General features: G+C 35.9%; 2 protein-coding genes and 2 long non-coding RNA genes across 14 annotated transcripts; 3 read left to right on the top strand and 1 right to left on the bottom strand.

Moving 5' to 3' along the window:
* The first annotated feature begins 12,733 nt into the window (after positions 1-12,733).
* On the top strand, positions 12,734-16,128 carry LOC113298022. 9 transcript variants are annotated; one of them, XR_003333969.1, is made up of 7 exons: positions 12,734-13,203; positions 13,455-13,524; positions 13,661-13,867; positions 13,973-14,506; positions 14,636-14,737; positions 14,884-15,003; positions 15,747-16,128. It is a non-coding gene; the product is annotated as an uncharacterized LOC113298022 (long non-coding RNA). The 9 variants fall into 9 exon arrangements; XR_003333964.1 differs by adding an exon at positions 15,074-15,167 and having other exon boundaries at positions 12,734-13,867; XR_003333968.1 differs by having other exon boundaries at positions 12,734-13,867; positions 13,973-14,156; positions 14,366-14,506.
* Positions 16,129-27,979: 11,851 nt separating this feature from the next.
* LOC113292861 (N-terminal acetyltransferase B complex catalytic subunit NAA20-like) lies at positions 27,980-31,149 on the top strand. Its single transcript, XM_026541694.1, has 7 exons — positions 27,980-28,172; positions 28,657-28,734; positions 28,821-28,914; positions 30,123-30,270; positions 30,374-30,437; positions 30,658-30,742; positions 30,835-31,149. The coding sequence occupies exons 2-7, from the start codon at positions 28,657-28,659 to the stop codon at positions 30,909-30,911; spliced, it is 546 nt and encodes a 181-aa protein (XP_026397479.1). The 5' UTR covers positions 27,980-28,172; the 3' UTR covers positions 30,912-31,149.
* A 1,751-nt stretch (positions 31,150-32,900) lies between these two features.
* LOC113295029 (protein ALP1-like) lies at positions 32,901-33,485 on the bottom strand. Its single transcript, XM_026543390.1, has one exon. It carries the CDS (start codon positions 33,483-33,485, stop codon positions 32,901-32,903), a length of 585 nt encoding a protein of 194 aa, XP_026399175.1.
* Positions 33,486-41,892: 8,407 nt separating this feature from the next.
* Positions 41,893-43,899, top strand: LOC113298023. Of its 3 annotated transcripts, XR_003333972.1 has the most exons (6): positions 41,893-42,044; positions 42,505-42,520; positions 42,671-42,721; positions 42,823-43,066; positions 43,165-43,333; positions 43,450-43,899. It is a non-coding gene; the product is annotated as an uncharacterized LOC113298023 (long non-coding RNA). The 3 variants fall into 3 exon arrangements; XR_003333970.1 differs by having other exon boundaries at positions 43,165-43,899; XR_003333971.1 differs by lacking the exon at positions 42,505-42,520 and having other exon boundaries at positions 43,165-43,899.
* The last annotated feature ends 28,190 nt before the right edge of the window (positions 43,900-72,089 follow it).

Consider the following 72,089-nt stretch of genomic DNA (forward strand, 5'->3'; position numbering starts at 1 on the left):
AAGATAGAAACAACAAGATCATATCACACAACTACAAGAAATTAGTATCGGTCTGGCTTCACAATCCCAATGAAGTCTTCAAGTCGTTAACCTACAGGGTCTCGGTAGAAACCTATGGTTAAAGGAGAATCGACTCTAGCTTATACAACTAGTATCACACAGGAGGTGTGGGGATTAGGTTTCCTAGTTGCTAGAGTTCTCCCTTATATAGTCTTTCAAATCAGGGTTTGCAATCAATGTTAGCTTAGTAACAAAGTATTCAATATTCACCGTTAGATGAAAACCTGATTAGATTCAAGCTAATATCTTTCAACCGTTAGATCGAAAAATTAGCTTGTTACACACAAATAAAATGCACGTTTTAGGTTTGTGTAACCGTACCAAAACATGTACATTTGTTGGTTCAACAGTAGTTAACCAAATGGTTAGCCATATGAGCACTTTCATATTAACCATATTCTTCTTCACCATAACTAGTTCAAATGACTCAAATGAACTAGTTAGAGAGTTGTTCAGTTTCTTAGATCTTATAGAAGTATACAAGACACAATGGAATCAAAAACGATTTGATTCACTCGAATTGATTCATGAACTTTATAGCCACGGCTTGCAAACTTGCATTCCCTAGTTGATATAAGTATAAGTTCACGAATAAACATTTTTAGATATAACCAACCTAAGTACGCGGACTAGGTATGCGGACTTAAGTACCCGGAATAAGCTTGTAACAAGTTTACAAACTCCACCAGATTTTCTCGGGAAGAGAACCTCCGACAGTACGCGGACTGGGTTTGCGGACTCTTGTTCCGGTTTTCCAGATCAACAAAGTACGCATACTTTGGTTCAAGGAATAAGGACTTATACATGTATGTGTTTCCACACAATGCTTATATCCAACAATGGTTATATAATCTAAACTCTCATTTCAATCATTGAAACATTCTTAGAGGACGTTATATAGTTGTTATTCACAAACCATTTTTCGTCAAAGCCATTTTCAAGTGATTGAAACATAACACGACTTTCGTCACTAGGTAAAGATGAACTTGGCCAAAGCGAAAGCTTACCAACACATATTTCGGGAAATAGATAGGCGAGTTAAACTCGGCTCGAAATAGCAAATGTGTATAATCAAAGTCTATATAGGAAAACGACTTTTGTCTCAAGGTAGGAGATAGAGTAGATAGACTTTTGAGTGATATATAAGTTCAAGTATCCACATACCTTTTAGTCGATGGAGTTCCACCAGTTCCTTGAGTAGCTCTTCGTCTTGTATGATGATCGCCATGGAGTTCTTGAGCTCAACTACACTTTCTATCCTAGTCCGAGACTTATCTATAGTAGAGTAGAAATCAAGACTTTGAGTTTTGATCACTAACATTGACAAACATGCTTGAGATAGAAACGCATGCGAGTTCGACCGAGCAGTGCTCTAACACTTAAATTAGAAGAGAAGATTCTCAAGCATAAACAAACTAGGTGCAATCAAAGTTCAATACCCGTTAGTCAATCAAATCAATCGAAAACTAATAATAAACTGTAATCATCTAGTTTCCTACCAACGGTACTCGTAGACCTTCCCAATCCCAAATAAGTCTTTAAAATGAGAGGTCGTAAGAGATTTCGCCTAATAGGGTACTTTCCTCTCTGAATAAACGGCTCCACCAGTAAAAACACAACAAGATAGTTTTGCTGGATCTGAGGATTAGTTTGCTTGAAATGAAAACTTCAATATTTATAGACCAAAGAAGTTTGGACGCTAAGGAATTTCCAAAACCGAATATCCTCAAAGATATTCAATAAACGCCAAAACCGGTTTTCATAATTCCTGGAAATGCACTGTCCAAATATTGACCAAAATCTCAGTAGAAAATCTCCAATTAGTAAATGCATATTACTAATTTTTATTTCTAAAGATATGCATTTAATTGGTGGAAATTAAAAGCATATAAAACAAAAAACCTTAATTAAAAGATTCTAAATTTATTTCGATCCGAGATTCTCCTTTAGCTATTAAGGATTATCTTTGAATAATAAAAGATAAGAGTTACTGCACATGTTCAAAGTATGTCGACATCTTTACTTTATAAATCCTTTTTCATATTTACAATCTCGGAACCAATTTGCCACACTTCCAAACAAGTTTAGAATTGGTTAATCTGACTTCCAAGAACTATGTGATTGATTATCCTATCAAGTCACCAATCATGGGTTTAACGGTTCTACCAAAACAAGTTTCGATTCTGCCTCCATGTGGGTACTAGGATCAGTCACACTAGTTACCAAAAGTTGGTTGACTAGGTACTAGGATCGGTTACCACATATATATAGTATCTAACTTGTATTCCGCTGCACAAGTCATATGATCGGTTACCACCCACTAAGATTTTGTTGCACCTCTTACCAGGATCGATTCCCCTACTTGTGATCGGTTGTACCTCTTGCTAGGATCGGTTCCCCAATGTCTAGAGTTGGTCATACCAATTACAATATATCAATCATACCGTCTCAGGTGATTACTTAAGATCGATTTCACTAATAAAATTCATACCAATACAAAAGTCAGGCCTTGTGAATAGTTTTACCGAGATACATAAACAAGTTATGAGCGGTTATACTAAACACACATATTGGTAATCCAAAGATTTGAAATGAATAACAAACCAATAAGCCTAGCGATTTCCCTTTCGATTCATAACACGAGTTTATGAAATGTACTTCATTTAAACGAATGTAAAACATTGTTTCCTAGGACGAAATCTTCACCCATACTCATACATAATCACAATAGCATTCATATGATTATGTCAATGTCTTATATACGAAGTCCAAAAGATAGACGTTATACTTCATATTGTAATTCCTTAATACTATGTCTAACTAGAGTATAATCATTCAATATGCACGGCTTGAAAGATACGTTAGGAATGAAACATTTCAAGTCAAATATTACTAACCGAAAGTGGAAGGATGATGTCATCGTTGTAGTTCTTTACTTCTTCACATTCTTCAAGTCTTCACGTAATACTTGTAAGTCTCATATCCTAGTAACTTTCTAGCTAGCCTATAGGAATTTGACTCTATTAAATAATCCAGCGACTCTTTAAATGAGTTTTGATTCACTAAAATATGACAACCAAACTTGACATATCAACGCTTGGTGGGTTCAAACGATCTATGCTCTAATAATCTCCCCCTTTGTCAATTTTAGTGACAAAACTCTTACATCATATGGATAAACAAATTACAAGAATTCATTACACATACGCTTGATTTCAAGTTTCAACATCACAATAACATGTATACATTCAATCCATAAATGTCGTTGTTGACATTATAATAACAAAGCTAATACTCCCCCTAAAGGTAAGATAGGTAGATTTTCAATCCGCACGTCTTTATTATTTCCTCTTGTAGTCCATATAACTACAAATCATCATATGATATGTTACTCCCCCTTAGTATATGCTTTACTCTTTCGTTAGATATAACGTTTAAGCACCAATGTACTTTCCTTAGTGATACCAAATCACTTGTTTACTCCATATATTTCTCCCCCTTTTTGTCACAAAATGACAAAGGTACGAGCAAATAAAAGACAAACCGAAAGGATCTTACAAATCACAAAAGACTTGCAAAACCTATAAGAGTTAAGCACGAGGGTTCCACACACCATTTTGATAACCAATATCAAAACTGAAACTACAACATAATTTTATTTTAATATGTTATCAAAGAAGCAATTGCCTGAAGAAATTTTCCCTAATAGTTTAGCAAATCAAAAATTGACTAAGCACCTTAGTTCTTTTGCTAAACCGATTATACACATACAATCGCTTGTTCGATAAGACAAAAATAAAGATCAGAATTAACTCTATTTTTCTCATCAGGTTATAATTATTCAAATAATAACTTAGACCTTTCACTTTTAAACAAGACAAATACTAGGTTAGTTAACTAGCATTTCTTGTTAAGGCATTCGATTAAACTTGAATAACAGAAACCCCCACTTTGATAAGTCTAACTAAGATCAGAATTAACTTAGTTTCTCTTATCCGGAATCGAATTGGACTAAACAATTCATCCCGAAACGCTTTTTGTTAAGCCATAAACAATCCATACAAACCAAATAAATCAACTTGTATAATTATTTACCTCAACCGAAAGCAATTGAAACAAACATAGACATTAAAGTACCGCAATTGCACCGAAATTTTGTAAGCCTAAACAATTCGATTCCGGACAATAAAGAAAGATAACAATAGTGTTTCTTAACCGGAACCAATTGAATCACACACACATCCATACAAAAATAATGGAATAAACATCAATTGTACTGAAATTTTGTTAAGCAAAAGAAATAAATATATGCAATAAAATCAGGCTTTTCTTAAACAGGAAAACGATTAACTAACAAATTTGTTACCTCAAGCTCCGCATCCTCTTCACCCCATAAAGATATATCATTAAACGCAAGTTCACATAGACTCTCCCCCCTTATGTTGTCATCCTCTCGCAAGACAAAAGAACAACAACAAAGACCAACCTTTGCCAGAGAAAGGTTGAAAACCGGTTTTAACTAATGCAATGCAAAAGTTGAAACCCCGAAACACATATGCTTTTATGCTAAACCAAATGATTCAACATATTGTGACTTTTTCATATATTTGTTTCAATCAAAACCCCTTATGATCTTTTAATAAAGCCTACCAACATGGGCTAGAACTTAATCCTGCTAAACCAAAAATTCACCCAAACTATAAGGGTTCACACCATATGAGATCGAATATTAAGGTTATGAAAACCGAAATCAAACATCCCATAAACATATATAACAATAATATAAATCATTCAAGCACATGCTATGTAATCAAAAACTATCACAAGAAAAATTATAAACTAATAATTTTATTCGTTAAATAATAAATAGTTTTATTCATAATAGACCTTCTACAATTTTGAAAAAGCGGGGGTACAACAACCACACCCAATATTTCGATTAGCAATCTGTATGGACTAACTCTAATATACTTTCAAGAGAATCAACTAGACTCAATATTAATAAAGTATATCAAAGAGTTATATCTCTCCTTCTCGATTCAATTCTTACTCAAGCAAATAGAAATCTGCGAGTCTAATTGAATACAAGAGAAATCACTTGAACGGTACCAAAGACCAATGTTCAAGGATCAATCAATTTTAATCAACAACCAAAGGTCGGATTCCCAATTGATTGATTCAAACACATAACCTGTGATATTTCAATTATAAAGATGAAAAATATAATGCGGAAAAGAAATAACACAGATACCAGAAATTTTGTTAACGAGGAAACCGCAAATGCAGAAAAACCCCGGGACTTAGTCCAGATTGAACACACACTGTATTAAGCCGCTACAGGCACTAGCCTAGTACAAACTAACTTCGGTCTGGACTGTAGTTGAACCCCAATCAATCTCACACTGATCTAAGGTATACTTGTACTCCTACGCCTCTGATCCCAGCAGGATACTGCGCACTTGATTCCCTTAGCTGATCTCACCCACAACCAAGAGTTGTTGCAACCCAAAATCGCAGACTTGATAATAAACAGATCTGTCTCACACAGAAAAGTCTACGGTAATAGATAAATCTGTCTCCCACAGAAATACCTACGAGTTTTGTTCCTTATTTTGATAAATCAAGGTGAACATGAACCAATTGATAACCTGGACTTATATTCCCGAAGAAAATCCTAGTATTATCAATCACCTCACAATAATCTTAATCGACGCGGCGAAAGAAGATATTATGGAATCACAAACGATGAGACGAAGATGTTTTTGATTACTTTTATATCTTGCATATTGGAGATATCAATCTCAAGCCAATCATTACAATTGCACTCAAGACAGTAGAAACGTCAAGATCAGATCACATAACTACAAGAAAGTAGTATCGGTCTGGCTTCACAATCCCAATGAAGTCCTCAAGTCTTTAACCTACAGGGTCTCGGTAGAAACCTAAGGTTAAAGGAGAATCGAATCTAGCTTATACAACTAGTATCACACAGGAGGTGTGGGGATTAGGTTTCCCAGTTGCTAGAGTTCTCCCTTATATAGTCTTTCAAATCAGGGTTTGCAATCAATGTTAGCTTGGTAACAAAGCATTCAATATTCACTGTTATATGAAAACCTGATTAGATTAAAGCAATATCTTTCAACCGTTATATAGAAACTTAGCTTGTTACACACAAATGAAATGCACGTTTTAGGTTTGTGTAACCGTACCCAAACATGTACATTAGTTGGTTCAACAGTAATTAACCAAAAGGTTAGCCATATGAGCACTTTCATATCAACCATATTATTCTTTACCATAATTAGTTCAAATGACTCAAATGAACTAGTTAGAGAGTTGTTAAATTGTTTAGATCTTATAGAAGTATACAAGACACAACCGAAGCAAAAACAATTTGATTCACTCGAATTGATTCATGAACTTTATATCCACGGTTTGAAAACTTGCATTCCTTAGTTAATATAAGTATAAGTTCACGACTAATCGTTTTTAGAAAATAACAAACCTAAGTACGCGGACTTAAGTACCCGGAATAAGTTTTTAAATAGTTTACAAACTCCAGCAGAATTTCTCGAGAAGAGAACCTCTGACAGTACGCGGACTGGGTTCGCGTACTGGGTGCGCGGACTCTGTTCCGTTTTTCCTGAGCAGCAATGTACGCATATTTTGGTTCAAGGAATAAGGATTTATACATGTATTAGTTACCACACAATGTTTATATCCAACAATGGTTTTATAATCTAAACTCTCATTTCAATAATTGAAATATTCTTAGAGGATGTTATATAGTAGTTATTCACAAACTATTTTTCGTCAAAGCCATTTTCAAGTAATTGAAACATAATACGACTTTCATCACTAGGTAAATATGAACTTGGCCAAAGCGAAAGCTTACCAACACATATTTCGAGAAATAGATAAGCGAGATAAACTCGGCTCGAAATAGCAAATGTGTATAATCAAAGTCTGTATAGCAAAACGACTTTTGTCTCAAGATAGGAGATAAAGTAGATAGACTTTTGAGTGATAGATAAGTTCAAGTCTCCACATACCTTTTAGTCGATGAAGTTCCACCAGTTCCTTGAGTAGTTCTTCCTCTTGTATAATGATCTCCATGGAGTTCTTGAGCTCAACTACACTTTCTATCCTAGTCTGAGACTTAGCTATAGTAGACTAGAAATCAAGACTTATAGTTTTGATCACTAACATTGACAAACATGCTTGAGATAACAATTCATGCGAGTTCGACCGAGCAGTGCTCTAACAATCTCCCCATTTGTCAATTTTAGTGACAAAACTATCAATACATATGGAACACAAAAATAAATAAATAAACTTTTGTAGCACCTCTTCCACATGCCTAATCTTCAACATTACTCGAAATCTTCGTCACTTCCAAGTACTCCACTGATTCCAAAGGTTGTAAGTTTAACATTATCGTTGTTGAAAATCCTTAGCTATAACAATGAGAAAACAAGAATTCTCAATCATTGTTATAAAGTGTCATAGTATTATTATACAGCAGCAAAGTTCAAATGTATCACAACTTCGACAACAATACTATGGTGATATGTATCACTCCCCCTGAGTCAATACTCCATCTCACATGGAAACCACTCCCCCTTACATAATGATCCCAAAACCATATGTATTTGTAGTGTGAACTAGACATTAATTCTTCCCCTTTTTGTCAATAAAATTGGCAAAGGTACGAAAACGGGATCCTAATGAAAATTTCCATAGAGACATTTCATGACCAAAAGAAAGCACGTATCAACTTATTTAGATGCAATCATATAGCCGAAGATAAATGCTTTCATCAAGGAGTTTATTAAGATACAAGATAACCCCTATAATATTCCACAGCCGCACTCCCCACAAAGATTTGGCAATTAAGCACAAGTTCAATTAAGAACTCTCCCCCATACTATGTCATTCACGAAAGAACAATAAGAGCGACCTTAATTTCATAAGAAAATAAGGATTTCTTTGGACATAACAAGTCAGATACGAATATGAATTTGAATCCAAAAATACTCAATTAGTTTAACCACAAGATAACCATGATTAATCCAATCGGAATTGCTCGACATAAGAGAACTTACGGAGACTCATAATATATACATAAAATATGGATCAGGGAAGATCAATACTGCGGAATAGACAAGCATTCATTCTATTTTTCATCACTATTTGCACAATGACATACAATAGACATAATCCTCGTAAACAAAAGTTCATCCTATCTTCCATCAATATTTGCATAATGACATAATAGGCTTCAAACTTTTGTAATGTCAAAAGTTCATTCATTCTTTTATCAATACATGCATATCGACATACGAAAGACTTAAATTTTGAAAAGGTATGGGACAATCATAGTTCACGGACGCAAACACACATATATCAAAAAAAATTGCAATATATAAAACCATAAAGATAAATACTGCAAATATCATCTTCCAAACAATTTTTTCTTAGAATTTAAACAAATAAACCTAAAAACATGAAGATGAAAACGTTGGACATAGCTATGTGTAATCACAATAATGGCTATTCCAAGTTCTAGTTATTCTTCTAAACAAAACAAGAAAATAAAATTCTCAATAGAAGATTTACTAGGTAAATAAGATCAAAGTTCATTGAGAACCTCATACCTTTCGATGAATCCATCAAAGAAGGTATCATTGATTTCCTTTATTCTCTTGACCGTAGACATACCATGTTCGTGAGTTAGAAAACTAACTCTACGATCAACAACCCGAGAAAGCTGTATAGCCTTGAGAAGTCCATGATGAGATTCTTTTGATTCCGTATCATAATATTCTGATTAGAAAGGATCCTGGCCTGACCATCTAAGAGTTGGTTAATTTGCAGTTGAAGATTTGCAAACTCAACCTTTGAATCGTTCTGAAAACGCATTAAATCCTTGAAGGAATCATCAATCCAGGAGTTGTGATCCTTTCTTTCAAGCATCTTCTTTAGAACCAGCTCTTGAATTGATTCACGTCCTTGAGTGTCATCCTCCATATCAAGGTGCACAATCTCTTGAGAATTTGCAGAGTTCTCCATATATTTTTTTTGTTAGGGATGGAAAAAGACAATATATGAGTAAATACATATGTGTTTGTAAACAAGAGAAGGGAACACTTGTTATGGAAACCCTATGAACTCGCAAGAGGAGGAGGAGAACGTTTGTGGACCGTCAGCACAAAAACTCAAACAGAAAAAAAATAATATACAACATACTTGAGCATTTCTCAATTATTGTCCTTGTACCTCTCAAGTTAGAAATAAGGAAAAGAATACCTGGAATTAGGTGGTAGAGTGAGAAATAATCCCACTATGATCATTGAGAAAGGAATTGTACATATCATCTGACAGTTTGATCTTTGTGTTCTTCGCCTTTCTTCTTCGATTGACTTTCATCCCAGAAGAGTAAGACACAACTTGTTTAACATATCCGTCAGAAGGTTTTCTTTTAGGACAAAATCCAGGACCCCTTGAGATTGGTTCAAGAGGATCAGGATAGAGAGGAATCCGTTTTCTAGACTTAGACTTACCAGATTCATTCTTATAAACACATGGAATGTGTTCATTAGTGGTACATGAATTTATACCATTGGGATGAACTTGTACCCTGTGATGATTTCTAGAAAAGAGATCATTTTTATAAGGTTTCTAGTTTTCTAGGGGCACGAGATTCACTGCAGAAGTCGACAGACTATTTACTCCATTGATAGTAGAAAGAAGCAAATTATGAGGATTCGAGATTTGTTTCCTCCTGGAAAACCAATGAATAGCATAGAGATTCTTTTTCCCACAGAATGTACAGGTTCGTGGGGGAGAAGCAATAACTGGCACATGTTTTAACTTCATAGCCATATGAGAAGATTGTAAGTCACGTAAACCTTTCTTGACACAACCTTCTTCTGGAGGACATCTCTTCATGTGCTATAATTCATGAGAATTAGTTGGTACAGAAGAATTTCTCCTTAAGACAGAGTTTTCCTTTTCCAATAATCTGCACTGTTCATGGGCTAGAATAAGAAATGCACCTAGTTTCTCTTTTTCGACACGAAGTCTGTTTGGGTCTGATGAATGCGTCTCTATCAAATATTTTTTTCTAATTGAGTCTTCCTTGACAATATCCTCAAGAACACTAATATTTTCACGTTGTAGAGTAGTTTCTTGGAAAAAAATTTCAATATTGTTAGAGAAGGACTCAATGATGTTATAGAGTTCACGTTCTCGACCAAGAGACGTTTCAAATTCATCAATAAGCTGAGCATGATCCTGAAAATAAATAGCCTCGGTAGAATTTTTTGAGATTCTGGTGAGCTCCATTTCAGCTTTTGTCATAGTGTCAAATGTCTCATTTGAGGGAGAGATGTCAACATTTGATGGAACAACCTTTCGACCTCGGGATTCAGAAGAATAAACTAAGGAGTAATTCTTTGAGGTATTCCCAAGACATTTGACATAGTTAAAAGCTTTAGAAGACATCTTGGTATGCGTATATGCCAGAGAAGAGATTCTGTCCTCAGACTCATATTGCCACAAACACAGACTTGTGAGGTCTTTAAACGTGTTTTCCTTCTCTTATACCAATTGAAAAAGCGGGGGGAGGGGGGGTACAACAACTACACCTAATATTTCGATTAGCAATCTGTATGGACTAACTCTAATATACTTTCAAGAGAATCAACTAGACTCAATCTTAATAAAGTATATCAAAGAGTTATATCTCTCCTTCTCGATTCAATTCTTACTCAAGCAAATAGAAATCTGAGAGTCTAATTGAATACAAGAGAAATCACTTGAACGGTACCAAAGACCAGTGTTCAAGGATCAATCAATTTTAATCAACAACCAAAGGTCGTATTTCCCAATTGATTAAATCAAACGCACAACCTGTGATATTTCAATTATAAAGATAAACAATATAATGCGGAAAACAAATAACACAAACACCAGAAATTTTGTTAACGAGGAAACCAAAAATGCAGAAAAACCCCGTGAACTAGTCTAGATTGAACACATACTGTATTAAGCCGCTACAGACACTAGCCTACTACAACTAACTTCGTTCTGGACTCTATTTGAACCACACTAAATCTCACACTGATCCAAGGTACAGTTGCGCTCCTTACGTCTCTGATCCCAGCAGGATACTGTGCACTTGATTCCCTTAGCTGATCTCACCCACAACTAAGAGTTGCTACGACCCAAAGTCGAAGACTTTAATAAACAAATTTGTATCACACAGAAAAGTTTACAGTAATAGATAAATCTGTCTCCCACAGAAATGCCTACGAGTTTTGTTCCATCTTTTGATAAATCAAGCTGAAAAGGAACCAATTGATAACCCAGACTTATATTCCCGAAGAACATCCTAGTATTATCAATCACCTCACAATAATCTTAATCGACGTGGCGAAAGAAGATATTGTGGAATCACAAACGATGAGACGAAGATGTTCGTGATTACTTTTATATCTTGCCTATCGGAGATATCAATCTCAAGACAATCATTACGATTGTACTCAATACGATAGAAACAACAAGATCAGATCACTTAACTACAAGAAAGTAGTATCGGTCTAGCTTCACAATCCCAATGAAGTATTCAAGTCGTTAACCTACAGGGTCTCGGTAGAAACCTAAGGTTGAAGGAGAATCAACTCTAGCTTATACAACTAGTATCACACAGGAGGTGTGGGGATTAGGTTTCCTAGTTGCTGGAGTTCTCCCTTATATAGTCTTTCAAATCAGGGTTTGCAATCAATGTTAGCTTGGTAACAAAGCATTCAATATTCACCGTTAGATGAAAACCTGATTAGATTAAAGCAATATCTTTCAACCGTTAGATCGAAACTTAGCGTGTGACACACAAATGAAATGCACGCTTTAGGTTTGTGTAACCGTACCCAAACATGTACATTTATTTGGTTCAACAGTAGTTAACCAAAAGGTTAGCCATATGAGCACTTTCATATCAACCATATAATTCTTTACCATAACTAGTTCAAATGACTCAAATGAATTAGTTAGAGAGTTGTTCAATTGCTTAGATCTTATAGAAGTATACAAGACACAATCGAAGCACAAACGATTTGATTCACTCGAATCGATTCATGAACTTTATAGCCACGGTTTGCAAACTTGCATTCCTTAGTTAATATAAATATAAGTTCACGACTAATCGTTTTTAGAAAATAACCAACCTAAGTACGCAGACTTAAGTACCCGGAATAAGTTTATAAATGGTTCACAAACTCCAGCAGATTTTCTCGGGAAGAGAACCTCCGACAGTACGCGGACTGGATTCGCGGACTCTGTTCCGGTTTTCCTGAGTAGCAAAGTACGCATACTTTGGTTCTAGGAATAAGGACTTATACATGTATGAGCTAACTAGATTAGTAACAGATTTCGCAACATGTTGGCCCTTGTTGCGAATTTTGTTGCGAATTTCTGTTGCAAAAAGTTTGCAACAGTTGTTTTCGCTACAAAACTCGCAACAGATCGGAGTTGTACGCGTGCGACTAGCGAGTGTGGATGCCCACACTTTTAGCTGACTCGGTCTATTCAGCCCATTCAGATCAAAACTGACTTGGCTGACTATTATTATCGAAAGAAACCTCACTCTTTCTCATTCTCCTCAGACCTCTCACTCTCGTTATCTTCTCTGATTATTAGGGTTCCACAAATCTGATTTCAGAGAACTTATCAAGTCTCAAATCATTAATCTCTTCGAGATCAAGGTCGAACGATTTACTGATTTCAGAGATCTCAAATCCCAAATCAAGCCCTAATCTCAAATCCGAGAACTGACATAGCAGCGCTGCTCTCCACCATGATTCGGTCTATCAATGGAAGTAAACTCGTTCCACCATGATTTGATCTCAGTTGTTGCATTATATTCTTGGATGTATAACCGTCTTCTTCGATTTATACTTATTTTCTTTCTTCCATCTCACTGTGAACCATTTTCTTCTTTAGTCTTTTACCGTAAATTCTCATTGCTTTTGTCTTTTTTTTTTCTGTGCAGGTGGAGATTAATAGGTTGAGTGAAGATCTAATTCGGTTGAAGGATCAAGTGTGGATAAGTATTGGGTTTTGTTTGAGATTCGGAGTACAAATGTAGGTGTTAATTCAGTTGCAGAAAGGGGTTTGTTGATTTGATTGTTGTTGTTAAAATTTTGCTTGAAGAAATGAAATGGAACTTGGGTATGATTCAGATTTGATAATATTGGGTTTCGAATAGTTGTGGTTACTGTGAATCTGAATTTTAGATTAAGAGAACATGGAGGTTTAAATAAAAACTGTTGACGTCAGAAGATATTGATACTAATTGTAATTTTGTTGTTGTTTAACTGTTTCTACTATTCCAGGTTTCCATCACTAAACCTTGAAATTGTAAGAGCTCTGGCCAGGGGTGGGAAGTTATTCAGTCTAGTCTTTGTAATTTTGTACAGCGATCTGCCTTTATTTTGTTTCTAAATCTTACAACTTTAGAACATAGACAGTACTAAGTGTTATGCTCCACTTGATCATGTCTTACAAGAGCTTTTTCTTTCTTTTCGTTGCGTTCTTACAGAAGGAGTCCCATCTGTTGGAATGTCTCCATTTGCTTCTGGATGAACTACATGCAAAGGAAATGTAACAAACTCCAAATAAAATTATGTATTATCCGGTGTGTCTCTGCCATCCCTTCGTGTTTTACAGGAACTTTTGTTCCTGATAACAGATATCAGCTGCTGATACATCTCAGGTTGCCAAGTCAATTGACTCTGGTTTTTTCCCTGTAAGTTTAGCATTAAGCTATTTATGATTTGCTTTCCATTCAGGGGTTTTCTGACTTAATTGAAGATTGGTACTCGTAACAAAGACAATTTGTTTCTTTATCTAGGTTTTGCATGGAGATGTGGTGTATGATGAAGACTTACAGGATATGTTTCTCTAAGTAAAGTTTCTTATGATATTTTGAAATTCAGTGTCTAGTGGTTTACTAACACTGAAATCACTAAATTTATCAGGACTGCACTATACTTAGTGGTGCTGAGGCTCTGAAGCCTGAATATGTTGTTTTCTTCGTATCCTTTTGACCTTTGAGTTATTTCCTTTCTATGTCTTATATTTTATACACATGTGATGTCAAACTATTGAGAGATGTTTGAATTTAGTGTTTGCACAGTATTCCTATCTTTGTTGCCACATGTTCGTAGCATATGTTCAACTTCAAAAATAGTATGTATCTATGTTTTATGATTTTATCCAAGTCTTCTACATGATTTTCCTAAAGACTGCACACAATTATGTGCCTGTGGTTGAGAGTACAAAGAAGAATGAAAGATGATGATGTTGATGGGATTAAAATGCTAGTATCTGAATTGAGGGGTTGAAGATTAATCGCAACGGATTTTGTGGAATGAGGACCAAGAAGGTGAGCTTCACGTTTTACTATTATTAGGCATAGTGATAAAGAGTCAGGAGAGACTAGTAGTTATGCTCAAAGTAATTGCATCCTTCTAAGTTTGCACCATGATTTTGGTTTTGTCCTCTTTTGTTCTAGTGTTCATTTTCTTGTACGTAGTTCGATGGATACATCGACTTGGATGCATACGATACACTGGCAATGAAGCTTAAAGGAGAAGGGAGATGTTATATATCTGCCGTAAGTTTTCTATTTTTGTTTCATATATAAAGATGCTGGGCTAGTCTTTAGATCACCTGTGTCATATGCAACAAAAATATATTGACATGTTCGAAAAACTTAAAAATATCTGTTCTTAGTATTTTGCACACCTTATTCGAGTGCAGATATCAATGAGAATTGGGTAAACCATCCAGGGCAACCATAAATCAATCATGTAACGGATATAAGCGACAATCATGTATTTCAGAAAATGCTTTCAATATCTTAGCGTTGATGACAACCAGGTAACACAATTTTCTTCCCACTTATGTTTCTTTAATGGAGTATAGTTTGCTTAATTATGTTTCTCTGTAGATGCTCTGGAAGCAGCAAAAGATGCAGGAGGACATGTTGATTGTTTTCTATCTTCAAATGTTTCTGCAAAACAGACGCAGAGATTTGCATACAAGTTATATTTCATAGCCTTATTCTTAATGAAAACACTGTGGTTTAGGCATTCTTTTATAATGGCTCTTTTGGATGGTTTTCCTTTCTATAATTTGAGTTTTTTGGTTCCTGCAAGTGGTGTCATCACCTTGCCTTGCATTATGTGCTATGGGAGCTAAATGTATAGTATGTTGTTCCAAGCAATGATTCTTTTAAAAAACTGGACTTCAGGAACTAGATTGATTTCTTTGTCCTTGAATCTTGTTCTTATGTTTGTTTAATGTGGTTAATTTGGTTGCCTGAAGGGCATTTTACATCTGCAAAAATGCCTTAAGCAATGGATCGTAACTATTTTGTGTATTGATTGTTTTTACAGTTGGTTTTTTTAAGTTGTGTCTTTTTGGTTAACTCAGTACCCGCTGAGTAAAGTATTAACATTCAAAACAGGGGTCTTTTTAAAAAAGTATCGTCTTTTTTAAGTTGTGTCTTTTTAAGTTCTCTTATGAAGTTAACTCAACCATATGAAGTTAGGAATGGATTCGAGTCGCAGGATGTTCTATTTCAAGACTACGTTACTAATGGGATGATTTCATCTTTGCAGTGATTGTTGGGTAAGTTGCTAAGTTTGCGACTTATGCATTTGGCCCAACTATTGTGGTCACTCCTCTTGGTGCACTCAGCATTATTATCAACCACGAAACAAGTTCATTCCCCGAGTTGTGTGTACTCTTTCGGTTTTTGAGCTAAGTTTCATCTTCTCTTGCAGTGCTGCACTTGCAAAACATAGAAGTCTCTCAAGGAAAAGAAGTCCTTTTTATTTGTAGTTTTATCTTTTTGTTCAGCAATTTTTGTCTTTTTGATTTTGTTGTAAAGTTCATTGCTTAGGTAGTTTTGGTTTTAAAACAGGGGTAACTTAATTTTGTTGGATTAATTTGATTTTCAAATGAATAGGGGTAACCTGATTTTGTTACAAGAAATTAGAATTTAGACCTGGTTTTGACTGGTCAAAACCGACCAGTCAAAACCACTATTTTTTTGAGGTTACAGAAATTTCGTAACTGTGTGGAACCGTTGCGTCCATCTAATTTCGCAACTGTTGAAAAGTTACGACTTTTCAAAGAAAATGTTGCGACCGAAACTTTGCAACGGCAATAGCTGTTGCTAAAATTTGCAACACCAACCGTCGTAACAGAGCGGAACTGTTGGACCCCACTTTGCAACTGCCAGATCCCGTTGGTAATCATTAAATTTGGTGCAGTGAGGGTCTCGGTAGAAACCTAAGGTTGAAGGAGAATCGACTCTAGCTTATACAACTAGTATCGCACAAAAGGTGTGGGGATTAGGTTTCCCAGTTGCTAGAGTTCTCCCTTATATAGTCTTTCAAATCAGGGTTTGCAATCAATGTTAGCTTGGTAACAAAGCATTCAATATTCACCTTTAGATGAAAACCTGATTAGATTCAACCTAATATCTTTCAACTTAGACCGAAACTTAGACTGTTATACACAAATGAAATGCACGTTTTAGGTTTGTGTAACCGTACCCAAACATGTACATTTAGTTGGTTAAACAGTAGTTAACCAAAAGGTTAGCCATATGAGCACTTTCATATCAGCCATATTATTCTTTACCATAACTAGTTCAAATGACTCAAATGAACTAGTTAGAGAGTTATTCAATTGATTAGATCTTATAGAAGAATACAATACAAAATCGAAGCAAAAACGATTTGATTCACTCGAATCATTCATGAACTTTATAGCCACGGTTTCCAAACTTGCATTCCTTAGTTAATATAAATATAAGTTCACGACTAATCGTTTTTAGAAAATAACCAACCTAAGTACGCGGACTAGGTACACGGACTTAAGTACCCGGAATAAGCTTATAAATAGTTCACAAACTCCAGCAGATTTTCTCGGGAAGAGAACCTCCGACAGTACGCAGACAGGGTACGCGGACTGGGTTCGCGGACTCTGTTCCGGTTTTCCTGAGCAACAAAATACGCATACTTTGGTTCTAGGAATAAAGACTTATACATGTATGATTTACCACACAATGCTTATATCCAACAATGGTTATATAATCTAAACTCTCATTTCAATCATTAAAACATTCTTAGAGGACGTTATATAGTTGTTATTCACAAACTATTTTTCTTCAAAGCCATTTTCAAGTAATTGAAACATAATATGACTTTCGTCACTAGGTAAAGATGAACTTGGACAAAGCGAAAGCTTACCAACACATATTTCGAGAAATAGATAAGCGAGATAAACTCGGCTCGAAATAGCAAATGTTTATAATCAAAGTCTATATAGCAAACGTCTTTTGTCTCAAGATAGGAGATATAGTAGATGGACTTTTGAGTGATAGATAAGTTCAAGTCTCCACATACCTTTTAGTCGATGAAGTTTCACCAGTTCCTTGAGTAAGTCTTCGTCTTGTATGATGATCACCATGGAGTTCTTGAGCTCAACTATATTTTTTATCCTAGTCTGAGACTTGGCTATAGTAGACTAGAAATCAAGACTTATAGTTTTGATCACTAATATTGACAAACATGCTTGAGATAGCAACGCATGTGAGTTCGACCGAGCAGTGCTCTAACAAATTTATTGAAAGAAATCAACGATTGGTGTCTATTATCCTGGATTAATCCTTCATCTCAATGCTAGAGGAAGGTAGATTATTAATTTCAGTCTTCAGCTTGTGAAATTCTTCAAGTAGATAACCTTGTTGTTTGACCAAGATTTCTTGCAGTTGAGAAATTTTTGTGAAGGATTCTGCAAAAACATGTAATTCGGTCTATGATTGAATACAGAAGTATGTTAATACTTCAATACACTGATCTTTCTTCAGCATATTCTCTCTTTCCTTCTTGCTAATCCAATCTCTCTTTTTGATTTTGCTCTTCGATTTCTCTATATCAAGAGAAGATGTAGACTTATTCTTAAAGTGATCTTTCTGATCTAGCATCTTATCAAGAGAAGACATTGGATCCAGACTCATAGTTCGGACAAGGAATGACCAAAGAAGGAGAAGGATATTTTTATAATTTTCATACTTCTGAAAATATAATATTCCTATAAATACGAATATCTCAAATATTTTCAATTAGTAGATTTTATTCCCATAACCTATACATAAGTGCCTTGATCTTTCTTCTTCCTCACTAAATTTGGCACACGCGTGAGGAAAGAATGCTAATATCGATCAGGTGGTATTAGTATGAGATTTTCTCTCATTATGGAATTTTGAAAAACCAGAGTGTCCTTGATCTAGTATCGTATGAGAAATTCTATTTTTGTTACCTCGAACTAGCGAAGTATCCTGAGATTGATTTGGGTTGCCTATGCAACTTTTAGCAATTTTATTTTTGAGACAATTTTTGCACCTTGTCTTATTTTTCCCTTTACCATTAGATGATTTAATAACATCTCCGGAAGACATGTTCATTTTTAAAAAGGGGTAAATCACTAGTGGAGGAGGAAGGAATAAGATTAACAACTAATGCAATATTAGTTGTTTCCTCTTCCTCGGATTGGGACAGTCTTTAGTAATATGACCAAACCCTTTACACTTGAAGCACTGAGGCTGATATTCATCATCTTCTTCTTGATCCTTTTTGACAAGAACTCGATCATGTGGACGAGAAGATCGATGAGTATCGTTTATGAATCTCTTATTTCTTTTTTTTAAGAGATCTCGAAACTGTCTAGTAATCAACGATATTGATTGTTTAATTTCATCATCAGAATTTTTTGCAATATGTTCATCTGAATCATCCATCTGTCTATTTCTCTCCATTGGAGCTTTCAGAATTTTTGCAGCTTTCAAAGCGATTCCTTTAGTTTGAATAGACTGTGATTCATGATCAAAGATATTTAACTTTCCAACGAGTTTGCTTCGTGAGAGTGTTGAAAGATCATTTGCTTCCATGATTGCATGCTTCTTAGAATCATATCTAGATGGCAATGATCTGAAAATTTTGCACACTATATCTTTTTCAGAAATAGTCTTTCCAAGAGAAAAAAAAGTATTAATTATCTCAAAGAGTTTAATATGAAACTCTTCAAAAGTGTCGTTGTCATCCATTCGAAGGTTTTCCCAATCGGACGTAAGAGTTTGAAGTCTCCCTTCTTTCTATGATGTGTTTCCTTCGAATACGATCTAAAGATTATCCCAAGCTTCTTTCGAAGTTTGACATGTTGATACATGATGTTGTAGATCACGACTTACAACATGTATTATAGCATTTAAACCATCTGAATTATGCTTAGAAAAAGCCTTTTTATCGTTTGAAAAATCCACTAAGCGTTTAAACTCAATTTCTGAATTTTCTACTTTCGGGCGATTATAACCATCGACGACTAATAGCCATGTATTAAAGTCTCGTGATTGAAGAAAGGGTCTCATAGCAAATTTCCACCATAGATAGTTTGTTCCATCAAGTCTTGGCGGTACGTTAATTGAAGTCGATTCATGAGAAGTCGAGTTCATTTCTTATAGGATGGATCACACCAAACACAGATTGTTAGATATTTTCGTGTTTGCTTGCTCTGATACCAATTGAAAAGACGAGGGTACCCAAATATACCTCAATCTAAAACTTTTCCAACTATAAGTCCTTTATCCGAAAGTGATTGTCTATGGAATGAGTCGAGATAATACAACTAACCGGTTCACGCTTCGTGTGTTTGTCTATGGATATGAGATCGATACAATACGACAATAATATAACTTGTGTGATTGACTATGGATACAAGGTCGAGACAATACAACAACGAAGTATGATTACTTGATAATAGGTTCGGACTTAACCAAACACAATAGGATTGCTATCAAGTAAATAGGAATTAAAGTTTGTGTATTTTACTTCTAATTATAATAAAAACAATTATAATTGCAGAAATAGAAAAGTAAAAGACACATCAAGATTTTATTAGCGAGGAAACCGAAAATGCAAAAAAACCCCGGGACCTTGTCCAGAATTGGATACTCTCAGGATTAAACCGCTATACAAAATCTAGACCAACTTCGTATAGTTGAGACCAAGCAACTAAACCTATAGTTCACCTAGTTTCGTCTGTATCCATGCGCCTCCAACTTGCAATAAGTCACGCACTTGGAACAATTCTTTTGGTTCGTATTCCAAACAATAAAGGAACAACAAATCTGTTTGGTAACAACTTTTTTCAAACAAGTGATATGAGTTTGACAAAAGGCTCTTCCGTCTTTCCCAATAAACTCTTTTGTCAGGTTCTTAGATCTGTCTCTCCAACAACTACCAAGTAATTGTCTAGACTTATGCAATCAATACTCTTAATCACAAAGATTGTATTGATTCCGATCTACTCAAATAATCAATCAAGGTTATCACAAAGATAAACCGATTGTAGTTGGATCCCCAACCGATCAAGTTTTGTGCACACCAAAGATTATGAACTCAAATAAGAAATCTTATTTGTCTTCAAATCTTCTTAGATCTTCAATAAACACCTGCACACAAACAACTTGAATCTTTTGTGATCAATCACACACAAAACGGAGTCTGTTAACAATGGATTATCACAAGACGTCTTTAGATCTACAAACAGTTCTAAAGATCCACGTCGATACTTCGATCTAGTTTGAGTGAATCTTATATCAGAATAGAAGATTCTCAAGCATAAACAAACTAGGTGCAATCAAATTTCAACAACCGTTAGTCAATCAAATCAATCGAAAACTAATAATAAACTGCACTTATCTAGTTTCCCACCAACGGTACTCGTAGAGGTTCACAATCCCAAAGAAGTCTTTAAAACGAGCGTCCATGAGAGATTTCGCCTAATTAGGATACTTTCCTCTCCGAATAGACGGCTCCACCAGTAACAACACAACAAGGTAGTTTTGCTGGCTCTGAGGATTAGTTTGCTTGAAATGCAAACTTCAATATTTATAGGCCAATGAAGTTTAGACACCAAGGAATTTCCAAAACCGAATATTCTCAAAGATATGCAATAAACGCCAAAATCAGTTTTCATAATTTCTGGAAATGACTTGTCCAAATATTGACCGAAATCTTAGTAGAAAATATCCAATTAGTAAATGCACATTACTAATTTTTATTTTCTAAAGATATGCATTTAATTGCTGGAAATTAAAAGCATATAAAACTAAAAACCTTAATTGAAAGATTCTCAATTTATTTCGATCCGGGATTCTCCTTTAGATATTAAGGAATATCTTTGAACAATAAAAGATAAGAGTTACTCCACATGTTCAAAGTATGTCGACATCTTTAATTTGTAAATCCTTTTTCATATTTACAATCTCGGAACCGATTTGCCACACTTCCAAACAAGTATAGAATTGATTCATTTGATTTCCAAGAACTAAGTGATTGATTATCCTATCAAATCATCAATCATGTGTTTAACGGTTCTACCAAAATAAGTTTCGGTTCTACCTCCATGTGCGTACTAGGATCAGTCACACTAGTTACCAAAAGTTGATTGACTAGGTACTAGGATCGGTTACCACATATATATGGTATGTAACTTGTATTCGGCTGCACAAGTCATATGATCGATCTCACTAAGATTTTGTTGCACCTCTTACCAGGATCGATTCCCCTACTTGTGATCGGTTGTACCTCTTACTAGGGTCGGTTCCCCAATATCTAGAGTTGGTCATACCAACTACAATATTTCGATCATACCGTCTCAAGTGATTACTTAAGATCAGTTTCACTAATAAAAGTCATACCAATACGAAAGTCAGGCCTTGTGAATAGTTTTACCAAGATACATAAACAAGTTATGAGCGGTTATACTAAACACACATATTGGTAATCCAAAGATTTGCAATGAATAACAATACCAATAAGCCTAGCGATTTCCCTTTCGATTCATAACACGAGTTTATGAATTGTACTTCCTTTAAACGAATGTAAAACATTGTTTCCTAGGACGAAATCTTCACCCGTACCCATACATAATCACAATAACATTTATACGATTATGTCAATGTCTTATATACAAAGTCCAAAAGATAGACTTTATACTTCGTATTGTAATTCCTTAATACTATGTCTAACTAGAGTATAATCATTCACAGCTTCACAGTTATGTTTTCAATATGCACGACTTGAAAGATACGTTAGGAATGAAACAGTTCAAGTCAAATATTACTAACCTCAAATGGAAAGATGATGTCGTCGTTGTAGTTCTTTACTTCTTCACATTCTTCAAGTCTTCACGTAATACTTCTAAGTCTCATATCCTAGTAACTTTCTAGCTAACCTATACGAAGTTGACTCTAGTAAATAATCAAGCGACTCTTTAAATGAGTTTTGATTCACTAAAATATGAAAACCAAACTTGACATACAAACGCTTGTTGGGTTAAACCGAGCTATGCTCTAACATCCTTGGTGTCCAAACTTCCTTGGTCTATAAATACCCAAGTTTGCATTTCAAGCAAACCATCCTAAGAGCCAGCAAAACTACCTTGTTGTGTTGTTACTGGTGGAGAAGTCTATTCATAGAGGAAACTACCCTAATTAGGCGAAATCTCTTACGACCGCTTGTTTAAAGACTTCTGTTGGATCAAGAAGCTCTACGAGTACCGTTGGTGGGAAACTAGATAATTGCAGTATTATTAGTTTTCGATTCGATTTGATTGACTAAAGTGGTTGAACTTTGATTGCACCTAGTTTGTTTATTCTTGAGAATTTTCTCTTCTGATATAAGATTCACTTAAACTAGATCGAAGTATCGACGGGATCTTTAGAACTGTTTGTAGATCTAAAGACATCTAGTGATAATCCATTATTAACAGACTCAGTTCTGTGCGTAATTGATCACAAGAGATTCAAGTTGTGGTGTACAAGTGTTTATTGAAGATTTGAAGACGAAGAAGATTTCTTATTTGGGTTCATAATTTTTGGTGTGCACAAAACTTGAACGGCTGGGATCCAACTATAATCAGTTTATCTTTGATAGATTTGATTGATTAGCTACGAAGATCGGCATCAGTGTTTAGCATCTTGATAGATCGTATTATTGATTGCATAATCTAAACACTGCTACTTTGGTAGTTGTTGGATAGATTGATCTAAACCCGACAAATGAGTTTATTGGATTAAACAGAAGATCCTTTATCTAACTCATATCACTGAGATTGAATAGAGTTGTTACCGAACAGATTTGTTGTTCCTTTACTGCTTGGAATACGAACCAAAAGAATTGTTCCAGTGCGTGCACTTATTGAATGTCGGAAGCACAGGGATACTGAAGAAACTAGGTGAACTATAGGTTTAGTTGCTTGGTCTCAACTATACGAAGTTGGTGTGATTTTTTATAGCGGATTAATTATGAGAGTATTCAATTCTGGACTAGGTCCCGGGGTTTTTATGCATTTGCGGTTTCCTCGTTAACAAAATCTTGTTGTGTCTTTTACTTTTGTTTTCCGCAATTATAATTGTTGTTATTATAATTTAAAGTAAAATACACAAACGTTAACTCCGTATTACTTGATAGTGATCCTATAGAGTTTGGTTAAGTACAAACCTATTATCAAGTAATCACACTTTGATTGTTGTGTCTCCATCTCGTATCCATAGACGATCACACAAAGTGTGAGTACCGATTCGTTGTATTGTCTCGACTCAGTCCATAGACAATCACTTTCGGTAAGAGGACTTACAGGTGGAAAAGTTTAAGATTGTGGTATATTTGGGTACCCTCGTCTTTTCAATTTGTATCAGAGCAGGCAAACACGAAAAGATCTAACAATTTGTGTTTGGTGCGATCCAACCTATAAGAAATGAGTCAAAATAAGAAAAGAAAAGATAAAATTATGAATAACTCTGTTAACGTTCATCAAGATGATGAGAATATGGTTTCAGAAAAGGTCAATGGAAATTGGTCTGACAAACATTTTGGAAAATCAAGGAGAAAGTCTAAGACTGATAACTTGATTAAGGATCAGGATTCTGATCTGAAAAGAATGAATCCAAAAACAAATGAACATGTTTTGGATCCATCTCCAATCACCGGTGGAAAACCACCATCGAAATAAAGAAACACAACTAAAGAGTTGATCACTTGGTCTTTTGCTTCTTGTGGGCCGCCACCTTCCTCATTTCCCTGAACAAAGCTTTTTCACTTGGGTGTTTAATTTTATCAAGATTTTCCTCGACTTCCTTCATTTCTTCGAGGGATAGCATATCTCCTTCCTCGTACTTGCAACCAAACATCTTCTTCATCTTCCCAAGCCGACGCCGCTAGTTTCATACATCCAACACATAATTAGTATATATATGCTAATATAAGATTATGTCTACATTAAACGGCTAAGGAATTAACAATACTTACTAGCAACCCAAGAGTCTTATTAAGTTGGGCCATTGTAGGTGGTGCCTCTGTAGGAGTTGAAACCGGAGGGTTTTTCTGGGGTGGAACTTGGACGTCGTCCGGGCGCACGACAAAAGGATGTCACCATTCCAGGTAATTATCAATGTAGTTGGGATCAGCTGCATCACCGTTGTTCACAAGCTCCCAATTACTAATATCTACCAAATTACTCGGTTCCCTATCCCTCCAATATGTTGGTTCTGGAACTGGATCATACACTACCCTCAACTTTGTGGAAGTTGTAATGCACTCACCCAAGTCAATAGCGTACCTTACAGTAGAGGCTGTCATGAAACAAGGTAATTGCTTATATCCAAGTTGCCGCATGACACGTCGAGTATCAGCCATAACGTATCCCTTTGGGTGGAACAACGGTCCATTATAGAATGCAACGTTATTAAACCTCATAATTTGGTGGTTCTCTCTAGTCTCCTTGTAAGGTTCGAACACAACGTCTTTGGTAGTCATCGCGTCCAGAACCAATCTCATATCTATCAGTCGACCATTGTTACCGGGTTTCGGAGTATTGTTGAACAGGTATCTCTTAGCTCTAAGCGCCTCAAGTTAAAAAAGGTATATAATCTTCAAGTAGGGTTGTCCTTGAACAATGTTGGGAAGTGTTCATAAGCCCACACCTATACCAATGTGGAATAATACATATAAGAATCAGTAAATGTTGTTTCTAAGTTCATAATAAAGGTATATGTGATACATAAGAACATAAGTTTAAAAATAAAATTACCTGGAGCAGAGTGAAATTCCCAACAAATTGGTATGTAACAGCCTTAGAGGCACTTCTCATCTCCGCCATCAAATGTGCCATTACCACGGTGTCCCAAGAATAGTTATAGACATCTTCCAACGGGTCCAAGTATTTAAGGAGGTTTGCACTAACCCTGTTGCCACTAGTGTCAGGGAATACCATAGTTCCCAAGATGAATAATAGGTACGCAACGGCTGTATAACGAATTTGTGCAGGGTCCCATCCATCCTCCAAACTTCTTTGCTGCGTTTTTTCAAACTTCTTCTTAAGCAGTGTCAGCTTGATTATATTTGTCTTACTAGAATTAAATACATATAAGCTTTCCACAGAAGTTTTGTAGTCCCAACCCAACAACTTGTTTGTCAGGGCGTCCAACTTCGACCATTCTAGGTCCGGACAATTATCTCCTTCTGCAATTGATTTTCCGATAACATTAAAGCCTAGAATGTTCTGAACATCATCGTGGATCAAGGTTATCTCCCCAAACGCGAAGTGCATGGTATCAGTTTCACCATGACACCTTTCGACTAAGCAATTTACTGTCACAAAATCACACTTCACATAATTTTCAACCAAAGCATATAGACCAGAATCTCTTACTAATGTTTGAACCTTTTCACATTCCTTAGACAAATCCCAATGAGAATGGGTTTGGTTTCGGCAAACACGCACAACTTTCTTATGATCCTACAATTAGGAGATAGTACGATTAAATGATTTTATATAAATACACAAGAATACATATGCACAAGATAAAAAATTCTTACATAGGTTTGATAGATAGTACGAGCCCACATGATTGTCAACTTCACCCCAAATTCTACCACGAGCAAGGCCAGGTATCATGTCATCAACATGAGGAAGGTGGGAACCTTTAACTTTTACTTTGTCATTGCCTTTGCCTTGTGTCGGTTGTTTAATTGGCCCACCAACTTCGCTTTGGCTTGCTAATTGACTTGGATGAACCTCATTATCTTCCTCCTCACTTTCCTCTTCATCTTGCTCATCGTCCTCAACTGTTCCAGCAGGTTCACGGATTACAAGTCGACTACGGTCACCACCACTCTCCCAAATTATCCTTCTTGTATCAGCCTCCAAACGCCTTTTGCGACCTTGATCTTTCCCTCGAGGAGGCAGAGACTGAGGAGTATAAAGACTGTCCTTCCTTCTTCTCTTAATGACAACATCTTTAGTTTTTCCTTTGTTAGCTTCCTTGGCTCTAGCCCTATATCAAAAGACACACGAAATGAATATAAGACAATTCACTTTCATTCTTAATACCAGCATAGATTTACGAAAAACAAACTATTCCATGACACAAACCGGCATAGTAATTTGGAAAAAACAGCATGCCGGTACACTATTCTGGTAGTTAACAACAACTATCGACAATTCCGGTACTCCCTAGGCTGTTCCTGGATACAAATAGAGCACTACCGGCACACACGAAAAAATTCGACTCAATGCCGTAACTAGGTACCGGCATACATTGCAACATAAAATCAATGCCAGTACTAGTAAGAAATTCTAGGGGTTTCCTGGATACCAAAAGATCACTACCGGCATAATCGGATAAATGTAAACCAATGTCGTAACATACTACCGACATAGTGTTCAACCTAATTTCAATGCCGGTACAGAACATTCAGTTTCAGGTGAATCTGGGTTTGAAAACGACATTGTATTCATACTCAAATCAACGCCGTAACTAAATACCGGCATTGCCTTCATTCTAAATTAAATGCCATAATCCATTACCGGCACTGTAGTCATACTAAAATCAATGTTGGTACTCACTGAAACTCAACTGTTTAAGTTAGGGTTCGCGATTATAACGAACGATTCTAACCCAAACCCACTGCTATAAATCGATTCAAACACTTCTAAAACAGTTCAAAATCACTTACCTTCTCACGGAAGCCATGTTTACGAGAGGTTGATTGTCCGAGTTCGCTTCCTCTTCTTTTTCTTGCTCTTGAGCAATCAAAGCAAGCCTTTGTTCTAATTTTTTTTGAGCAACCGATTTTGACTTCGATTGGGCATCTGATTTCTTTCTTGGAGGCATGGTTATGATTCGGGTAGGTTAATCGACGAAGAAATTTTTGAATCAACGATTAATCGTCGACGAAGAACGGATGAAGAACGATGAAGAAGAAGATAGAAGAATTTTTTTTCTTCAAAACCTAACCCTAGTGTGCCGGAACTGATTTGAGAGAATGGGGGATAAATGATTTGGCTTTTAGATTTTAAGTTTTAGTAGAAAGAGTATTATAGTCATTTCATAATAATTTTTAATTAACCAAAGGGTATTTTAGTATTTTTCATACCCAAAAATCACCCCTTAGCAGACATAACTGATTGGAGGAAGTAATTTATATCCCCCAATTAGTTTCAATATCCCCCGATCGGGTGAGTTCTCACTCACAAACCCTGTTTGGCATTAGGAAATTCGTAATGGCTATTATTCGTTTGACGAATCGCTAACTAGGACCTGAATGGCTGAGTTTCTAATCTAGCTGAGTTTCTAGTCTATCTATTTAAATGACGGCTATCTTTGATCAGTCAACTGACTTGACGCTGGTCCAAAATAAGCATCAATTTAGTTGGTTTTTTCCCTCCCAAAACTATCCTAAAACGGCAGTTTTTCTTTTTTTTTTTTCTTTTTTCTGTCATTCTCTTTCCCATGTAAAGCTTAAATGGTCAATGTCCTTCTGATCTTTATCTTACTTCTTCACAACAAATTCATACATATGTTTTGAACCTTTCTCTCTTTCTCCCTAATCTCTCTAATCATAAGATCCAGAAGGGTTTTCCTTTCTCCTACCCCTACCTAACGCATATTCGGAGCACTACATTATCAGGTAATAAACTTTATAACAAGCCCTAATATCCTTTAGTTTCGATCTGTCATGGATATAAAAATTAGACTTGTAAATCGCTAAGAAATAGTAGGAATGATTTTTGCATACTTACCAGCTACTAGTATGGATCCTTTAGTTTCAAATGATCAGTTCTACCATCACTACACATTGAGAACTAGCCTGTTTGCATACCTTGAGTCAAGCTGTCGTTAGATCTAGTGATGTACCGTCGTTCTTTCTAGTCTCGGTAAAACTTGTATTCACTAAGACAGCCAGCAGATCTGCCACAAACGAAAAACCATCAAAGTACCCTAATTAAATCTAATGTATATTTGAAGATTTAAGAGAACAATTCTTTAATATCCAGTATTTCCTTCATTAGCAAAAATAGATTTGTTATCTGTATATTGGATTAGTTTGTCATTCCGGTGATATTCGCTACAGTTTTTACAAGTTTCTGGTTTCAATTGATTTCAATGTGCAGATGACGTCAATTCGACCATTCACTTTCACGGATATTCAGAAAATTTCAACCATGGGCCTTGATGCAAGCACCCCCATAGTATGCCTTAAACTTTGTACTATTCTGTCTTTTCAGTTCCGTGGTTCTTAATCTGATAATTTGCGTTTCTTTATAAACTCTTGCAGCATCCTGATCAATCCTACTTCTTATATTCGCTAAGCAACTATCAAACTGCGTGCTTTGTTGCAGAAGGTCCTGATGGTACCATAATGGGTTATAGTAAGTCCTCCGACTCTCCCATATTCTTTTTTTTTAATGAGCTAGCAGTTTAGAAGGAAACTAACTGGACCAAACAACTGTCAGACAAGCTAATCCTTTGTAGTTTAAAGAGATTTAAATGGGAATAGACTTGATGGTAGTTTAGTCTTGCAGAGATTAACAGGTGAGGTATTAGAGATACCCCATTCACCGTTATAGCTTGATTCATGATATCACTGATTCTCAACTCAGTAAATCCAGTAGGGTCAACATTGTCATAAATGGCTAAGGGTACTTCATGCCTCCCAAGGGTACTGCCACCCCCCTAATATCTAGACCATATCCCGCTTTCAGTTTGATGCTCTTTCTTTAAGAAGGCCTCTGTCCCGTTGAATACTCCTCCGACTTCTGGAACACTTGGGAGTAGGTTGAGGTTGCCAAATAGAAATATTACGGAAATTATTTGCCTTGAGACCCTGTATAATTCAGAATCCATGCTGTTTGGAATCTTACGGGCCCTTTTAGCTTAAAGAGCTCTATTATGGGTTCAAAATCTTTAAGACCCAAACCACCTTAGTTGTGAGGAGAGCACACATGTCCCCAGTTTATAGCATGGATATTAGAATCCAAGTAGAATTCTCTCTTATTCTCCTCATGGTATATACAAATACTGCAGCTAGGAACTTTCAAAGCAAAAATTAGGTGATTAAAGCAAGGAATTAAGTCTGACTTAAATAACACATCTTTACTTGCAAAGGTGAGGGATTCGGCTTTCCAACACTGCAGTTTATTAGAAACTTTTTCCACTACAGCACAGAAATATTTGGTGTAGAGCCTACCTCGGCCAGCTGATGGGGAACCCAACTTTTAATGTCTTCTCAGCCTGCCTTTTAATTTGCATCTAGAAAGGCACAAATTTCAATTTGTGGGGTAAACATAGTGTTAAGAATTGTGCACTGAATATATTCAGCTTATCTCAAAAGCAAATGAGATGAACTCTTAGGCCTTAGATATATACTAAAGTTAGGAGTACATATAAAAAACAAGAAACAATGTAGGAAGCAATAAAAGTACCATGCCATAATGAGTGCTGCTGATACCCTAAACCAATTCTAATGCATTCTATATTATCTGCACAGGAGTTTCTTCCATGATAATTTATTTATCTCTAGATTAATCCTTTTCTTGGTCTCGTTATTTACATATCACTGCAACTTTGTACTTCGTAGTTAAAGGGAATTTGAAGGAGATTAAAGATGGTGATGTTACTTGTAAATGTGGTTCAATAATTGGAGTTTATGTTAACGATGAACATCGAAAACAAGGCGTGGCGACATTGCTGATAGAAGAGCTTAATGGTCTGCACCAATCTATGGGGTAAATAATATAGCTTTACGTTAATATGAATTTGGGGTTCGATTTTCTCTTATAGTGATCATATTTTTGATTTTTCGACCTGGGAAAATCTCTCTTTTTACAGAGCAATCTGGTCTTTAGTTAGGGTGCCAAAGAAAAATAATCCTGCCTCAAAATTGTTCAACAAGGTATGTGATCTAATTCGTGTAACAACTGGCCGAAATACCCAAAATTTATCATTTTACTTTAGTATAAAGACTTGTTTGAAATCCATATTTATATCTAGGGAAATGAGACTAAAAGTGTACATTTTAACCAAAATTAATTTGCTAAATTCTTGGTTCTCCAATTAATGATGATACTGTTTTTTCCCTTATTTGTTTTTTCTGTCCCGTGTGTTCTTTCCAGCTCGGGTATGTTTCCTCTAACAAAGGGCGGAGTTGCTTTGATGAGGACGATGGAGCAGACGGTGAAATATATGGAGAACGAAAGAGTGAGTTTCTATATTGTTCTCACGCTCATGGCAAGTGGTTTAACTTTTATTTATTGGATTAATGAGCTTATACTTATTTATCTCTATTTCAGAACTAGAGAAACTTTTGGGCGATGGGAAACCTTTCGAGGGCTCTGTCTCAGGATCTCTTAAGGATCTACACATCTAACAGATCCAGGATGCTCGGATAATGCTCCACCCATGCGTATGAACTAAGTCATTTATTAAAGAAAAACTATATTTGCGTTCCCCCATCTTACTAGATAAACCTGTGCTTCGAACAGGGTACTTATACTTTTGTTTTGTGGCTGCACTATTTTGATTAGGTTTGATCATCTCTAACGAATCTCGGAAATGTACTTTAAACATGTTCATTAGTGTGTTTTGTGGCTGCACTATTTTGATTAGGTTTGATTTGATCATCTCTAAGAGCAAATCCTATGGGTAGTGTCACTCTTTCATTTGAAAGAGTGCACTACCAATTTGACCAAATTTGATGTTTTTATGGTAGCCTCATTTTCTTCCAATCCCATTCATGCATTTGTTTATATGGATGAGTGGTTGGGAGTGTAACACTTGACGGGGACTATTTCCCGTCATGAAAAAGAACAATAACCGGGAGACTGTATCCCGTTAATTAAAGAATTTATGGCTTGACGGGGACTGTTTCCCGTCTAATTTTTATTTCTTATCTTCACGGGGGACTGTCCCCTGTTTCATTGATTTTTAAGAATATTTGAATTTTCTTTTGCCCAACGGCTACATTTCAGCCTATAAAACCAACTCCTCCGACTCTTTTCTCTTCATTCCACTCCAACTCCAACTCCAACTCTTTTTTCTTCGTTCTACTCCATTTTTGTTTAGAAGTTTTCTTCTTATTTTCGATTCAACACTCTCCATCCATGTCTTCTTCACCAACACCGACTACTTCAGCCCAAAAAGCTCAAAAAACTCGTAGGAAGCAACAAATTAAATTTACTACGGATGAAGATGTAGCTCTTTGCGAAGCACATATAGCAATAACGAGTGATGGTAGTGTTGGTGTGCATCAAGGAAAAACCAAATATTGGGATCGAATTATTCCATTATATATCGAGAAAATGAAAGGTAACCCAAATGATAGAGACAAAACTAGTTTAGAAAATCGAATATATCAGATAAAGAAAGACATTAAGCTATTTGTCGCCGTTCTTGGAAAACTATATTGAGGAGGACGAATAAGTGGTTACGGAGCCGAGCACACGGTAAATATTTTTGTTTCATACGTATTGCTCAATATGTTTGTAAATGAATAGTAATATGATAAGTTTACATTGTAGATGATACGTGGTCGGTGTGATTTCCACAAGATACATGGGAGACCCTTCATCCTTGATGAGTGCTACGAGATATACAAGAGTGAACCCAGTTATGATTACACCAAATATGTCAATATACCCCCGCTACCCCCACCACCCGTGGTCCAAGTTGTTGATGATATTGGTGTCGAATGTGTCCATGGTGCCGACGGTGTCGGGGAGGAAGAGACGAGAGTCTATTGCAACACAAGTGATGCTCAAGTAAAAAAGAAAAGGGTACCCGGGAAGAAAGCTCTTCAATCTCTTAAACAAGCAAAATATCAATGTGCTACTTCAGGTGATTCCATTGAATCCAATTTTAATAAAACCAATGAGAGAATGTTAAGCTATTTGAACGAGTAAGAACAACTAAAAGGGGATAATATGATCAAGGAAAAGAAAAAGGCACATGTAGAAAAAATCATGATGGCGGATATTTCTAAGCTATCTAGTGTCGGTCAAGTTTGACTTGAACGTAAACAAAACAAGATACTAGAGAAAAGGAACTTTATAGAGCAAGAAAGTAGTGAGGATGAGTAATGGGTAATATGATTTTTATTTTCTTAGTTATATTCTCCTTTCAATTACGATTTTTTCCCTAGCTGTAGTTTCCTTTCAATTAAAAGATTGTTATCATGAATGAGTCAGTAGGACTCAAAATTAATGGAACAAATTTAAGATAACAAGTATTTCTCCAAACTACCAAAAGTATCTATGTTATGCAATGTCATTTAGTCATCCAAATTAACCAAAATAAACACATTGTCCAAACAACCAAAAGAAACTAACTTTAATTACCTTGTTCTTTACGGTTCATTCGTTTAGTGTGCTTCCTCCGCTTGTTCGTTACCAAATATCTCCCAAACATGATTGGTCAATCTTAGTCGAAAATAATTATACAAGGGTTCGTGTTTTAACTCATGATAGTTAACGGCTCCGCGAGGTACAATATCACGGTAAACCCTATAGTCTTCATCTCCAAATTTTCTCCATGCCCCATCTCGCCTCTCATTTTGAATTATCATGTTATGCAATATCACACAAGCCAACATTATGAATTTGAAGTCTTCTTCATCCCAATATTCAACCGGACCTCTCACTATATGCCATTTTGCTTGTAGAACCCCAAATGCACGCTCAACATCTTTCCGACACGCTTCTTGCATCTTGGTAAAAAATCTTTGTCTTTCGTTTGTTGGTTTTTTATAAGCTTGTACAATAGTGCATAACTTAGGATATATCCCATCGGCCAAGTAGTAACCCATATCAAATCTTCCACCACCTGCTTGAAAATCAACTTTTGGAGCCAGTTCATCGAAGATGCCATCGAACAATGGAGATGTGTTAAGTACATTAAGATCATTATTTGATCCGGGACTCCCAAAATATGCATGCCAAAACCACATATCATAAGTAGCAACCCTCTCCAACACTGTCGTCGGTTCACCTTTATAAGATGCATAATATACTGCCCGAGACGAAGGACCATTCTTTCAAGGCCAATGCATGCAATCTACACTCCCAAGCATGCCCGGAAAACACCTTGATTTATTCTCAGCTAAAATGCGATTAATGTCATCTTGGTTTGGGATGCGCAAGTGATAGACGCATTTATGTGTCTATTTTGTTCTCAATATTCTGTATTGTTAGACTCGATTAAGTACTTATTGTGTTATTTTGTGTTTTTGTATATGTTTTTAGAGAACAACCCTTTGCGGCGAAATGAGCTCGAAAAGTAGTGTTTTACACCCCGGAGAAAATTACGAAAGGCACCCCAGAAATGCACCGAAGGATCCCAGAAAAATTACCATTTCCACCCCAAAATTACTATTTCCACCCAAATTACTATTCACACCCCAACACTCTGGATAAGGGGCACCTTCTTCAACAATTTGAATTTGTGTTTTGGCGGGAAATGAAGTTTTCAACTGGCAGAATTGTGATCGTCAAAATGAATGGGTTAGAGTGCGATTCAATCGCTCAAACTTGGTAGGAAGTTATGATTTAGCCTAAGGAAGATAGTTTGGGTGTCGAATTTGATCGGAATTGGCTGGAAATATCGATTTGATTCTCGAGCTCAAAACAGAGCTACACGGACTGAACACACCCTGTACACGCTGTTGTGTGTGTTTTGGCTATGCATGGAAGTGATTAAGGGACGTTCGACGACTTACTAGGCGTGGGAGAGCTGAATTGGAGTGTGCAGAACCAATTCTAACGTGTGACAGAGTTAATTTTGGAAATTATCGTTATTATTGGCAGCGGAGAATAATCGGATTGAATGGAGAATATACGCAAGTAATGTTGGGATTTTTTGTCCTAAAACACTATAAATAGGCTCTTTGGGTCTACTAGAGAGGGTGTCGAGAGTTTGGGGGTCAAGAGGAGGTCCAGAGAAGCAGAAATCAAGAGTTGATGAAACTCTGTTGCTGCTGCTGATGATGATGAAGAACACCAAGAACGGACTCGCAAGGACAGTCGTTTATGAACAGTATCTAAGACGCAGTCCGTGGGTCGCAGCGCAGTCTAAATAGCAGCATCACTTGTCTTTTATCGTTCATTCTGTGACGCTTTTTGTGCGTCGCAGATTACAGTTTTACACCATTTTCTATTCTTCTCATCATTTGAAAACCATTTTTGAGCCATATTAAATTATTTTGAGAGCATTTTTACTATGATGAGTTAAACCCAAACACTGGGACGACGGAGGAGGCCGAGCTTCATACATGGGTAATTTAATTAATTCTTTTTAAGACTTTTGCATTAAAAATTAATTGAAATATGATTTGATTAAATTGGGTGTTATTTGATTAGATGGGTCATGCTTAGCTTAGGTGATTTGATGTTCCATGCTTAACATTTACAATCAATTTTTTGAGAATCTACTTTGGCAAAATAAGAGTCCATATAACTTATGTTTTGAGCGATTATTGTCGAGAATAATTCATTGAGCCCTATTTTATGAAGATTGGCCGAATCATTAGTCCCAGTACCTCTCACCATTGTTAAAAATCTAAAAATACTTCACCTTCACAAGTCTTAGAGTTCGAACCTTCATTACTACAACCCCAGAAAATCTTTAATCATTTTGGCGCCGCCGACGCGGACCTGTGCTTAAGTAGAATTTTTTTTTTTTAGGTTTATTATTATTTTATTTTTTTTTAGAATTGTTTGTTCCTTTTTACGTTTCTTTTTGTCTTTATTTTGCAGGTTCAAAGTGAAAACTAAGGACTTGGAGAGGAAAAAGTTTAAAGCGAAAAGAGAAGAAAAGAGGACAATTTTAGGATTTAATTTTTAATTCTTTTTGAGTATGTGAGGAAAACTGTAATTTTTTTTTTTCTTTTTGAACTTTAAATTGGACTGGACATTTGGAATTTAATTTTTAAACCCTACGGAAGGGTACCCTTAAATACAAACTGTGTGCAGGGAAGGACGGTTATTACAATATCACCTCAGCCCCTCGGGTTCGCACACGGCATAGGAGTCGTGGCCCGAGTCGACGACAACGGTTCATCCCCCGTCTGGTACGGGAGGTAAGTCCAATCGAAACACTCGCGAATCTCCTGTAAGCGAGTTACTGTATCCCTTATGGTGATTCATTGATTGAGGACGAATTTACACTGTTTTTAAATTCCTAGTAAAGGGCAAGGCCTGGCCAATACAAGATAAGTGTTCGGATTTCATCACCGCTCCCTTCTTGCCCGCCTTAGGAAAACGAAACCTAACGCGAACCCAAGCTTTAAAATTTGGAATAGAACGAGACTGATAGGGTAACGAGCTTAATAGGAAACTCGTTCGAAAAATATTGGTTCCTCTTTTAAGAACACTTCAAAGTTCATGATGGTTTCTGTGAGTTGAATGCGTGACTGCGCCTCCTTCTAATGCGGTGAGGCCTTGTGTATCAAAGCTCTACTAAGCTTCCCTCGCCTCGATTCAACTTACATTAGCTCGGATTGATTCCAGAGGGGTGTGCTCAAATTGTAACGAATTCCTTTTCGAAGGAATAGAAGCTGGTCTAGAAAACAATTTAAGTGGAGCCATCATGCTTTTTGTTTGCTAGAATTCTTTAGGTTTGCTTTGGTGGAGTCGAGTCGGCCTTGTTTGTGATTGTGTAGAATTTCTCTGTAGTTTGTGTTTCCTCGGTGATGAATCCTTTTCAGGAGATTCCACCTGAGATGACGTTACGAGAATATATGTCTAGAAATTCTCGTTATCAAGAGACGTCTTCGGAAATGACTCTTGGTGAATATATGGGTGGGCAGCGATATATGGATACTCCAACTTTTATTGAGGAATCACCTCTAACGATCTATGAGAAATATTATAAACATAGACCATGTAGTTGGGAACAAAGCTTGAGAATTCGTGAATATCAAAAATTATATTGTGATGATGATGAGGAGGAGGATGGTGATGATGATTATAATGATATTTCTAGTTCAAATCCAAATAATTTTAATAATTATTTACCTATTCAAAAGGACGAGGATTTGACTAGAAATACCCCCGTTTTAGACGATGATTACGAAACCGATGATGGTTTAGAGGAAAGAGTCTACCCTGAGAATACTGTTTTAGAATCTAGCGATTTAGAAACACTAGTCTTAGAAGATGATAAACTCTTAGAAATGAGTGAGGATGAACCCAACTTAGAAGAATCTATTGACCATTTCCAGGAATCTGATGACCTAGAAATTAGGGAAGTTGTGACTAGTCTTTCTAGAGACATAGAAAACTCTAAGTTTGGGGGTGATTATCATTCTCCGTGTGCTTTAACTCTTAAGTACCTTCCTGTAGGACTTGACATTTGTGCCTCAACCATCTTACAAGATTATCTTCATACACGTTTTCCCGAACCTAATGATGTCCAGAAAGAAGCTCAGTTATTAGAAACCCATCCTCTGGTTGATGTGGTTTTCCCAGGCTATGATACCCAGATTGAATTTGTTTTCCCACCAAATAGTTTTTTTCCAACTGTGGGAACGTTTCAAATGAGTCGAATTTTAAGTTCTGAGACTAACCCTAAGTACTTTAGGTTAATAGAATCGACACATTTTCCTAAGAATGACCACTACTTTCACTGTGGTCAACTATGTAAGTCATATCTGATTGACTTAGAGGATCCGCAATTATTTTGGTTATTACTTCGTGATTCTAAGTTCGTATTTGAGTTTTTACAGACTCTAAGACCTAGTGATTCGGATCCCATCTATGAAGAAACGCAGCCAATGAAAATATTCTATTTAGACCCTTTCATAGAACCTGAACTTGTACCGCAATTAGCGATAGTTTTCAGGAAACTAGGTAAGGGCATGCTTTTCTTGTCCATTTTCTTGGTTCACTGCAGTTTCCTATGGTCAGCTCTTTTTGGTTTTGAAGACCCACAGTTATTTCGACTGTTACTTTATGGTTCGAGTTGACCAATCCTTTTCTAAGTCTGGCTGAAGACTTTAAACTTAGCACTTCTTGGGAGGTAACCCAAACTCATGCAACCAGGTAATATCTTTCCTTAACTCTTTTGCTTCAAATAGTAACCGTTTCTCCTTGTTCATGCTTTTAATTTCATCTTTAGAACATTGAGGACAATGTTAGATTTAAGTTTGGGGGTATGGGAGAAACTTTTTAGTTGCAATAAATAAACTCCAGAGCTTAGAAATTTATGCCTATTTAGGATTGCACTAACTAATCTAAGTGGATGGAAGCATTTTGATCGTAGGAGTTGAGAAACCAATCTGAATAGATGGAAACATCTAAAGAGTCTATTCATAAAAGCACAGAGCTCAGGTGTTAGAAATAACATGATAGTTTCACCATATTTCGTTGAGTCCTTTTCACTTTTCTATTTTTATTTTACCATTTTAAACTATGTTTCTCTAAGTGATTAGGTGGGGCACACGATTCAAGTTGTTACCACTGCCAGGGTGAATTAGAGTGATTGAGTTACTATATGAAAAAAAAAAAAGTTGAGACCGGACCAATTAGACCAATCAGAATAAATATTAACACTTGGATAGCAATATGCGTGTGTTCTCCCTGTTTCCGTCGCCTAAGCAAGTGTGGAATGCAGGACCCGTGGGAACTATCGTGTAATATGCTGAAAAGAAGCATGCGCTTGGATCCAAAAGATCTACTCATGCCGTTAAAAAAAATGGTTATTGTTCTGTGTAGTCAACTGCTGGTTCCCTTGTATTTTCCAGTTTGTTGATCTAGATTTAAGTTATTGACCACTGGTTCCCTTGTATATGCCAGTTGTGTTGATATTAGTCAGACCGGTATCTCAGTCCATTAGGATAGGTTCATTCTGGCAGTGGCCTTCAGACAGATATGTGAAACATCGATCATTTGGTTAACATCAAAACCATCTACATTTTTCTATTTCCATCTCCTTTTTCTATCCATATGATTAGTTTGACTCCGAATATGATGTCCATAGTGCAACTATCTGAGTAGAGCTCTGTCACTTTATATGAATTTTAGTATGCTTGAGCGCAAACTCGTGTACAGCAATTGGAATTTTGCATCAGGGTACTTCCTGCTATAGTCAATAAGTATGCCAACCAAGGAGATTCTTTAGTGCCTTCCAAGGTTCTGCGTAGATAGCTAGGGTCTGGAGTAATGGTTTTTGTGGGCACACCTCTGGTAAACCCTCCCGAGATTAACTCGGTTTTATTTATTTTTTATTAGTTTTGCTCGAGGACTAGCAAATAATAAGTTTGGGGGTATTTGATAGACGCATTTATGTGTCTATTTTGTTCTCAATATTCTGTATTGTTAGACTCGATTAAGTACTTATTGTGTTATTTTGTGTTTTTGTAGATGTTTTTAGAGAAATAATCCTTTGCGGCGAAATGAGCTCGAAAAGTAGTGTTTTACACCCCAGAGAAAATTACGTAAGGCACCCTAGAAATGCACCGGAAACATCCCATAAATGTGCCGGAGGATCCCAGAAAAATTACCATTTCCACCCCAAAAATTACTATTTCCACCCAAATTACTATTCGCACCCCAACACTCTGGATAAGGGGCACCTTCTTCAACAATTTGAATTTGTGTTTTGGCGGGAAATGAAGTTTTCAACTGGCAGAATTGTGATCGTCAAAATGAATGGGTTAGAGTGCGATTCAATCGCTCAAACTTGGTAGGAAGTTATGATTTAGCCTAAGGAAGATAGTTTGGGTGTCGAATTTTATCGAAATTGGCTGGAAATATCGATTTGATTCTCGAGCTCAAAACAGAGCTACACGGACTGAACACACCCTGTACACGTTGTTGTGTGTGTTTTGGCTATGCATGGAAGTGATTAAGGGACGTTCGACGACTTACTAGGCGTGGGAGAGCTGAATTGGAGTGTGCAGAACCAATTCTAACGTGTGACAGAGTTAATTTTGGAAATTATCGTTATTATTGGCAACGGAGAATAATCGGATTAAATGGAGAATATACGCAAGTAATGTTGGGATTTTTGGTCCTAAAACACTATAAATAGGCTCTTTGGGTCTACTAGAGAGGGTGTCGAGAGTTTGGGGGTCAAGAGGAGGTCCAGAGAAGCAGAAATCAAGAGTTGATGAAACTCTGTTGCTGCTGCTGCTGCTGATGAAGCACACCAAGAACACGAAGAACGGACTCGCAAGGACAGTCGTTTATGAACAGTATCTAAGACGCAGTCCGTGGGTCGCAGCGCAGTCTAAACAGCAGCAGCACTTGTATTTTATCGTTCATTCCGTGACGCTTTTTGCGCGTCGCAGATTACAGTTTTACACCATTTTCTCTTCTTCTCATCATTTGTAAACCATTTTTGAGCCATAATAAATTATTTTGAGAGCATTTTTACTATGATGAGTTAAACCCAAACACTGGGACGACGGAGGAGGCCGAGCTTCATACATGGGTAATTTAATTAATTCTTTTTAAGACTTTTGCATTAAAAATTAATTGAAATATGATTTGATTAAATTTGGTGTTATTTGATTAGATGGGTCATGCTTATCTTAGGTGATTTGATGTTCCATGCTTAACATTTACAATCAATTTTTTGAGAATCTACTTTGGCAAAATAAGAGTCCATATAACTTATGTTTTGAGCGATTATTGTCGAGAATAATTCATTGAGCCCTATTTTATGAAGATTGGCCGAATCATTAGTCCTATTACCTCTCACCATTGTTAATATTTTATTGTATATATTTATCTATTTTTTATAAATCTAAAAATCCTTCACCTTCACAAGTCTTAGAGTTCGAACCTTCATTACTACAACCCCAGAAAATCTTTAATCAGCAAGTACTCCCCACTATAACGCCTAACTATGTTCCTAACAAATCTCTTCAAGTACATATATAGCGTTGTTTTACCCATTCTCACATAATCATCTATGGAGTCGGCCGACTGCCCCGTAGCAAGTAATCTAAGACAAGCTAGAGTTTTCATATGTGGAGAATGACCCGGATTCCTAGTGCATCTATTCCTTGAGGCCACTGTGTGTCCATTTCACACAAATCATCTTTAATCTTAAGAAACAATTATCTTCTCATACGTAAACGGTCATGAAAATTCTTTTCCGAATAAGTGAGTTTACCACCGGTAAAATAATCACACATCATAATAGCATCATGAAGAACCCTATTCCTAATAGCAGAACGTCTTCTTCTTACCTCAACCGGTTCGGGTTGTTGAGCCATGAGAGCAATTGATTGTTGCCACAATAACATCCTCACAACCATCGCCCCATTAGTTCGTCTCCTTCTCCGGCGTCTAGAAATGGCATTTCATCCGATTCCGTGTCACTCATTGTACCCACAAAAAATTTAAAGCCAATTAGGACCACGAAAACGTCGCCAAATTAACATGTAAATAAACAAAATAACATATCACTTAATCAAAAATAATATGTAAATCCAAAATAACATTCTTTTTTTAAACTAGCCAGTGACCAAAATAACATTCATTTTTTAACAAAAAAAATATCTACAAAATGACGTTCATTTTTAAAGGCACCAAGTCTACAAATAATATCCAATTTGACCGCTTGCTGTAATTCATTAGGTCCATAAGCTACTGTCCATTCCATATAATATTAGATGGTTGAGGAGGAACTTGATTAGAGGATCCTGGAACTTGAGTTTCTAGAACAATATCCGGATAAACTTGATTGGAGGACCCCCCAACTCAAAAATTTTTTTAGGATTTTTTTGTTTTATATTTAACGAAATAGAAAAAATTTCGAATAAAAATAAATAGTAAAAGAATACTCCAGAAGAAAACTATTCAGTTATAACCAATGTAGTCAATATCGGCCATATCGGCCGATATATCTGGGATATTTCGGATATCGGCCCAGAACGATACGATAAGAAAGATATCGGGGATACGATATTCGCCCGATAATATCGGCCGTTTCGGTCAAATATCGGTTGTATCGGTCGATATGAAATTTTTCTACATTTCCCGATATGAGACGGTATTGGTCGTTTTCTATAAAGTTTAAGGGTAATTTTGGCGAAGAAAGTCTTCCAGGTAGTAGTAGAGGTGCATGTAGCTCTCGAAGCAAGTTACTAAAGTTACTCTTTTGTTTTTTATGATAAAATTGATGTTATCTATTATATCTTATCCGAAAATGTGTGGAAAAAATGTTTAATATAAAATTATAGTCTCTAAATCTAGAACCGATATTATACCGATATTTCAATGATAATATCCCCGATATAAAATCGTACCAGTGTATCGGTCCTGGCCGAGATGAACCGATATCCGATATTAACTACATTGGTTATAACCATATTAGAGTGGCCGATTTTAATGGATCTATATGTTATTTAGATTTTCTGGGAGGGAAGCCGAGAGAAAGCAAAAGAGAACCAAAAATTGGGTGTGATTTGTCCCTCTAGGTCTTCCGCTTAAACGCTATAAATGGAGTTGTTAACATCCTGAGTTGCTCACAAAGTTCTACGCATCATCCCGAACCGAAGGTATGGCATCATAATCAAAACCCTAATTTAATTAACTTTTTTTTTGGTTTAACAACAATCTTGAAGTTCGATTCATTTCTTTTGATCACTTTCTACTTCAAAATACCTCTGATTTGATTATAATTTTTACGCAGCTTAGGCTATAGGTTAAGATATTATTGCTATGAGCAAAGATATGATGCAAAAACCTAATTAAGAGTTTTATCAGTTTCAATGGTTTTCAATTTTTTAGGTGTAGATTCAATTTTGTCAAATTATTGGGTTTATTATGTGCAGATGTTAATTCTTTTTCTTCCAATTATTGGATTTCATAATCTTTTGACTGTTCTGCTGCTTCATTCATGTTTTTAATTTTAAAGATTACTAGTCTTCTTTGCGTGTGTTTTTGATCTGTTAGACTGATAACTTTTGCTTCACATGGGGATTTGATTATAATTGAAACTGGAATGGACATATGCAGGTGCAGAAGCGTTTAGGTAATTTGTGTTCAAGTGGGATCTGATTCAACATTACTTTCTAAGTATTTTTACTACTGTATGTTGATTGTGGTGTGTGTGTGTCATGATCCCATCATAATTTTATTTATTTTTATGGGTTCTAATATTGGACTTTATGTTAATATCTAGGTTTGGCATATCCTGCTACCCCTATGGATCATTTGGCTGCTTCAAACATCGGTATTGCAAATTACTTCTAATTTTTAAAGACTTACGGTCAATTTTCTGCAAACAATCACTGCTACCGAATATTCACTATTTTGCTGTTCATTTTACAAAAGGACTAAGACTTGGAGATCCCATTTTCCGGGGACAACTACGTAGCATACGACTGGAGGAACGAGTGGCTCAGAATGGGAGGATGCCAATTATCGTTAATGAACAATCTGGTGTACTTGTAAAGAACATGGATGTCATTTGGATGGTGAATGTGATACTGTTCTTCATGCTTTCGCTCCTTTGGGATACAAGTCATGGACAAAAATTCCTCTCCAAGACAGGGAGATGTTAATCGAACAATTAAAGGTATCCCCAAAAAATGCAAAATTATCTCTATGGTCTTTCTTGATTGACGTTTGAAATAAATATTTGATTCTCAACTCTTATTTGACATGATGTTGTAGGATAATTTCATGTTAGACACCACCAGACCATCTGTTGAGAGATATCTGAATTATAGTATGTCAAAGGGATATGCCAATTTCAAGCATGAGATGTTGATGCATTTTAGAAACTATGCAACTATTGAAGAAGCCGTGGAAATCCTTTTAGGAACATCTCACCTGCAAATAGGTCAAGTTTTTCTGTGACCTCTTTGTTATGGAGAGTATAGAGAATATTAAGGTGACGTAACTAGTTACTGTACTTTCGAAGAAACAGGTGATGTATATATTTTAATCCTTTTGCAGGTACTAACTTCAATGCTTTTCTTAAATTTTGGAAACGCAATAATCGTATCGAGAATTTTAAGGCCTCAAGGGATTCATTTTCAAGTTCAAGGGACGGCAAAGGCTTCAAGGGAATATGGTACGGGATGACAGAATCAAGCTATATATAGAGAAAATGTAACAAACTAAGGGAGTTAATGCAACTTTCAGACAACATGCACTCAATATGGTTCTTGATCCAGTTGTTGCTCCGACCAATGAAGATCCAGAAGCTGTTTGGTGCTTAGTTTTATGTTGCTCATTGTTTTTAATAACTTTAGTATTAGCTTTCTTTAGTTTTTTTTAGTATTTCAGAAGGGTTGTCTTTTGAATAGTTCAATTAGCAGCCATGAGTGTCGTTACTGCTCAAGTTGTTGGTATAATATTTTTTCTAAATGGTTTTCCGTTCTAATATTATTTTCATATTTTATATGATGAATGTAAAAAAGAATTGGTCAGGTTTATCATTTTGTAATAGAAAATCTACTAGGCTCGAAATAAAAATTAAAACAAAATTCTTTCCTCGCCAAAAAAATTTATTTGGAGACGAAAAAAAATTTGTTTGCCTTTCCTTTTTGTCAAAGGCAAATATATTAGTTACCATAATTTTTCAATGACAGATATTATCGTCCCCTGAGGATAGTTTCAAAGACTACATATTTCATCCTTAAAAACTTTTCTTTATGCACAAACCAAATCTGTTTATGAAAGTTTTATTAACGACAAATATAGCAGACTCTAAAGAAAGGAAATTGGCACAATATTTATCGTTACTATTTCTTTTTATTTCGAGACCAATTTTTTTTGTCTACACAATTTATCTTTGCAGGACAAATACATTAGTCGATAAAACCTATTTGGATACCAGTTTTCCTTGTCATTAAGACTCATTATTAGTAGCTGAATTATTTGTCTCAAAAACCCTTTTTAAAGATGGCGGTGACGATCATCCAAAGTTCTCTTTGGAGACAAAAACACTTGTTGGTAAAGTATGATTTAAAGAAAAAGTATTGTCGCTGGAACTTATTATTGAGACAAACCTTGTACTTTGAAGACAATTTACGGCAGTCATTGAAAGACATATTCAACGACATAAAATTTGGTGTCACCATGATTAGACGACAAACTTTTTTTTGTTCCAAATTTTATTTGGCGACTAAACAAGGTAGTTCTGTGACAAAAATATTTGTTACTAAATGCCCATTTTCTTGTCACAGAACTACCTTTATATATGGAAACAGGTGCTCCACTTAACGGGAAGGAGATAGTTTCAGTGGGTCTTGCAAGCTGGGACTCCTCATGTCTCATGTGCGCCTCGCGCAGGTAGTCCACGCACTCCCTCTAAATTTTTATCGTTTTTGGGTTGCCCTTTATATGTAAAAAAAAATTAGGATTTCTTTTTTATATTTAATTAAATTTTAGGATTTTCAAAAAAAAGATGGCGGTGACGATCATCCAAAGCTCTTCTTGGAGACAAAAACACTTGTTGGTAAAGTATGATTTAAAAAAAAAGCACTTTGTCGCTGGAACTTACTATTGAGACAAACCTAAATTGTCATGAAAATATTTAATGAGAAAAATCTTTTATCGCCAGAATTAAATTTAATGACCTAATCATTCGACGTCAATTTTGTACTTTGAAGACAATTTACGACAATCATTGAAAGACATTCAACGAAATAAAATTTGGTGTCACCAAAATTATCTCTTGCGACCATAAAAAGTTTCCACGACGATGATTAGACGACAATTTTTTTTTTGTTCCAAATTTTATTTAGCGACTATACAAGGTAGTTCTGTGACAAAAATATGACAAAAATATATGTTACTAAATGCCCATTTTCTTGTCACAGAACTATCTTTATATATGGACTTTTGGTATAACAGGTGCTCCACTTAACAGGAAGGAGATAGTTTCAGTGGGTCTTGCAAGCTGGGACTCCTCATGTCTCATGTGCGCCTCGCGCAGGTAGTCCACACACTCCCTCTAAATTTTTATCGTTTTTGGGTTGCCCTTTATATGTAAAAAAAATTTAGGATTTCTTTTTTATATTTAACGAAATAGAAAAAATTCTGAATAAAAATAAATAGTAGAAGAATACTCCAGAAGAAAACTATCTCCTTCCCGTTAAGTGGAGCACCTGTTATACCAAAAGTCCATATATAAAAATTTAATAACATGACGTGTTAATCATGGCCGTTAACGCTTAAAAAATATGTAGTTTTTATTTTTTATTTTTTTCATATAATTTTATTATTTTTGAAACGATCAACAAGGAAATTGAACTCACAACCCATATGCAGGGAGCCCAACCCCTGACCAACTGAGCTAATGCAAGTTGGTCGCAATTTTTTTACTTAACACCTACCATAGAGTAAGAAATCTATGGACGTATCCGTTAGACAGGGAGACCCGTTATCCTCTTATATTTTCATAATTTGTGCAGAATTCCTTCCAACAAATTGGGCAATCTAGAAGCACAAAATCTTGTAAGAGGCCTAAACATTTCACAAAAAGCTCCACCCATCCTGCATTTGGTTTATGCGGACGACCTGCTAATCACTTATAAGGCATCGCGGGAAATCGGTAACCACCTCCAGAAATTGCTTCAAGCCTACAACTCTTCAGCGGGTCAGGAAATCAACACAATAAAATCCACAATAATACACCATCCAAGACTGCAGCAACATCAGCTGGACGAGATCAAACAATTCTTTGACATGCCAACATCTACAACACCGCCAATATACCTGGGAGTACATTTAAAACACAGATGAATATCCAGTCACATTTTTGAACCACTCCTTCATTAGCACAAAAAGCTCAGGGATGGATGACTAAATGTCTTACTCAAATAGGAAGGTTAGTACTCATCAAAACCTCTTCAATACCTACTTCCAACCACCTAATGCAAACACAACTATTCCGCACCGAAATTCACAAACAAATAGATCGGATAGCTCGATTTTTTTTTGGGCATGATTCTTCAGTTAGAAAACTCTACCCTTTAGGATGGACCAAATTAAACAAACGATAGCGATGGGAGGTCTCGGCATCAGGAAAAGTAGCCAACACAGTAAATCCTTATTGATGAAGAGAATTTGGAATATCCATAGCCATCCCAATTCCATTTACTCCATACTATACTAGAACACTCCTATCCAAGCTTTAAAACCAAGTTATATTACTCTTGTTAAATATTTAAATTTCGTTTTATGTTTTTTAAAATTCGTCAATCCACCCACATCATTTACCCACCCGCGGGTTTTAAATACGACGAGTAATGAACTGGACGCGGGTGGAAATCTCAAATCCATCATTTACGTAGACATGACGTGGGTGATATCAAATCCGCATCTATCCATCCGTTGCTCACCTAATTCCAACTTACATTGACAAATCGAGACCCAAAATACTTAGCTAGAGAGTTTTCAATACGTTTCGCATCTATGTGTACATAGGAACTAGTTTATCTAGAGAATAACTAATTAAGTTATATAAAATCCATCTGATTGTTGTTTGCTTCCGATTGAAAACATTGATCACGTTCTTGCAATCGTTCTCAATTCAATGTGTATTCTTTTTTTCTAGTCTTTTTTTTCCCAAACATCCATTGGTGATTTAGTTAAGAAATTTGTAAATTATATACGTGTAATTCGAGAATCCCTTTGTATCATCCGTACTTTCGGAACCCAGACTTAGGTTTGTAAATTTCCAGCCTAAAACGACTACGCGCATATTTATGAATTACCGAACCATACAAGCCCTGTAATTAATAGTTTTCCACGTCATCACCAAATTACTATTCTTTATTACATTTTTTATACTTTTAAGAATTTACACACACCAATTTTATCCTTATACCACTAATAACGCACATGTTAGTTCTTTAACTTTTCCTATATCCCGAATTTTTAACTAGGGTTTATGGTATACCTCAGAGCTATAGGATTGACCCATATAAAGAAGTCAAAACAAATAAAATAAAAAAGACCATGATAAGTGATTCTATAGTTACCCGCAATTTTTCCGGAAATTTCTCCCAATTAGGAATTCGATGTATGAGATAAAAACACTCTTAGCATTGGGATATGGAGCGGTAGGAGTGGGTCCCCTAGTTTATCTCTCGGGGGATTATTCGGATTAACCACTCGGTACCTTTAGCATCTCGTTATGCATTCACATAACATATAAAACTAAATGTCAACTACTAATTAAAGTATGAAATGTCAATACCCATATATCATTTCCAAAATCTAGATTATTAGAGAACAATTTATTATTCTTAATTTTATGAATTATTTAAGGATCGAAACGCATATCCCAATATTATCATGTCCAAAATCTAGATCATTAAGGAACAACTTTTAATTTTATTGAGTACATTTATTTTGGTTTGTGTACAAAACCTTGGATCGTGAGGTCAAAAATTCTTAATTAAGGTCCCATCACCGATAAACTCTCCTTATCAACGCCTCTTCTTATTTCCGGATGTCTAGCATACTGTATTTATGGAGGAAGAGGTTAAGATTTTCTTTGATGATATTTATCCAAAAATAAAAAAATAAAAAAAAAGGAAGAGATTAAGATTTTATTTTATGCTTTCATATTTGTCATAGAAAAAAAGGAAATAAAAATAAGTACAGGAAGAAAAAGAAAAAAAAAAAAAGAAAGAAAAAGGAAGATATGGACAAAAAAGAAAATATCGATGCAATTATCAAAGACATACCGATTTTAGTGGGTTGTTTTGATATAGGATAACTTATGAAATTTTGGCGGGATGAGGATCAAATGCAAAATTCTTTTGGGCGGGATCCTTCCCGCTCGGTATTCCCCGTTTCTCATCTATAAATAAAGCCCTAAATCATTGACTTCGACTCACAAAGTTCATATACATCAACTCTGAAACACGGTAATTTTCTTTCAAGGTTTTTCTTTAACTCTTTAATTTTCTCGATTTATTAGTAGATTCTAAAGCTTGATTGTTTATCTCAATAAGAAGATTTTTTTCTTAATGAATGCATCATCTTTTTATTTACTTTTTTGTGTATTTCAGCGAACGGATTCATTCTTTAAATCCTGTTGGATGGCCTTCCATCTAGAAAAACTGGCTTAAATGCTTTTTTTTCTTTTTATTTTCATATATCATCTCTGATCTTTTGTACTTACTTTAACTAGTTGGAGTGATTTCAGAAGTATGTAGTGTTACAAAGGATCGTGTTATTAGGTGTAATTCTTACAACTTAATGGAAATGTGTCAAAACAAAATAAAAACATAAGTTGGAATAAAGTAGCAGTAAGCATGCATGATTAACTTCTACATCGATAGTTCGTTTGCGTTTGATTCTCATCTTTGGATATATATATATATATATATATATATATATATATATATATATATATATATATATATATGTGTGTTTTTATGTGTCCTTATGATCTTGTTTCTCTCCTTAATAATTAGGTTTACAAAATACTAAGACATAATGGAACGCCCGAAACGTTTGGGTGCTCCGGATGATGCTGGTATAGTTTACTAATTCGAAAATCCATTATCTCTTTTCTTTGTCAGCGTGTATGTCTCAAGTCAATGTATGTTTCGACAAACGATTACGGTTGATATGAGATGCGATTAGTTTTGAGATGCCCGCAACCATTTCAAAATATATTCACTGTTATTTTTGCCATTGCAGGATCTGTATTGAGGAAACGGAATATCCGCGGACGGTCACGCGGCATAGATCTGGATGATTTGACTGTCCATCATGGAAAATTTCCTATAAAATTCTCAGATGTGGCGGGGGAACCAATCACCACAAATAGGTGCAAATTATCTACTGAATGCATCATAATTGGTCGTGACTTTGCTCCGATGCAATATACTTCTTGGAAGAAAATTCCTGAGCATGACAGGGTTATTCTAATTGAACGTGTCAAGCTAGGCAGACCTCTACCAAAGATGCATTTTTGTGATCTTTTGTTGTTGTTGTTTATTATGTTGAGATAATTTTGGTCCAATTGTCAAATATTATTATGTTATTGTAAGAAAAGTTCGCACTGGACATTACGCGGCCTTCTATCAAAAAGTACCTTAATGATTGTACGGCTGCAAGATACAGTAACTACAGATCAAAAAATTTAAAACTATTGAGGAAACTCGATCCAAGCCATTTGAGAACGTCTCACCAGAGAATTGGTTATGGTTGTGTGACCATTTTGCGTCAGACAAATTTAAGGTATCCTTAATTGCTATTCTTATTTATAAATTATAGGTTAGGCATATTTACATTAATTATATTCTTAAATTTCAGAAGCGGTCCGCAGCAGGGTTGAACAATCGGAAGCAAGTAAAATACAACCACTGTGGGGGTTCTCGGGCATTTCAAGTGCGCCTAAAGAAGGTACTTATGATTAAAAATCAGTACTGTGTGTAAACAATCAAAGAAATTTTTATCAGATGTTTCTTTTATATTTGATATTAAAAATCAGTACTAATGTCTAGTAACAGAGAGCACCTAAGCTGTGTAATTTGCACGGTTCTTCTCGACTAGAGTATGCAATATCAAAGACATCTGATAAAAATGTCAGTATTGAATTGCAGGCTTCTCTACGACAAATAAAAGAAACATCAATCAAGGTCAGGGTACATAATGTTTAATTTAAACACTTACCTGTGTTGTATTGTACCAATCGTCGCATAGTCAACCAAAGATGGGAGTACAACTGATGCAACAAAAAGATGAGGCAATATCGGATGGATCGAGATGCCAACGAAAAACAGTCATCAGCTGTGTCTGGTATGGCTGTAAAGTCCTATAATAAAGTTCGCAATACAGTCGCAACCAAATAATATAAAAAGGAAACAACAGTATTCGTAATCCAATCCATAAATGGTGCACTGAACACCAATCATATTTACCTTAATTTTTTAGTCAGAAGATGTGTTGTATGGCTGAAAAGTGCTTCGATCAAACTTCAGAGATAGTTTGCACAAGGGTCAGAACCAAATATCCCCAAGAAAAACACAATAGACGATTGTTTACAGTTTAATGAATACAGACCTTTACAGATGACCGAAGTACAAATTACTGGAGTGCCCATTTTTGTTCGGGCCATTTGAGCTTCTTTACTCGGGCTGCTTCTTCTTCCATAAATTTATTAAACAGAAATCCTGGTCACCTTTCTTCCCGATTTCAGTCATGGCCAATCCAATTTCACGCCCTAATTCTTTGCCGCTGCACCAAGTCCTCACACTTCGAAAGGTTAGGACAAGTTTCAGAAACCAAGAACAACACGGACCCGACGAAGACGCACAAAGTTTATGTTGGTGCTGCTGTTGAAATTGAGTGATGAACAGAGAAATTAAAAGAAGTAATATTAGAATTTTATAATATAAATCATTCTGTATATGTTCTTTAATATCTATATCTATAACCTTTGAAGGAGAAACGAGAACTACATTCTTAATATAAATATTTTATATGTCACCCATATTTTTTTTAATGTCTAAAATTTTGTTGTTGTAAATCCATATTCACTGACAACTTTTTTTTTTTGCCTCCGATGTATAAGTAATTGTAACAATAAATGATTTAGTCATCGGAATTTTTTTGTTGTGTCTAGAATTTGGTCACTATAAATACTATTTTCAGGGACTATTCTTGTTTGTGGAAAAAAAATTACGATAGCATTAACATTTTATTTCTCGTCTAAATTTGTTATTGTGGTAAAGTATTTCAGACGCCAAAACACTACGGCGACAAAGTCTCGTCCCGTCGTAGTTAAATGTTACTAATGACCGATAGCTATTGTCACCCTATATATATTTAACGAGAAAACAAAATAGTGGTTACAAATTATGTTTTTTGCGACGGGTATCTATCATCGTCAGTATAAGTAAAATTCGTGACTGGCCAAATTCTCGCTGAATAAATCATTGGCGACCGAGGAATTTGCGACAAGTTTTTGTTGTCATCCATAATTTTGGTGACAATTCTAAAGACGAAATAATGTTTTTGCCGCAAAAAGAATATTTATACTAATAATTTTTCGATTCGTCACATGTGAATATATTTGATGACAAAAAACTCTTTGATGGAAAAACATTTGTCACTAAATGCCCATTTTCTTGTAGTAACAATTGGCGCATAACAATCTTGTGAATTGAAGGAGCTTCGTAGAATTTCACTCTCACTTCAAGCCCTACATTCTCACTTCGAAGCAACTCATTCTCATTTTCAAGGATTTCAACCCGACTTCGAAGATACTCAAGCTCTACATTCTCATTCTCATTTTGAAGTCTCACATTTGCATACACATAAGAACTTGTTTGCATAGGAGGAGGGTATGGAACATGAAATTGAGCTTGAGGTGATGAGGAAATATCGTCCCGATTAAGTTCTCGAACTAATGTAGCCTCATCCTTTGCAAAGTATGGACCAAGCGAAACTAGTTTCCACCATTTCTCATACTCTTCAACACTTGCATCCATGACGGGTGTGATGGACGCATTTAAGTGTCTATTTTTTTCTCAATGTTCTGTATTGTTAGACTCAATTAAATACTTATTGTGTTATTTTATGTTTTTGTATATGTTTTTGGAAAAATAAGCTCTTGCGGCGAAATTGGCTCGAAAAGTGGTGTTTTACACCCTAGGATAGAGTACTAAAGACACCCCATAAATGCACCGGAGGAACCCAGAAAAATTACTAAAGGCACCCCAAGGGACATGTGTTATTCGGACTCCAGCAACGGATAAGGGGGCGACCACTGGATAAGGAGTGACCTTCTTCACGAATTCAAAAAAATATTTTGGCGGGAAAATATTTGCTCTTCACTGGAAGATTTTCTCGATTGCATTTGGACGTGATTTTGTGCGATTCAATCGCTGAAACTTTGTGGAAAGATGTGATATATCATAATAAAGATGGTATGGGTGTTTGGTTCGACCATAATTGGCTTGAATTGGCTAGGAAATCCATGAGATGGAAAAAGAGGAATACGTGCAAGGAAGAGTTGTTCACGGGATTCAGCGTGTTTGTATGTGTTTGGATGGAGTTGGGATGCTGTAGAAACTTGTTTGGAGTGTGTTCCACATCAACAGAAGTGCGAAAGAGGAATTAAAGGAAAGAAAATCCCGTATTTCTTTGAAAAAGGAAAGAAAATATCCCGAGTAAAAGAAGATTATTTGGGATTAATGGAGGAGATTCAACGCGTGTTTTTTGTTTAAATAGGTTCCCTGGGAGTCCTAGAGGGGGTGTCGAGAGTTGGAGGTCGAGAGGATAGCTCAGGAGCAAGAAATCACGAGTTGATCAAACTCTGTTTCTGCTGCTGATGATGATGAAGAACACCAAGAACACGAAGAACAGACTAGCGTAGACAGTTGTTAATCAACAGTGTCTAAGACGCACACTGGAGGGTCGCAGTGCAGTCTCAACATCAGCAACACCTGTCTCTTATCGTTCTTTTTGTGACGCCTTATGTGGGTCGTACATTCACTGTTTTACTCATTTTTATCATTTTAATCAACTTTTGAGAAACAAACATGTATTTTGAGCAAGTGATTAATATGAGAAGCTAAGTCCCAACACTGGGACGACGGATGGAGCCCTATTTCACGCATGTGGTAATTTTAATAATTCTTTTTATGACTTTTGCACTTGTTTTTAATTGATTTATGGTTCGAATTAATTAGTTATCATTTTATTTGATGGGTCATGCTTGCTTAAATGTTTGATGTTCCATGCTTACGATTTATAACTAATATTTTGAGAATCTATATCGGCAAAGAATAAGAGTCCATATTTTTATTATTTGAGCTATAATTGCATGGAATTATTATTTGAATCACATGAATGGAATTTGGTGGTCCCAGTACCTCTCACCATTGTTAATATTTTTTTTTTGTATATAATTTTATCAAACCTTTAAATTTAATCTTCCAAATCTTTGAGTTCGAATCCTATTTACTACAACAATGACTCTCAAAAACTTTAATCATTTTGGCGCCGGCGACGCGGATTTGTGCTTAGGTAGAATTTTCAGGTTTTTATTATTTTTTATTATTCCATTTGTTCTTTTTACGTCTCTTTGGTTGTGTCTTTGTATTACAGGTTTGAAGTTGGATACTAAATACCTTGGAATCAAAGCTTAAAGCTAAAAGAGAAGGAAAAAAGACAAAACAAAAAAAATAAAGAAAAAAGAGAGGAAAAAAAAGAGAGAGAGATTTTTTTTTTTTAAGAGACTTTCCATTTTTTTTTTGTAATTATTATTATTATTTTTTGTATTTCTTTTCATTGGACTGGACTTTGGACAATTTATTTTAATTTTAAACCCTACGGAAGGGTTATATATAAATATATATATATATAAACTGTTTGCAAGGAAGGACGACGATTACAATATCGTCTCGGCCCCTCGGGTTCGCACACTGACACCGGAGTCAGTGGCCTGAGTCAACTATAGCGGTTCTTCGCCCGTCTGGTACGGGAGGTAAACTTCTAAACACCCACGAATCTCCTGTCAGCGGGTTTACTGTCTGCCTTAAGGTGATTATATGTTGAGGACTGAACCGGCTGCTTTAATTTCCTAGTAAAGTGGAAGAACTGGCCATGTAAGATAAGGGTTCGGATTTCATCACCGTTCCCTTCTTGCCCGCCTTAGGAAAACGAAACCTAACGCGAAACCAAGCTTAAGATTAGAACGAGACCGATAGGGTAACGAGCTTGGTAGGAAAATCTTTCGAAAAATATTGGTTACTCTTTTAAGCATACTTCAAAGTTCTTGATGGTTTCTGTAAGTTGAATGCGTGACTGCGCCGCCTTGTAATACCGGTGAGGCTTTGGGTATCAAATCTCCACTAAGCTTCCCTCGCCTCGATTCAACTTACATTAGCTCGGATTGATTCCAGAGGGGTGTGCTCAAATTGTAACGAATTCCTTTTCGAAGGAATAGAAGCTGGTCTAGAAAACAATCTAAGTGGATCCATCATGCTTTTTGTTTGCTAGAAATCAGTAGGTTTGATTTGGTCGAGTCATCCTTGTTTGTGATTGTATAGAATTCCCTTGTAATTAAGAATGTCGAACTGGTATGACAGAAGCCAATACAATGAGTATCGATCTGAATTTGAATATGGACATCATCATTTTTATGACCATGGTGGGAATAGTAGTTGGGAACGCCAACCTTTTCAAGGTTATGGTTCATACCATGGTGAGCCCAATTACTATCCACACGCGAATTGGTCTTACGAGCAAGAAAATCAGGAACACTGTAGTACTGGTTACTCGTTTTTGGAAACTAGTCCTGATTATGATATTTCTGAACCTGTTCCATCTCTAGAAGAGACCCCAACGGATTGAAAGGACGTATAAACGTTTAGTTGCAATGAATAGTTCAAAAGAAGAGTGTACACGATATTCTGAGATGATAAACGAGAGTGGTGAACGTATAAGTGTTATGCTCAGTGAAATTCAGGCACGTCTAGAGGCAGAAAATGAACAGTTGGCTAATGCTGCTCGAAATAATCTAAATTTCCAAAATAGGGTTTCTAATTCTACCCTTGATATCAATAGTGAATATTTGCCTAATTTAGAGGACGAGGCTAGAATAAAAGACACTACTTATTTAGATAAGGTTCAATCATCTTTGTACTATTATGATGATGAGGATAGTAGTAATGAAGAATCTGAAATATGTAGGCATAGTGATCAGGAATCTATTAATCCAATTGAGCTTTATAATGATTATATTATTTCTAGTTCAAATCCAAATAATTTTTATGATTATTCACCTATTCAAAAGGACGAGGATTTGATTAGGGATACCACCGTTTTAGATGATGTAGTTTTTCCTTTTGATTACAAAGCCGATAGTGGTTTAGAGGAACGGGTTTATTCCGAAAATGCTGTTTTAGATTCTAGCGACTTAGAAACAATAATATTAGATGAAGAAGATATACCCGTAGAGATGAGTAAAGATGCACTACCTGATAATAAATTAGAAGAATCAATTGACCATTTTCAAGAATCTAATGATCCAGAAATTAGGGAGATTGTAACTAGTCTATCTAGAGACACTGAAAACTCTAAGTTTGGGGGTGATTATCACCTTCCTAGTGCCTTACATTTAACTCCCAGAAAGTTCCTTCACTTAGGACTTGATATCTCTGCCTCGAAAATTTTACAAAATTACCTTCATACTCGTTTTCCCGAACCTAATGATGTCCAGGAAGAAGTTCAGTCGTTAGAAACCCATCCTCTGGTTGATGTGGTTTGCCCAGACTATGATCCCCAGATTGACTTTGTTTTCCCACCAAATAGTTTTCTTCCAACTGTGGGAACGTTTATATTCCAAATGTGTCGAATATTAAGTTGTGAGACTAAACCTAAATGCTTTAGGAAATTAGAATCGACACATTTGCTTAAGAATGACCACTACTCTCATTATGGTCAACTTTGTGAGTCAAATCTAATTGACTTAGAGGATCCCCAATTATTCAGGTTGTTTTTATGTGCTTCTAAGTTCTTAGTTGAGTTTTTCCAGACTCTAATACCTGAACCAGATCTTAGCTTTGAGGAAATTCAACCGATGAAAACCTTTTATTTGGACCCTTTTATAGAGCCTGAACCTGAACCACAACTAGATGTAGTTGTCTTAAGCAAGGGTATGTTCGGTATCTTCTTGGTCTGTTGCAGTTTCCTCTTCTTGTGGGTAACACTTTTTGATCCAGATGACCCACAATTATTCCGGCTACTACTATATGATTCTACGTGGTGACTAATCCTTGCTTAGTCTGGCTGAAGACTTTAAACTTAACACTTCTTGGAAGGTAACCCAATATTCATGCGACGCGGTAATATCTTTCCTTATCTCTTTTGCTTCATAGGTAACAGTTTCTCCTTGTTCATGATTTTAATTTCATCTTTAGAACATTGAGGACAATGTTAGATTTAAGTTTGGGGGTATGGGAGAAAGTTCTTAGTTGCAATAAATAAGCTCCAGAGACTAGAAATTTATGCTTATTAAGGTTGGCACTAACTAATCTAAGTGGATGAAAGCATTTTGGTTGTAGGATTTGAGGAACCAATCTGATTAGATGGAAACATCTAAAGAGTCTATTCATAAAAGCACAGAGCTCAGGTGTTAGAAAAAGAAAACATGGTAGTTTCGCCATATCCTCGGGATGGAAACATCGAAAGAATCCTGATCACTTTTTTTTTCTTTTTACCATTACTAGGGTGAAATAGAGTGACTGAGATGAAAAAAAAATAAAAATTTGAGACCAGACCACCAGACCAACCGGAATAAATACAATAAAGTCGACCACTAGTACCCTTGTATATGCCAGCTGAGTTGACGTAGAGTTAGGATTATCGACCACTGGTTCCCTTGTATTTTCCAGTATGTTGATATTAGTCCAGACCAGTATCTCATTCCATTAGGATAGGTTCACCTTAGTCAACATCATCCACATTTTTCTCTACATCCATCTTCTTAATCTATCCATGTGATTGGTTTACTCCGGTTTATGATGTCCAGAAACTATCTGAGTAGAGCTCTGTCACTTTATATGAATTTTAGTATGCTTGAGTGCAAACTCGTGTACATCAATTGGAATTTCGCATCAGGGTACTTCCTCCTGTAGTCAATAAGTATGCCAACCAAGGAGATTCTTTAGTGCCTTCCAAGGTTCTGCATAGATAGCTAGGGTCTGGAGTAATGGTTTTGTGGGCACACCTCTGGTAAACCCTTCCGAGATTAACTCGGTTTTATTAGTTTTTTATTAGTTTTGCTCGATGACTAGCAAATAATAAGTTTGGGGGTATTTGATAGACGCATTTATGTGTCTATTTTGTTCTCAATGTTCTGTATTGTTAGACTCGATTAAATACTTATTGTGTTATTTTATGTTTTTGTAGATGTTTTTAGAAAAATAATCTCTTGCGGCGAAATTGGCTCGAAAAGTGGTGTTTTACACCCTAGGATAGAGTACTAAAGACACCCCAGAAATGCACCGGAGGAACCCAGAAAAATTACTAAAGGCACCCCAAGGGACATGTGTTATTCGGACTCCAGAAACGGATAAGGGGGCGACCACTAGATAAGGGGTGACCTTCTTCACAAATTCAAAAAAATATTTTGGCGGGAAAAGATTTGCTCTTCACTGGCAGATTTTCTCGATTGCATTTGGACGTGATTTTGTGCAATTCAATCGCTGAAACTTTGTGGAAAGATGTGATATATCATAATAAAGATGGTATGGGTGTTTGGTTCGACCATAATTGGCTTGAATTGGCTAGGCAATCCACGAGCTAGAAAAAGGGGAATACGTGCAGGGAAGAGTTGTTCACGGGATTCAGCGTGTTTGTACGTGTTTGGATGGAGTTGGGATACTGTAGAAACTTGTTTGGAGTGTGTTCCACATCAACAGAAGCGCGGAAGAGGAATTAAAGGAAAGAAAATCCCGTATTTCTTTGAAAAAGGAAAGAAAATATCTCGAGTAAAAGAAGATTATTTGGGATTAATGGAGGATATTCAACGCGTGTTTTTGGTTTAAATAGATTCCCTGGGAGTCCTAGAGGGGGTGTCGAGAGTTGGAGGTCGAGAGGATAGCTCATGAGCAAGAAATCACGAGTTGATCAAACTCTGTTTCCGCTGCTGCTGATGTTGAAGAACACCAAGAACACGAAGAACAGACTGGCGTAGACAGTCATTAATCAACAGTGTCTAAGACGCACACTGGAGGGTCGCAGTGCAGTCTCAACATCAGCAACACCTGTCTCTTATCGTTCTTTTTGTGACGCCTTATGTGGGTCGTACATTCACTGTTTTACTCATTTTTATCATTTTAATCAACTTTTGAGCAACAAACATGTATTTTGAGCAAGTGATTAATATGAGAAGCTAAATCCCAACACTGGGACGACGGATGGAGCCCTATTTCACGCATGTGGTAATTTTAATAATTCTTTTTACGACTTTTGCACTTTTTTTTAATTGATTTATGGTTCTAATTAATTAGTTATCATTTTATTTGATGGGTCATGCTTGCTTAAAGGTTTGATGTTCCATGCTTACAATTTATGTCTAATATTTTAAGAATCTATATTGGCAAAGAATAAGAGTCCATATTTTTAATATTTGAGCTATAATTGCATGAAATTATTATTTGAATCACATGAATGGAATTTGGTGAAATTTTTAGTCCCAGTACCTCTCACCATTGTTAATATTTTTCTTTGTATATAATTTTATTAAACCTATAAATTTAATCTTCACAAATCTTTGAGTTCGAATCCTATTTACTACAACAACGACTCTCAAAAACTTTAATCAGGGTGCTCTACAAGTCCTCAAACCTTTGCACTTCTCACATGCTTCCCAATCCATATCTACCATTTCTTCTTGTGGAGGTGGACGAGGCGGAATGACTAATGCACCGGTTACTTGATATGTACATCTCTCTCCCAAGTACCTATAGCCTTTATCTTCTTCAATATCCATGAAAAAACATCGTTTCTTTGACAACTTCAGCGAATATACTAGGACTTTGTTGTTGGTATGCTCACTTCCAAGCCATGGTTTCGATGTCGTTCCTTGTAATGACCCTAATTCCAATAGTTTACGAGCAATAGTTATTGAATGTCTTCCCATATCCTTTTGAACTGCCGAAACTTTATCCTTGTTAAACACCTTAATCTTTGGCCATACATCCTCCCAAACCGGTGCATTTCCCTTAAGTTTAGGATTCAAAGTGTGGAAATAGTAATAAAAGCCAATACTACAAAAAAGATATAAAAAAAGAAATTAATATATAACATTCATTAAGTCGATATAAACATTTTATGGGTTTCATCAAATAATTTATAAGCATGAGTCATATATACATACCTCTAAGATCATCCACATGTCATTGAAAGTCTTCCACTTGCGGCTACTAACCTCGCCCAACGATTTGTAAAGACAAGCCAATGTTGGAGATCCCCAATCAAACTTCTTTATTTCTCTTAAATTCTCAAAGTTACATAACGATCCTACCTTAGTGGTAGATACACTATTTGGCATAAGCACTTGACCAATTAACCACAAAAGAAAAACTCGAGTAATTTCTTCCCAATATGGTTCCATTTCGACTTCCTTCACTCCTTTAAATATCTTCAACCAATCGCACAAATCTACACATTTTATACCACCACTTTTCTTCTTCAAATATGAGTACACATCAAGACCATAAACTATCTTTTCCCCGTTTCACCAATTTCTTCTTCACTATCACTCGGTTCCAACATCTCATCAATATCTTCGTCTTCACTATCACTTCCTTTCTCGGTTACTTTGGCTTTCCCGTTCTCGGTTGCTAGCGCTCTTCTTATCCTTGGCTTTCTTTTCTTGGGCTTTTTTGTAAGCAAATTCAGCTAAATTGGGCAAAAGATTTTCAACATACTCCACACAATCTTCCTTATTTTCATCACTAGCATTCCAATCTAAATAGTTTAGCTTTACTCCTTTTCATATTTCTATTCACGTCAACCAAGAGAAGTCATTGGGCGTGAGCCCTATTTCAAATGTAGGAAAATAAGAAGTATTTGTAGATTTCCAAAATTTCTCGACAATTGCGTGTGAGAGTTGTTGATCATCTTCTGAAACATCTATCTCAAGTAACATACCCAATCCACAATTATTCATATACTTTGCACACTCTTTATGTTGACATACAATTTCATACAATTTATGCATATTGCTCCATCCACCCCTAAAGTTTATGAAAGGTTTGTCACTTTCCATGGTAAGAGTTATGCATACATGATTTGTTGCATCTTTAGAAGACAACCTAGTGTAATCCATTGTTTTCTATATGAACCCTAAAACAAATGTTAATGAGTTATGAATTGAAAACAAGTAAAAATCATAAATCAATTATACTAAACTTGACCAAGAACGAAATTGAACATAATCATACCTTAAATCCAATTGAATTCACTCCACCTTCAAAAAAATTGAGTTTTTTTAGGGCAAACCTTAAACAAAAACGAAATTGATAACCAAATCATACTAAATAACGGTTTATAAAGACTCAAGAGAGATTTACTTTCAAAACTATAGAGTGGGTTTCATTTAATTTGATGATATGAGGATGATAGATGAAGATTGAAGAGAGTGACAGAGAGAAAGAAAAGATGAAATTTAGAGAAAGGGAAGGAAAACCCGTCTCCTGCATGTTTTCTAGATTTATTACCAAATGGGAGACTGTCTCCCGTTTTATTTGTTTTTTTCTTCTTTACGGGACATTGTCCCCCGTTTTTTTTCAAAAAAAATTTCTCACGGGAGGCAGTCTCCCGTGTAGTGCTCTTTTTTTGCCCATAGTGACTCCACTCGTTCATATGAGCGAGAGTTCTTTCATATGGGCGAGTTAGTCCCAATTTGGAGACTACCCATAGGATATGCTCTAACGAATCTCCCAAGTGTACTTTAAACATGTTTATTAGTGTATACCTTTGACAATATCATATTCTTACTTTCTCCACCACAGGGACGGACCCAAGATTTAACCAAGGGTAGGGCTAGTTTCCTACACTCAGGATAATGCGGCTGTAGGCCGTCGAAATGTTTTTGATGATAAAAGACTAAATTAAGACGTTATCTAATCTATAACTACATACTCAAAAATGGGATAAAGATGTTTGAATAATGCTGTAAAACTTTCACACTTTCCATAGTATCAATCAGTGTCGTCAAACTTTCAATCAATAACTTGGCAGGGAGATTGGGACGAACTTATGTGAAATGGGCTGGTTATGCTGGTAGTGGAGTTAGGCTTTCTCAGTAGAATCAAATGGGCTAGTTAAGCAATGGGCTAAGAACAAAAATCGAACCCTGTTTTTGGGCATACCAATTTCTTTTAGGGCATACCGAATAAAGACAAAACCAGATCATTAGATTGTAATTCTAAAAACTCCTTAACCAGATATTTTTTGTAATGGCAAAACTTCCCTTTTGTTATTAGTGGTTAATACTAATAATTATTGAAATATTGATGATTAATGATGATCAACTTATAAAACTTTGTGCTAATAAATTTGGGAGCAGAGAAAATTTATATTTTCTAACTGAGAAGGAGAAGGGTAAGTGAAAATCGTACCAGCCGAACTATACATGTATTACATGTTCGGCTCATATACTAAATATCGTACCAGTCGAATATGTTTCATATTTAAAAAAAAAAATATCCATGTTCAAACACAATTCCAGTTCAGCATATACACCAAATATAGAATAAGCCAAACCCTTTTAAATTTCAAGTTTCGGCTTATTGGATAAATACAGTGCTACTGCTAGCCGGACATGCTTCTGAGTTTTGAAAAAACGCTCAAGTGGAAAGCTCGGCTTTAAACTACATATATATACATAGCCGAACCATATTACATTCGAATAAAAAAAATAAAATGAGCTTTGGATCAACAGAGGATGATTGGAATTTAAGAAATGAGATATCAAAATATCACATTTGTTGCTTAAGATTTTGCATAACAACATATGGATTTACAGAATAAAAAAGTAGTAAATCTTAATTTTTGAAACTAGATGTGTAGTTCCTGATGCAAATTACATAGTCACAAAGAGGGCCTCTATTTCAGAACTGGACATGTGAAGTTTCTGATGCAAATTAGATGGTATAAGATAAACAGGGCATCCTTCATGGTAACATCCGAAATCATATATGTGGATCCTGTTGCATCAAGAGCACATTGCCTTCTCTAATATCTCATGCAGTTCCCCTGTTTTATATAAATGTCAGAATTAATAACTGAACAACCTAAATGCCATGTATTATTTGTTTAGCAAAAAAAGAAAAAACATCATGAATTTGACCCTCCGAACCCAATTGATCAAAACTATTCGTATTTGACTGATTTACTGAACAAGGTTTTTTAACTGCACATGACAACTAAATCATTTTAACAAAAAATTCGTAAACTACGAATGCAAGTGCTCATATTGGCTTCTACTAAGACGTTTCTAAGTTCCACTTTCCACAAACATCATAACCATCTCAACTTAATTTGAAGCGAAAGTGCAACATAGATAGATGGACAACCACACACATTCATCAATGCACAAACCAAAAGAAAAATGTTCAGCTGTCCCGAAATATAAAATATACGCCGAACTAAGGTATCGTTAATTATAATGATAGCAACAGAGAATAGTTCGGTTGATAATTGAAAAATTCTTATCAGCCGAACTACGAAACTTGAAAGATTTCTGAGCAACACAAGTAAAGTTCGGCTGAATTTCATATTATCAAATCAGCTGAACTTTTACTTTGCTATAAATATGTAACCGTGTTCAACTGGTAGTTGATATGCACTTGTTAGGGGAACTATTCATAAGCACTTTTAGGGTGAAAATTAGTGCACAGTTCGGATGATAATTCGTCTTAATTATCAGCCAAACATCAATATGTAACCATCAAAAATCTTAATTTTGCTAAATTAAACCAATTCTATCGATCAAAAACAACAAAATAAGAGATGGGATTGTAGCAAGTACCTTTTAATCTTCATTTCAAGAATTGGTTCTTGGTCAGTTGAATTATTGGTTTAATTTGAGATTCCACACATTCGCATCTTCTATTTGTTCTTCAATTGATGGATTGAAAAAGGATTTTAAACGGTTACTTCCTGGGTTTTGCTTTGTGCGAGTCAATATGTAGTTGAATCTAAACGATGGTCAAATTTTCACGAATCAATGATCAATTGTGGCGCTAATTATTTTTTTTTCATTATAAGAGTTTTGGGCTAAAGGAAGGAGAAGAGATGTGTATGATAGAAAGCTTATTTGGATTCTTAATTTTAGGTATTTATTTTAAAGATATGTGTAGATAAGTAATTTAAACTGTATAAGGGTATATAGGTAATTACCCTACCCATTAGACACCCCTTATAAAGTTATCCTAGATGGGAAAATAATGTTGTATGCCCAGAAATTATTCAGTATGCCCTAAAACTGGGTTCCAAAAATCAACCAAATTTCCTATACAAAATTTTATTGGGCTAAATTCAGGGACGGGCTATAGTCCGGGTTAGCCCCTTCACAGGCCCGTCCCTGCTCCACCACACAAATTGTGTTTTTCACCATCGTTGACTTGGTCAGTAGCTTGGAGCAGAACTGCTCTCTAACTATCGTTAGAATTTTCTTTTTGAGAGAGAGAGGGAGGGAGGGGTTTATAATTCATGAAGTTAGTTTCACTTTAGGTTCGGCAAATCAGTCATGCTTCTATTGATGAATGTTGTCATCAATTATGCTTTTGTTGTTGAATGTTGACATATCTGGTAGAATTTAGAGTAGTCATAATCAGATTGTGGGAGAATACTCAATTTTGATGAATCAGTTATGCTTCTGTTGATGAAGGTTGTCATCAATTATGTTGATGACTGTAGACATGTCCGGTAGCATGTAGGTAATTAAGATGTTGCTTTTATTTTAGCTTTCTCACATTCTACATTGAATATAACTTTCACGAGGGGACGTAACCTCCGAGTGAGGTGCGACGTAAGTGAATTTGTAGCTTAGGATAGACCATTTATAGTGTAACCAATTTGTAGTTTAGGTTGTTTTCTCTTACGTTTTGCAGTGAATATTTTAGGATAGAGCATTATAGTCATGTAGCAGTTAACATTGACACTGATTGCATACTAATCCAACCGAAAATAACATATTCATAATATTAATTAGTCTAATTTTTTTTAATTGTTTTAGGTATGTAATGAAAATTTATGTTGTTTAATTTGGTTGAGGTTTTACTGTGTCAAATTTGGTTGTTGACACAAAAAAAAACTAGGATAATTTTCAGATTATTGTGTCAACTTTGGTTGTTGACACAAGTTCTATGGATCTTCCATTGTTGACACAAAAAAGTTGGATAATTTCCATATTAAGGTATCGACTTTGGTTGTTGATCCTAAATTCTGAAAAAAATTTGTTTTTCTTGTGAGTTTTTAATCTTTTTATGGTTGTTGCAGGCCAAAGATAGTTGCTGCAGAGCTTAAATTTGGCAACCTGACTGTCTCGCATCCTGTTTCGAAACAACAACTGTCAGCGAGATGATAAGTGTGAAGAAACAATAGGCCAAAGATGGTTGTTGCATAGCTTAATTTGGCAACCTGACTGTCTCGCATTCTGTTTCGGAATCAACAGCTGTCAGCGAGATGATAAGTGTGGAGCAACAATATTGGCCTTATGTTCCTGAATAATTCATACAGTTTCGTTACACTGCAGATGGGATTTCAAATTTCATTAATCACGATTTCGATTTAAGGTTTTATATTCACTACTGCAGCACGAAAAAGATTGACGTGTTGAAGTTTAACATCCAGTTAAGAATTTGCATTGATTCTATTCCTTCACAGTCCGACGATATAACGCCAACATGCCCGAGACAAGAAAGGCTACTTAGCACATACAATACTATGCGATAGTGTTGCATATCCTTATTCAGAGTTAGCCCAGCTCAAGGAAGGAATAAAAGATTAAATGCAAGTCATGGAATGACTTTGGCATCGTCCCAAGCATTGGCCAAGGATTGGACAATGCATATGCAACAATGATGTTTCCAAATGCGTCATTGGTGATTATTGCTCAGCAAAAAGAATGCAAGTTGAAAAAGCGGGGGTACAACAACCACACCCAATATTTCGTTTGGTAATCTGAATGGACTAACTCTAATATACTTCCAAGAGAATCAACCAACTAGACAGTCAGACTCAATCAAAGAAAAGTATATCCAAGAGTTATATCTCTCTCTCAACACAATCAGAGTTAAACAGAAACAAATCCGTAAACCTGATTATAGTGCGTGAGTTTTTGGACGGTATTAAACCAATATCTTTCGGTTGTATAAACACACACTGATTATAAGCTGTTACACCAATTTCCTACTACCTATTTGGACTAGATATATTACATGTTTCGGTTGTATTCAAGCACTTATAGACTCCTAACAGAACACCGATTCTCTTTAGGAATTCTTCTCGTATAACTTCTAGCATAACACAAATTCTCTTCAGAAGTTATTCCCGAAAATCTTCTAGCAGAACAAGGTTCTCTTCAGAAGATACAACAACACGGTTGATATTTTTCGATCTTTTGTTTTCACAAAATACCGAATCGATTTCCCTTTAGATGTAAATCAAGTTTTTGGAAATGTTTGTTTTTGTTGATGGTGGATTTTCGACAAAGGTCAAAATCGTAAAATCATGATACTGCATGTTTATGGCACGGCTTCAGGCATGTGACGATTCATATTTTACGAGCCATGATGAATATGTTTCTCGAAATACATACACTAGCTGAGTGTTCGACGCCTCGCATTTCATCATGACCTCTATGTAGAATAACATAATTGGGCGGTTCTTCGTATGGTTGAGGACTTAACGTCTTCAGGACGTCGGTGACTCGTTGTTCCCTGACTACATAGAGAGACCCACCTCTACATAGAAGAACGATTGGGCGATTCTCCGTAAGATTAAGAGCAATAACGCCTTCAGGACATTGGTGACACCCATTGTTCCCTGACTATGTAGAGAGACAGTGTATAGATCCAGGAGGTTCTCCGTAAGATTGAGGGGAAAACGTCTTCAGGGCTTCGGCAACGCTGGATGTTCCCTGACTATGCACCTTTCAAAACGGGTATGACGCTTTAACTGGCTAATATCCATTATGCAATAGGTTAACTCTACCGTGACATTCACCACTGAATTCCTAGAGGATAATCTATTTTATCTCATTACTCCGATTTCATGATCGAATCCACAACTGATTTCATGGAATGGTAATATATAATCTCGATACTCCGATTTCATGATCGAATCCACGGCTGATCTCATGGAATGGTAATAACTACTTTCATTACTCTGATTCTATGGTCGAATCCACAATCCCATGTAATGGTAATACTCGTTTTATTATTCTGAATTCATGGTCGAATCCACGGTTGATCCTATGGATTGATAATAAATAACTACTCACTTTTATTACTCAGTTTCATTAATCATTCTCCACTGAATTTCATACATTAGTAATAAATACTCAACAATCGGGCATCTGGACTATCACTGAGCAATCCCCATAAAATGGTGCAAATGTACTCAACAATGATGCATGAACGAGCACCCAAATGCACGAACGAGCATCCGAAAATGTGGACAAACGAGGAATCCTACACAAAATAGGAGAGAGAAAATAATAACATTAAAATAATAAAGAGGCGCCCCATGGGCCGGGTCCACCAGCCGGACGGCCGGGCCATGGCTGGTCTCATGTCTCTTCCATTATTTTTTATTATTTTGTTTTTTTGATGAACTCATGAAAACTCCTCCATTCTAGCAACTTTCCTTATTTGAGCAAAACTCACGGTTTCTCCATAGTTTCACGGTTTCATGATAAATAATAATATAAAATAGGGAAAGATGTTGCGGGACCGGGCAACATAGCCGGCCGGCCATGCCCTATCCATGGTCGGTCCCACACCTTGCTATCCCTTATCTTTCCTAATTATTATTTCCCTAATCTCATGAAACTTCCCCGTTTCAACAAAAATCATGGTTTCTTCATATTTTCTCAAATATTGCTCAAACCATGAAAAGACCCAAAAGGTCAATCGGTCACATGACCGACAGGGTCATTCATGAAATTATTAAAATATAATTATTTTAATATTTTCAAAATACAGATGAAACGAGCAAAATTCTACTTGCTCATTCGAGCAAAATCAAGAATTTCAGTCAAAGATCGAACTCTTCTGAAAATCCAAGGTATTGCTCAAACCAACATCAAAAAATACCGAAACTCTCTGGACTGAGACATGGGCATTATGGTGACACGAGCATTCTCCCTTGACCGACCAAGGGTGGCTCTAAGGCTTGCAACGATCCGGTCCCACATGTTTTCATAATTTTGACCTAATTTGCACAATTGCTCATATTGGGTCCAAACTCTTTCCAAACAACTTGGGATTTGCTCAATCGACCATCAGCTGGTCCCACACCCTCAAGGGCCGGTTTCGTGCCTTCTTGGACGATCCCTCACTTCTCCACATGTAGGATCATAATCTCGCAATGACAATATTTCAGCGAAATTATCAACAACACAATAGAGTCGCAGAACAGTTTCAGGAAGAATATAATAAATGATGTCAGCTAAGATCACGAGAAAGATGTGATAGTCCTGCGAAAATTATAGAGCTTGCGAAATTAATATTTGTAAGGTTGCGAGAATGTCGCAAATCATATCCGAAAATAAAGGACATATTAGATGTCGTCCACTATGTATTTCCCTATAAATAGTCGTTTAAGTTGTAAATAAAGGGGAGAGATCTTTTTTGAGTAAGAAACAAGCAAATAGGAGAGAGAAAGTCTAGAGAAGAGGTCATTCTTGATTTCTTTATCTTTTCTTGTAAGAACATTCAAAGATTGATCAATAAAATTAAGAGTGTAAACCTAAAATGAGTTGATTAATAATGAAATTATATGAGGGGTGTAGTGTAGGATTTCCTGCAACTACATAATAGCGCTAGAAACAGGGAGATTGAAGATCGAAAGTTGAAGATTGTTGTTGAGAATATTCAAAAATCAAGAAAGTGATTAAAAAAATCAGTGAACCAGTTAAAAGAAAGATGAATAGAATTAATGAAGATGACAAAAGATTGGAGTGTAATGTGATAACAAAAACGATGGTTAATGAATTCCATGAAAACATCAAAGGAAGAATACACAAACGAAATTTTGAAGGAAGGAAGGTTATGGAGGTAGAAAAGACATCACCCTTGAAAGATTGGGAAAAGAAAAAAAATTTATTCATGGCGGCAGAAATACCAAAAGAAAATTTGAACCACACATCTCCATTGGTTATCACAGTGCCTATTACGCGAAAAGAGAAGGAGACAACGACAAAATCCACAGGAGAATGGATATTGAACAGAACTTTAATCGGTACAGGAAGTTCAGTGGATATAATATTTTATCACGCATTTTGGGGAATGAGATTTAAATATGAAGAAATGTCCAGTTCAACATATTTTGTTCACGGTTTTGGAAAATCCACAACAAAACCTAAAGGAGAGATAGTGGTACGAATTCCACTTGGAGAAATCGAAACACATGTAACGCTGTGCGTGGTGGATATGGAATCGCCATATAATATGTTATTAGGAAGACCATGGATACATGCGATAAAAGTTGTGGTATCAACGTTGCATCAATGTATTAAATTCCCCACACCAAGTGGAATAGGTGAAATCAGAGGAGATGTTGACAATGCGAAATTATGTCATCAAATTGAAGTAGAACATTATGAAGGACAAGCAAAAAAGAAACAATTTCGCAGAAATTTGGCAAAGGAATCAAAGAAAGAAGAAGAATTTAGAGTATATATGATAAGGGAAAAAGAAGGCAAAGGAATACCCAGCGAAATTTCGGAAGAAGGAGAAGGACCTATGAAAACAATAAAAGAACCAACACCAATGGGAGAACCAAAACCCAGTTACACTGCCGCAGAACCAACAAAAGAAATAAACGTTGGGACTATAGAGGAACCTCTAATATTGAGAATTGGAACCAAAATGGATGCGGAAGAAGAAGAAAGAACTGTTAACTTGTTGCGAGAATATAAAGATGTTTTCGCAGGAAGCATGGATGAGATACCGGGAATAGATCCATCAATTGCATGCCACAAGTTGGAGATTAACAAAAATGTGAGACCATTTAAACAGAGAATAAGAAAAATAGCAACAACTTACAATCCCCAAATAGAAGAAGAACTACAGAAAATGCTTGATGCGGGAATCATAAGAGAAGCTAAATATCCAGAATGGATAGCGAATATGGTCATTGTCCCAAAGAAAAACAAAGGAATTAGGATTTGCATAGATTTCACTGATTTAAACAAAGCTTGCCCAAAAAATAGTTTTCCGTTACCAGATATTCCTCAAATGTTGGAATCTGCAGCGGGAAACGATAGAGTATCGTCTTTAGATGGGTACAAAGGGTATAACCAAATCCCTCTCGCTGAAGAAGATCAAGAACATATTGCTTTCTTTGCCCCTAGAGGTTTATATTGATACACGAAAATGCCATTTGGTTTGCGAAATGCGGGAGCGATATACCAAAGAATGGTAGAGAAGGTGTTCGCAAAATGGATACACAAAACATTAGAAGTATACATGGATGACATGTTAGTAAAGAGTAAAGAAGCTAAAGACCATGTACAAGACCTAAGGGAGATTTTTGAACAAATGCGACAGTATAACATTAAATTGAATCCTGAGAAGTGTACTATTGGAGTTGCATCGGGAAAAAATTTAGGCTACATTGTATCAAAGGAAGGAATACAGGTTGATCCAGAAAAAGTGCAAGCAGTCCGTGACATGCCAACACCAGCAACAATAAAAGATGTACAGAAGTTGAGTGGGCTTCTAGCTTCGCTGGGGAGATTCATTTCGCGATCATCAGACAAATGCAAATTTTTTTTCGATATACTCAAGAAGGATGCGAAATTTAAATGGACTGATGAATGTGAAAAAGCTTTTCAAGGGATCAAAGAACATCTTATGAATACAACTATTTTACAAAAAGCAGAATCAGGAAAAGAATTATAGATCTATCTTGCGACGACGTCACATGCATTAAGTGTCGTGTTATTGCGAGTAGACGCAGGAGTGGAGAAACCCATCTATTACATTAGCAAAACTTTTAATACCGCCGAGAATAATTACTCAAAGATTGAGAAGTTAATCTTAGCATTAGTTTATGCATCATTTAAGCTCCGCATATACTTTCAAGCGCACAAGATAAAGGTATTTACAAAAGTACCAATTGAATCAGTGATGAAGAATTCTAAAAGATCAGGAATAGTGGAGAGATGGAATGCACAAGTAGGCCACTTTGATATTAAATATGAAATTTTGTCTTCACCAAAATCACAAGTTATTGCAGATTTCTTGGCAGAATTTCCTTTAGAAGAAGATGAAGCAGTAGAAGAAATGATGGATGTAGAAGAAGAACACGGAGATCCAAGAGATTTATTAACATAACCAAATAGATGGGAGATATTGGTAGATGGATCATCAAATGGAGAAGGAAATGGAGTTGGAATTGTTTTAATTTCGCCAGAAGGAATAAAGATGGCTTTTTCATTCAGATTGGAATTTGCATCCACTAATAATGAAACAGAATATGAAGCTGTGATACATGCCTTAAAATTCGCAATAGAAATGAAACTAGAAAATACCAGGATCACTAATGATTCGCATCTACTTATTCGCCAAATAAAGGGAGAGTATACTACAAATGAACCATCCTTGAAGAAATACAAGAAGCTGGTTGAAGAATTGTCAACGAAAATCCCAAAAATAAAATGGAGGCACATTTCAAGAAAGGATAACAGACTCGCAGACGCTTTTGCTTTCATCTCAAGCATGATGACAGATCCAACTGCGAGATGCATAAAAATACAAACACTTCTGTCACCATCAATCAATAAAGGAGAAGAAGACGTGGATGTGATGATAATAGACAATGAAGAAGAAGAACAAATGAACAATGTCGCAGACTGGAGAATGAAACTTCATGCATATTTGGCGAAAGGAGAAACACCAAGAAATAGATTGGAAACACACAAGTTAAAAAGCCGTGCAACGATTTATGAATTAAGAGATGGTTGCTATACCGAAAACCCTTTAATGGACCATCACTCAGATGTTTGACACGAGAGGAAGGAGAAAAAGTGCTAAAAATGTTACATAGTGGGGATGCTGGCAATCATAGCGGAGGAAGATCTTTGGCACATAGAGAAAAAATGCAAGGTTATTACTGGCCATACATGCACGAAGATGCAAAACGAATATCAAGACGTTGCGAAGATTGTCAGCGGCATGGAAAGAAAATACATGCACCTGGAGCACCACTATCATCTTCAACCAGTGTGTGGCCTTTCGGGAAGTGGGGCTTAGATATTGTGGGACCATTTTTGCCAGGTTCTGGACAAAGAAGATATTTAATAGTCGCAACAGATTATTTCACAAAATGGACAGAAGTGAAGACAGTGCAGCATATTCGCGACAAAGATATCTTTACATTCATATTCGAAAATATCATTTGCAGATTCGGAATTCCTACACAATTGGTATCTGATAATGGGAAAAAATTTGAAGGAAAGAATATAGAAATGCTACTTAATGCATTCAAGATAAAATGTGGAAAGTCTACTCCTTTGTATCCACAAGCTAATAGGTAGGTAGAAGCAACAAACAAAACAATTGCAGATATATTAAAGAAGAAATTGGAAGGACATCACAGATCATGGTGTGAACAAGTACATAATGCAATATGGGATTATAATACAACTAGAAGAGAATCTACTGGAATGTCACCTTTTTGTTTAACATACGAAGTTGAAGCGGTGTTACCAACAGAAGTTGTTATTCCGACAAAAAAAAGAGGAGCTTGGGAGAAAAATCTTAGTGCGGGCTTGATTTTAAATAAACTTGATGAATTAGAAGAAAGAAGAGAAAAAGCTTTACAACATATGGAGAATTATCAGCGAAGATTAGCCCGAGAATATAATA

Source organism: Papaver somniferum, chromosome 7 (assembly GCF_003573695.1).
Source record: "Papaver somniferum cultivar HN1 chromosome 7, ASM357369v1, whole genome shotgun sequence".
In the NCBI taxonomy this organism is placed as follows: Eukaryota; Viridiplantae; Streptophyta; class Magnoliopsida; order Ranunculales; family Papaveraceae; genus Papaver; species Papaver somniferum.

Excerpts from the sequence above, each read along its gene's own strand:
- LOC113292861 (XM_026541694.1), top strand. The coding sequence starts at position 28,657 with ATGACGTCAATTCGACCATTCACTTTCACGGATATTCAGAAAATTTCA. Across the intron at positions 30,438-30,657 it reads CCTCAAAATTGTTCAACAAG|CTCGGGTATGTTTCCTCTAA; the intron begins GTATGTGATCTA and ends TGTTCTTTCCAG. Across the intron at positions 30,743-30,834 it reads AATATATGGAGAACGAAAGA|AACTAGAGAAACTTTTGGGC; the intron begins GTGAGTTTCTAT and ends TCTCTATTTCAG.
- LOC113295029 (XM_026543390.1), bottom strand. The coding sequence starts at position 33,485 with ATGTGGTTTTGGCATGCATATTTTGGGAGTCCCGGATCAAATAATGAT.